General features: G+C 49.4%; 2 protein-coding genes and 1 long non-coding RNA gene across 8 annotated transcripts; 1 reads left to right on the forward strand and 2 right to left on the reverse strand.

The window, feature by feature from the left end:
* Nucleotides 1-3,859: 3,859 nt before the first annotated feature.
* On the reverse strand, nucleotides 3,860-20,674 carry LOC123779902 (cytochrome P450 4F6-like). 6 transcript variants are annotated; one of them, XM_087867198.1, is made up of 13 exons: nucleotides 19,948-20,145; nucleotides 17,242-17,320; nucleotides 15,746-15,751; nucleotides 14,232-14,336; nucleotides 14,010-14,137; nucleotides 12,254-12,375; nucleotides 11,208-11,478; nucleotides 10,800-10,866; nucleotides 10,467-10,596; nucleotides 5,340-5,473; nucleotides 5,194-5,258; nucleotides 4,967-5,049; nucleotides 3,860-4,548 (listed from the first exon to the last, which is right to left on the reverse strand). In XM_087867198.1, exons 1-13 carry the CDS (start codon nucleotides 20,143-20,145, stop codon nucleotides 4,371-4,373), a joined length of 1,566 nt encoding a protein of 521 aa, XP_087723324.1. In that variant the 3' UTR covers nucleotides 3,860-4,370. The 6 variants fall into 6 exon arrangements, with proteins under 6 accessions (XP_087723324.1, XP_045634550.1, XP_087723321.1 ...); XM_045778594.1 differs by lacking the exons at nucleotides 15,746-15,751; nucleotides 17,242-17,320; nucleotides 19,948-20,145 and adding exons at nucleotides 15,894-16,038; nucleotides 20,582-20,674 and having other exon boundaries at nucleotides 14,232-14,285; XM_087867195.1 differs by lacking the exons at nucleotides 15,746-15,751; nucleotides 17,242-17,320 and adding an exon at nucleotides 15,894-16,038 and having other exon boundaries at nucleotides 14,232-14,285.
* LOC148108957 (uncharacterized) lies at nucleotides 20,115-27,133 on the forward strand. The gene is made up of 2 exons (XR_015726700.1): nucleotides 20,115-20,200; nucleotides 23,399-27,133. It is a non-coding gene; the product is annotated as an uncharacterized LOC148108957 (long non-coding RNA).
* A 4,056-nt stretch (nucleotides 27,134-31,189) lies between these two features.
* Nucleotides 31,190-50,046, reverse strand: CYP4F22 (cytochrome P450 family 4 subfamily F member 22). Its single transcript, XM_045778588.2, has 12 exons — nucleotides 49,825-50,046; nucleotides 46,513-46,657; nucleotides 41,452-41,505; nucleotides 41,204-41,331; nucleotides 40,872-40,993; nucleotides 37,253-37,520; nucleotides 35,975-36,041; nucleotides 35,738-35,867; nucleotides 34,101-34,234; nucleotides 33,112-33,176; nucleotides 32,432-32,514; nucleotides 31,190-32,052 (listed from the first exon to the last, which is right to left on the reverse strand). Exons 1-12 carry the CDS (start codon nucleotides 50,044-50,046, stop codon nucleotides 31,875-31,877), a joined length of 1,596 nt encoding a protein of 531 aa, XP_045634544.1. The 3' UTR covers nucleotides 31,190-31,874.
* Between the last annotated feature and the right edge of the window lie 11,960 nt (nucleotides 50,047-62,006).

Consider the following 62,006-nt stretch of genomic DNA (forward strand, 5'->3'; position numbering starts at 1 on the left):
TTATTTTAGGGTAACTCAATTTATAGTTGATAGTGATAGCTCAAGCCATCAATGTGCATGAAGAGAATTCTTGCAGAGCAAGACAAAATTTTAAGATTTTATTTATTTATTTATTTATTTATTTATTTATTTATTTATTTAGAGCACGTGAGTGGAGGGAGGGGCAGAGGAAGAAAGAGAGAGAGAGAATGTCATGCAGACTCCCCGCTGAATACTGAGCCCATCAGGGGGCTTGATCCCACAACACCGAGATCATGGCCTGAGCTAAAATCAAGAGTCAGAGCCTCAACTGACTGAGCCACCCAAATGCTCCTGAGACAAAATTTTGAATTGTTTTTTTAAAGATTTTTTTTTGAGAGAGAGCAAGAGAGAGAGAGAGATTGAGAGCGTGTGCACAGGAGCAGGGGCAGAGAGAGAGGGAGAGGGAGTCAAAGAAGCAGACTCCCCTGCTGAGCAGGGAGCCCAATGCAGGACTCTATCCCAGGACCCTGAGATCACAACCCAAGCCAAAGGCAGATGCTTAACCACTGAGCCACCCAGGTGCCCCCTAAATTATTTTCTAATATAATGCCATTCAAAAAATTAAAAATGGCTTGAAACTTAACACTTAAGACCCCAAAATGATGATTTTATGTCACGGAAAGATGATTCAATGTCATGGAAAGATGCTTACAATATATTATTATATGAAAAACCCAGATTAACAAAAAATATGTATGATAGAATCCTTTGTTGTTGAGGCAAAATGCACATAACATAAAATTCACCATGTTAACCATTATAAAGTGTACAATTTCATGTATTTAGTACATCCACAGTGTTGTGCAACCACACTCTCTAACTAGTGCCAGAGCATTTCATCACCCAAAAAGGAGACCCATACCCAGTACAGTCACCCTCCAGTTTCTCCTCCCACCCTCCAGCCTTGGCAACCACCAATCTGCTTTTCATAGCTATAGATCTTCCTATCCTGGGCATTCCATATAATGGAATCATACAATATGTGACGTATGACTCCGTATCATGTTTTCAAAGTTCATCCATGCTGTAGCATGTATCAGTGCTTCATTCCTTTTTATAATCCGGTAAAATTCTTGTTATGGATATACCACATTTTGTTTATCCACTCGTCTGATCATGGACATTTGGATTGTTTCCCAAATATCCAACTTTTGACAATTGTGAATAGTGCCACTATGAACTCACGTACAAGATTTTGTTTGAACACCTGCTTTCAATTCTTTGGGGTATATACCTAGACATGGGATTGGTGCCGCATATGGTAGTTCTATGTTTGATTTATTGAGGAAATTCTAAATGTTTTGCATAGGGGCTGCACCATTTTACATTCCCACCGGCACTGGGTCGGGGATGCAACTACTCCACATCTTCACCAGACCTGTTATTTTCCCTTCTTGACTCTTGCCATCCTGGCGGGTACGAAGTGGTCTCACATGAAGCATTGCTTTCCATTTCCCTACTGACTAATGATGTTGCATTTTTTCATGTGCTTATTAGCCAGTAAAATAGCATTTTTAAACAGAAGATTACATGTAAATATAATACATCTAGATGTAAATAACATTTTCTTACTTGTATAAAGATTATATATAAATAAAAGCTGGACGTATATGTGAGAAAATATGACCAGTGATTAATTTGACATGTGTGAATTATGGATATAAAAATGATTTTTATTTCTTACTTTTTCTTCTTTGTGTTCTTCTATGAAGACATTTCATTTGGGGAATAAAAAAATATTTTAATTAAGAACTCGGCAAAGAAAAACACATGTAATTTTCAGCTTAAAATATATTAAAAACTTATTCATTTCATGTTGTGATGTTCCTTTCATATTTTGCAGTCAGTAAGCCTACAAGACCCCAATCTGTGAGCACGAGAAAGGATTTGAGGCCCTGGACTCTGTATCCCAGTGTGTGTGGGGGGGGTGCTCCTACAGCCCGAGAGGAGGGAGTTCAGGGGTGGCCACTGTCCCGGGTGCTGAAGGAGGGAGTTCCACTCCCCACCTCACTACTGGGACCTACATGACCTCCACCTCTTGAAACATTAGGCAAAAATGAAGCCCGGATCATGCCTCTCTAGGCGGAAAAAATTTTCTTTCAGTTCCTAGCTTCAAGACCAGGTTGCCATCAAAGGGACCTTGGAGTTTCTCCGGGGTAACTATGGATATTTACGACTAACTGGGTCTTCTAATGATAGTTTTCTTCAACAGAAGGTTGCCACATTTACCGATACTTAAATTTAACTTTGTGACTAAAGCTTTTTAAATTTCAGAACGTGATGCAAAAAGAAAAGAGAAGGGAACAAATTAACCCTCACTGAGTACTGATGCTTACCAGATATTGACTCAGTGATGTTGCACGTGCTTGCTTATGCAATCTCCCCATCAGTGTAATAAGGTAGCTATTACCACATGGTAATGGAACTGAGGCTCAGAGAGATCAACAATTTTCCCCAACCCACACAGCTAGAAAACAGCACACTGGGATTGTGATCTTGGTAGTACAACTCCAAGGTGTGCTGGATCAGGGTCATCTGACCCTCACTGCATTTAGTTATCTGCCACACCTTTCCTAAAAAGAGTGGTCTTATCCTCTTGATCCGATCCAAGAGGGAGCTCCAGCTACCCAAGAAGCAGAAAAGAAGAATGGGGAAACTGGACAATGTCCAGCTTTCTCTTCAGGAGGGTTTCCAGAATTAACAGGTACTCTTTGACTTTTCCTTATGGAACAGGGCATACTCATTTAGCCAATCTAGTTTCAAGAAAAGCATTCAAATACTATCTGTATTTCAGCCTGCCGTGCACCTAACTAAAAGCTGAGGATTACAGGAAGGCAAAAAGGAACGTCAGGATACACAGCAGTCTCTGACACCGTCCATCCTGTTGACTACCAAAGCATCTAATATGTACTCTTCTTCCTATACAAGGAACACCCCCAGGGAAGTCAACCTCAAAGTGCACCAGCTCCCTCCATTTAGCCCAAGTTCCAGGGTCTCTGGGTGATGTGCTGTCCTCTCCCTTAAGCCCTGATGTGAGCTTTTTGTGGTCTGGGAACCTATACACTTAAAGGCAATTATCACCCTCAATACATTCAAGAGTGGAGCAATAACTGGATCGTGAGCATTAAAATTCCAACTGAGACTTCCTGTTCCCACTAATAGCAAGCTAGGTTATTTGGATTAAACTTCCAATTTTTCAAAAACAACTCTCACAGCTGGATACTTTTCCAATGTCTCAAATGAATACATGACCAGAAAAGACAGTAAAGAATTACAAAGACACCACTCAAATGAAAACAGAAACCTAGAGCTAAACAAACGTGAATTACAATTTTGCCCTTTTTGGTGAGAGGAGTGGAGGAGCCTGCAAGTGTGATCTCAGCTAGAATTTAAAGTGCCTTCCTTGGGGCGCCTGGGTGGCTCAGCCATTAAGCGTTTGCCTTCTGCTCAGGTCATGATCCCAGGGTTCTGGGATCGAGCCCCATGTCAGGCTCCCTGTTCGGCTGGAAACTGCTTCTTCCTCTCACACTCCCCTTGCTTGTGTTCCCTCTCTCTCTGTCTCTCTCTGTCAAATAAATAAAATAAAACCTTTAAAGTGCCTTCCTGATCTTGGGCACCACAAGCCTTGAACTTCATTTAACATAATCCTAAATTAGCAAAGCTCCATGACTTCCTCCTTAGAGAAAGCTACCTTCTTCAGCTTCTACAAATGTTATTTCAAATATCATACCCAATACTCAGGCAAAATAACCAGACACACAAGAACAACAACCCCACCAATGAAAACCAGCAAAACAACAGACTGTATAACAGATACAGTGATTGCAATGATCAGACACACAGGATAAAGTATCTATATTTGTTATGCTGAAGTAAACATAGTAACTATAGAAACATAGCAAAGGATTCTGTGGTAAGAAAAGTTGGGGTATATTAGATAGGAACAGAGGTCAGGGTGATCAGATTGCTGTTCCACCATGGCTTCTCCTCTGTGACCCAGAGCCTCAAACATGCCCCTTAAGTCGGTCCTTAACCCTCGTCTCTCCCTTGCTCAAACACCTCCCATGACTCCCTATTGTCTACAGGATAAACTCCCTTATTGGGCTCTGGGAAAACCAGCACTCAACATGGGGGCCTGCGGTCAGCTGGAAAGGCTGTCAGGGTCTTGGGCTCAGATACCAGCCTCCTCTCCACTCTGCCTCGCCCACCCTGCGTTCCCTTTGGTCCCAAGCTCCCCCTGCTGGCTCTCGATGAGGCTCGGGCGGAGGAGATGGCACGGTTTCATTCCTGGGATTGTGCAAAGCGAGGCGTGTAGGATCTGGGTAGATCCCAAGCCAGGAGCTGGCTGGTTACTGGGGGCCCGCGCTCAGCGGCTCCACGCGCAGCCAAAGCCCGCCCTCCGCGCGCAGGATGAGCTCCGGCTTCCTGCGCGGCTCCTCCTCATCTGGCAGCACCCGGAAGCGCAGCAGCGTGAGCGCCAGGACAACCTTCATCTCTGTCATGGCGAACGTCTGCCCAATGCAGTTTCTGCGGGCGGGAGTGGGGGCTCTGACTAGCCAGGAACCCCAGCACATCCCGTCGCGCCCAGAACCAGGCCCCAGACCACAGACCCCCAGCCCGGCCCGCAGGGATCCAGAAGGGGACTAACCACGCCTGAGACCCCCATATGGGCTTGCCTATCCCCTGAGCTTGGCTCAGACCCCAGCCCTGAACTCATCAGGCCAGCAGACAGGGGGAAGGGGCTCTGCCCACACGGCAGACCCCTTGTTGGAGAGGGGACCCAACCCCTATTTCCCAGACCCTTACCTCTAACCTCTGGAGGAGGGGAGAGGAGAGCCATCCTCAATTTCCCCCCTTTCCCGCCCCCACAGCCATGTCTGGGATTTTAGTCCCAGACCCCTGCTCCCACCGCCCCATTCCCACCTCAGATGCCCACTGCGCTCACCTGGGGCCCACAGAGAAGGGAATAAAAGCCAGGGGAGACCTCTTCTGGGGGTTTTCTGGGTTGAAGCGGAAGGGATTGTACACCTGGGGGTGGAAAGAGGCAGGGCTACTGGTTGGGGTTTCTCAAGATACCCAGACAACCCTAGAAAAGACAGATGTGGGTGACTTCCCTGTTCAGGACCCCACCCCTCGTCGGGTCATGGGATGGAGAAAAGGGAAGGACAGCACCTCAGGGTCCGGCCAGATAGAGGGGTTGTGATGAATCCCAAAGATGCTGATGACACAGATGTTCCCTATGAGGGAGAAGAGAAACAGTCAGGATGAGGTCTCAGCTGATGGGACCACCACCCTCCTCCCCCTGATGCTGTAGACACCTTTGGGGATGACGCGGCCATCAGGGAGCCCGACGTCCTGGGTACAGCGGCGGGCAATGACTGTAACCGGGGGGTGCAGCCGCAGACTCTCCTTGATGCACATGGTCAGGAAGGGCAACTGGGCCAGGTCGTCCCTAAGCAAGCCCCCCAACAATTATCCAGGGATTGAATCAAAGACTCCCCTAGCCCTCTTACTGCCCCTGGAGATCCTCTCTCCACCTTGCTCTGACCCTCACTTCTATAACAAAATAAATTCCAGATGGGCCAAAGATTTAAGCATTAGAAAATCAAAATCACAAAAGTCAACAGAAGGAAATTTAGCCTAGTATTTTTAGAAGCACTTCTGAGCAAAGCACAACATTCACAGGGTATCCTTAAAAGTGTTAATACATTTGCATAAGAAAGTTTTTTAAGGTATACAATTAGCTGAAAAGGAAAAAAAAAAATCTCTATACTGGACTTAACAGGTTATTTGAACAAATAAGACCTGCACTCTAAGGTGGGATGACCTAATATTATAAAGGTGTGGATTCTTTGTAAGTTAATTGATATATTCAAGGCAATCCAGTAAAAATCTAGTTTTGGTTTTTTGGGGTTTTTTTTTTTTTTTGGAACTCAGTAATCTTATTCAATTTGAAAAAATAAAGTTCAAGAGCTATGTCAATTTAAAAATAAAAGATCGAAGAAAGAGAGTTCATCCACCAAATATTAAGACCTATTATAAAAGTGTGGTAATAAATAATAAAATAAAATAAAATAAAATAAAATAAAATAAAATAAAATAAAATAAAATAAAAACAGCATGTCACTGTTGCAAGAACAGGAAAACAGACCCATGGCACAGGATAGAGAGCTCAGAGACAGGCACATGAATAGGTAAAAACGTAACATCTGGTAAAGGAGGCCCCACAACCCCTGGACAATGGATGGTTGAGACAACCGATGATGCGGAAACAGAAAGAACTGGATTAGCATGCACTCCACATCAAGATGGAGTCTTCTCTTATACTTGAAAGGTAAAACCATAAAGTTAAAAGAAGATATAACATAGAAGACATCTTTGCGACCTGTGAGTAGGAAGGAATTCTTAAAATTCCCAAAACATAAACTGGAAGACAAAAAAAGAAAAATATGCACAGAATTAAGGATTTCTGTTTAACAAAAGACACTGCGGAACCATGGACCAAATTAACATTCAGATGAGAGATTTGCAGAAGATGATCTGCAATAAATACATGGATCTAGAACAATATCTTGAATATACAAGAAATTCCTGCAAATCAACAAGAGAGATGACAGGGACTCAAGAGATAAGTAGACAAAGGACACGATCTAGGAATTCATGGGAGCTCAAACTCAGAGATTTAAAACATGAAGAGAAGCCCAAAGTCACTGGTTATGAGAGAAATGGAAATTATCTAGTAATGAGATACTACTTCACATCTATTTGAGGGGAGAATTAACATGGTCGGTAATGGTAAGGATTAAGTAGCTGAGGTGTAGGGGTAGGGAGACCCCATGTGCTGAAAGTGAAGGTATGGACACTCTAGAAGGCCTCAGTGTGGTCAAGGAAAGGCAATGTGTGTTTCATGACCTAGCAAGCTGGCTCTTGGGCGTAGAACCCAGAGAAATTCTCAGACAGGTAGATACATGCACACTAACATGTTCATTGCAGTAATGAGATGGAAGCCTCCTGGGTATTCAGCTCTAAGGGACTAGAGAGGGAAGTTCTGTATGACAGTTCAAAGCAATAACCTAAATGTAACAGAGAAGCATGAATGTCTAATAAAATCATAGTGCTATGTTTCTGAGAAAGGTAAGAACCAGCAGGAGATCTGTGATATAACATGTGCCTGTGAATTTTAAAATACATACACCCAAAACAAAGAATTATGCAAATAAAAGGATTGAATGCTCTAGAATCATATTGGTGGAGGGCTGGAGATGGAGAATTGGAATGAATGGGAATAAGTAAGTATTGCACAGAAAAAATGATGATAATTAGTCATGAATTGAGGGCCACGTTTAACTTTATCCTTGGCAAGGATGACACCCAAAGCACTAGCTAATTAAAAATGTCAAGAGTAGTTTTCAAACTACCCAATCTAATCAGAGTTCAAATGAAAAAAATAGAAATGCAAGAAAAAATGTAAATGCAAAGTAATAAGATAGGACCAAACTTATCAAGTATGAAAATGTGTTTTTAATATGATAATGAAGACTGCTTAGTGCTTATGTATGAATATATAGATAGAACAGAATGGAGTCCAGAAATAAACCCTAATATATGAACAAATTCAGTTTATCGTAAAGCTGCTATTATTTAAAATTCTAAGACAAATACAAAATATGTATCAAATTATGTTAAAATAATTAGCCATTTGGAGGAAAGAAAACAGATTTCTGCTTCAGCACTTACACCAGCATGGATTTCATATGGAAAAAGGATTAAATATAAGAAATAATAAAAATATTAAGTAAAATTAAAGTTAAATAACATTTTTTAATAAATAAATCCACTAGAAGAAAACAAACAAGTTTCACAGTTTAGCATTAGAGTGTGAAGGGCTTTTCCAAGCATTAAAAAAAAAAAAAAAGCTATAAGAAAAGCTAATAAATATGACTACAAAGAAATGAATGAAAACTAAAATAAAGTTAAAAGACATCCTGGGAAAGAATTTTTGCATAACAGAAAAGAAACTAATTCTCTTTATATTTAAAGAGTCCTTATAAATCAATAAGAAAAAAAACAAAAAAACTCGAAGTCAAAAGGAAAAATTATGCAAACTGATGCTTCACAGAAAAAGAAATATGCATGGTTCATAAACATGTGAAAATAGTGCTCAGTTTTACCCATACTTAAAGTGATGTTCATTAGAATCACAAAGTATTATATTCACTTATCAGGTTGGCAGAAGTTTTAAAGTTTCATAACACACACTGCCAGTGAGGATGAGAGGAAATTGGCACTCTGAAAACCCTTTTGTAGGAGTGGATTTGCCAAGAGCTATTAAATTGTGAAAACTAAAATGGTCTTTGATTCAGGAACACCACTTCTAGAAATTTGTTCTGGAGAGACATCCAGACACGTGAGCAAAAATCAGTGTACATGGATGTTTGCTACCTCATGTTTATTACAGCAAACACTCCCAAACTACAAATGTCCATCGACAGAGGGATGTTTAGATAAATCATGGTACATCCATGTGATGGAATATTATACAGCTATCAAAAAGGAGGAACTAGGGATCACTAGTCCTAACATACACTGCAGAGTAAATCAGTACAGAGAAGCTGAAAGGCAGTTCGGCAATATCTGTCATAACTACAAACCTTCACATAAATGTGCCCAGCAGAAGGGTGAGCTGAATAAATTATGCAATGCTATATAGCTCAGAAAGGAGCTGTAAGAAACAATATTGAGTGAAAAGAACAAGGGACCAAACATGTGGGCATGTATTTCTATTAAACTATAATAATTATGTAAATATAAATATATAACTATAAGAATTTCAGAAAAGTCTGAAAGGACATATGACAAATTAATGTCCCTAGAGATCCCTCAGGAGACAGGGGATTTATTAGGCTTGGGGTGGGTGTCGGGGGGCAACAAATCTTCTCCATAGTGTTTCATTTTGTGTAAGAAAAATAAAAAGTTTTCTTCCCATTATTGATTTTGTAATTCAAATTAATTTCCCAAAATTTGTATCTTGGAAAAAAATGAAAAGATCTTGAAGTTAATACTGTCAATGTGTATGCCTGAATGCTTTGTGTATACTTTCAGTTGTAGAAAGAAAACTGAGCAAAATCCTTCAGCCCTTGGCCCCAAATCTGTCCCATGGGCCTCCAGGCTCCAGTTCATCACCTCCAGTTTGCCCCTGTAGCTACAGATATTTTTAATAAGAATATCTGACTTTTCTCTCCTCTGCACAAACATCTCCCATGGCTCCCTATCACCCTATGTTAGTCATGACTCTCCCTTCAAAAAAGAACTTGCTGTCCAGATGCAAGAAGTGCAGTTGGCTAACAGCCTCCAGTTATAGGGTCTCTGGGCTCTGTGACAGCATTCAAGCCAAGCCAATGGCTTAGGTGGCTCCCAGCCAATGACAGGGCATGGTGGGCCCCTACTTCTTGACCATTTTCTGCCCAATGGAAGACTCCCCTAATGGCAGCATCCTTACCCACTTTTATCTTTTATCCAATATTGGCTTCCCAGAAGACTTGAACAGACACTTTTGGAAAGTCTTCACATGGTTTCCAACATATTCCCAGGACGACTTCCATTACCAGCTCTAGCTTCACTAGGAGCCCCTCTGATTCTTTACACTGTAAATTTAATGAAGATCCAGCCACAATTACCTCCTCCCAAACATGCCAGACTCACTCCTGCATGCCCTCATTCTGGCCTTTGCACAAGGTATCCCCAGAGCACAGTCCACTACCCAAAACTAGAGTGGCGAATTCATATTTGCTGCTTCACTACCCACCCTCACCCACCTTCTTTCCTATCTGCCCCAGCCTTGCCCAGGTAAAACTCGAATGGGACTGGACGTGGAGTTGGGAGAGGGCGGGCAGTGTGGACATGTTTACTGAACAAAGAGATGGGTAATTTTTTTCACCCCAAAAACCTCTTGTGACTCCTGCAATAGATTGTTAGGTGGGAATTAGATATAAGAGCAAAAATTAAGGGGAGTAAGGATCTTTGGGAAAAATGTGCAACTTCAGACAGAAAAGCAAGGGAGGGAAAGTTCATCCAACACATGCTGGATGGCATCTGTTCTAAACACATTGTCACAGTTCTCCAAGCAGCCCTGTGGAGGAGAGATTCCCTGCCCCACCCCCATTTACAGAGGAGAAAAGTGGTATTCAGAAAAGGGAACTGATTTTATTAAAGTCACATAGCAAGTAAGCAGGGCAATAAATGTGGACACTCAGCTCTTTCTGTTGCATAAGCCTGCAAGCTTTCCCTGCTCTCCAGGCTGGCTACCAGCCTGTCTCTAGGTTCTGCTCCTATTCCCAGGAAACAATAATGACAGAATTTAAAAAAAAAAGTTCTTTCCCCTCCCCAGTTGGGGAACAAAGCCAATGAGAGAGGTTCAGGAAAAAACCATGATGACCTGCACTCACCATTCAATCTCTTGAGGCTCACGGTCCCTCAGGAGCTCTTGCACCTCCTGCCGGCAGCGCTCCTGGTATTCTGGGTGCTTTGCAAGGTTGTACAGGACCCAGGAGAGGCCACTGGCTGTGGTGTCATGGCCTGAGAAGCAGCCAGACAGACTTGGGGCTCTGGCCTTATTCAGCACCAGAGGGTGGACAGCGCCTTTAAATAAGGCCCTCAGGGAGGAGAGGGAGGATGGGGTGGAATGGGGTGGTCCAGGGCCCACTTACCAAGTTCTCGGGGTTGGACAGACCCCTGCCAGACCCCTGCCCCCCCCCACAGTCCCACACTGGGATGCTCACCCTCAAACATGAAGGTGTCAGCCTCAGCTCGGATGTCCTCGTCTGACAACCGTTTTCCATCTTCATCCTGGAGAAAGGGCAAGACCTCTTGAATCACACCAGCTCTGAGGGTGTCTGGGTCTAATCTGAAACAGTCCCTCAGGGTCCATTATCAAAGTAGGATCTGTTCCTCGTCATCTCTAGGGCCCACCCCACAGGTCTCCTCCCTGGTCTCCAGCCTCTTATTTATCCCTTCCAGGCAGCCTTCTTCAGAGTCATGTCTAAGACATATCCCTGACCCATCTCTCCCTTCCTCAAGCACCTTCCATGGTTCCCCAGTACCCTGCAGATCAAGTCCAGCTTCTTCCATGTGACATTTGAAGTCAAGGTCCTTTCTATCTCTTGAATTCTGATCCCAGGGAAGCCCACCTTGGCCAGCAGGAGCACATCAATGAAGTCCATAGTCTTGGCCTTCGCCTTGGCCTTGAGGAAGTCATGGGAACCCCCACTAATGAGGGCACGGCGCCGCTCCTGGATGACAGCATCTGTGAAGTTGTGCACCAGGTTGCAGGCCTTGTGGAAGCGCCGTCCATTGGGGGTGAGATTGTACAGGAAGTCCATGTGCAGGAAGATCTGCTCCTGCCGTTTCACCACAAGGGAACTGAGTTCCAAGATGGCAGCAATATATTCACTGGGACTCCTGTAGGGCCAGGCCAGAAAGAACCTTAACAAACAGCTTCTTAACCCACATGAAACCCTAGGAGCACCTTCTCACCAGAAACACAGAAGCACTGTGGCACATCCTTTGCTCATCATAGCCCCTTGGCCTTTATCCACTGTTTTGGATAAAGGCCAGGCATGCTTCTCCCTCTACATCCACCTTTATGAATGGCCTCATGTCCCAGACCCCAGGGCAGAGCTTAGGCATCATGCTCTTCTCCTCTCTTTCCTACACAATATCTGGCCCTGCCCATTCTTCCTTAGTTTCTCCCAAATCTGTCCCCATTTTCTCTACCAAATTCAAGCCGCCTCCTCTCCATGGTCTCCTTGAATTCTGTGTCTATACAGCAGCTGGTCTTCTCTAGAGTCAGATGTCCAAAAACAGCTTTGACCATGACCCTCATCTATTCAAACTCCTTCCATGCCTCCCTGGAAACCTCAGGATAAAGTTCCTATGCTTTTGCCTGGATTTTGAATGTCCTTAAGATATAGTCCCTGCCAACCCCTCCAACCTCATTCCCAAGGTGGCTCCTCACTGTCACACATGCTTTGCTCATCATAGCCCCCTGGCCTTTATCAAATATTTCTACCCACCTGAAAGGATTGCTTTCTCTTTCCCTTCCTTTCCCTTCAATGTCTTGCTCTGATCTATCTCCTCCAGGAAATCCCTTCTGATTGCCCTGGTCAGACTTCCCTCCCCCACCTACTCCCTTGGGTCCATGGCTCATGTTCCCATGCCCTGGGCAGAGACTCACTCCTGGCAATTGCTGTCAAAACTGAAGACGCATTTCTGCAGACTGTCCAGGGTCATGAGGCTGATGTGCTCAAACATGTCTAGATGGGCGCTGCCTTCCAAGGCCAGGCACTGCCACTTGGCCTGGACAGAGAAAGGGGCAAATCTGGGGCTGGGACCTGCCTCTCCTGAGCTCCTCCTCAGCCCCAACCACCAAGATGGACTCCCCCAGACCCAGCCTCCTGATCCTCCATCCCAGGTACCCATCTCCAGGAAGGACCAAGGCTTGGGTGGGAGTGGAAACTGTTACTATTAACACCCCATTAAAAAAAAAAAGACCCTGTGGCTGGGAGTCAGGAGACCTGAGTTCAAATTCTGGCTCTGCCTCCTATACTCTGTGTGCTCTTTGTCAACTCATTGCCTGCCTCCTGTCAAAGCTCACTGGGCTCTACCTGTCAAAACTTCAGTAACAGTTAAGATGACTTGCTTTGGTGTCAGACAAACCAGGTTGGAATCCCAGCTCCACTTATTAGCTCACTTGCTAGCTGTGTGAACATGGGCAAGCTCTCTAACCTCTCTGAGCCTCAATTTCATCACCTGTAATGGGGAAATAATAATCATCTCTACCTCATATGGTTGTGAAAATTAAATTAGACAACATATGCAATAGACCTGCTGCATCATCTCTGGTATACAGCAAGTACTGAATAACTGTTAGCTATCATCCTCAATTTCATCATTATCATAGTGTAGGTGACTGCTACAAAAATGTCCCCATTCCTTTGTCCCTCCCTATACCTTCACCCTTTACAATGAGGTTTTGCAGGTCTTCCAACAGGAAGTAGAACCTCTTTCTCCAGCTCTTGAGCTGGATGTGGGACTTGCTTTGGCCAACAGAAGAAGGTGGAGGTCATAGTTGCCTGTTCTGAAATTAGGCTTCAAGGGGTACTGCATGTTTCTCTTCATTCTCTTGGAGCCTCCACCATGTGATCAAGCCCAGGCTAGCCTACTGGAGGATGAGGGACAAATGCAGGAGTCAATTGTTTCACCAAGGCCATCCTCGACCAGTGCCCCAAACATGCAGCAGAGCTGAGCCTGGACGAGCAGAGCTGTCTCCCAAACCCACCCATAACCACAGGCATGTGAGTGATTCCAGCCAAGATAAGAACTACTCTACTGACTCTCATCTTGGGAGCAAAAACAAACACTCATTCTTTCAACCCAGTGAGTTTTAAGGTGGAGTGCTATGCAGAAAGAGCTACCAAACAATCTTCATCATTAGTGTCTTGAATTTTATAATTTCAGTGAGGCAGACTAGAAACTAAAACCTTTTTTTTTTAAGATTTTTTTTTAATTTATTTATTCGACAGAGATAGAGACAGCCAGCGAGAGAGGGAACACAAGCAGGGGGAGTGGGAGAGGAAGAAGCAGGCTCATAGCAGAGGAGCCTGATGTGGGGCTCGATCCCAGATCGCGGGATCACGCCCTGAGCCGAAGGCAGACGCTTAACCGCTGTACCACCCAGGTGCCCCAAGAAACTAAGACCTTTTGAGCACCTACTATGTACCAAGATCATGATTCCATTACATCATCTTGATCACCCTTTAAGAAGGGCTTATTCCCCCCCTCCATTTTACAGATGGGGAAACTGAGGCTTGGAAAGGAAAAGGAATGGCCCTAAAGCTATCCAGCAAAGCCAGGACTCCATATCATGTGTGTCTGAGGCTACTCCCCTTTTCCCAAGGTTCCAGCTGGGACCCTGGATTTAAGGAACTCACATGCATGATGCCTGCACTTTTGTTGAAAACCTTCACATAGGGTTTCAAGATTTCAAAGTGGAAGGCAGGTGTCAGCAAGCGGCGGTGGTGACTCCATTTGTCACCAGCACTCAGCAGGAGTCCATCCCCTAGTAGAGGCAGTCACAAGGAATGGACAAGGGCAGTCCTTCCCCTGAGACTCCAAGGATGTCCCCAACCCCCTTTCCACCCACAGTTACTTACCCAGCCAGGGCTTCAGGAAGTTGTAGAAAAACATATCCTTGGGTACGATGGTGGCTGACACAAGAGATAGACCATCAGGGGCCATGGAGAGGAGGTGGGGAGGAGCTTTTGGTTGGGAAGTGGAGGATCCCAACCAGGGATCTGCATACCCCCTCCAAGCCCAGCATAGCAAGAATGGGAAAAAGGGCAGAGGAAACAGAAAGGAGTGGGAAGGTAAGGGGGGACCAGACCAGGCTGCAGCACATAGCAGAACAAAGGCAGAGCCTGCAGACACACCCCCATGCACTTTGATGCACCCTAACATGCCACAATACACCCCAACATGCCTTGACATGGCTCCTACCTGCTCCAACATGTTCAAAACACCTAAACACAAATCAGCACTCCACAAAATGCCTTTACAGGAACTTAGGACACCTGATCTGTCCCAGAGCCCCCTGACATCTCTTGGGACTTCTGACATGGCCCCACCATGTGTTAACATGTCCTAACATGAAACAATGTGCATAACACACATTGACAGGACACAACATGCTCTGACATGGACCCAAAGACAACTTGACACAACCTCAGTGTGTCCCACAGACGGTCCCAGACAGGACTTGAAGGTCCCAATGTCCCAGACATGGCTCAGGCATGACCTAGCTTTCTTCAGTATCCCCTTCCACCTCATACTCATTAAGTGTTTAGGTAAGGGGTTCCTACGTCCTTAAAGAGACCAAAGGATGCTGCCACCCACCACGAAGAGCTATCACTGCTCCCTTATGCCTCTAGACCAGCCCCCTAGGGCCAACCAGACACAGTGGACCAATCTGAGGTCTGGGAGCTATTCCCCCACAATACTCTGGCCATCTTCACACCCCAAATCCCTTTCCAGCTTAGAGTCCCTCCCAGAAGAGGCAGCTACAGCAGCCAAGAACAACAAAAGAGGGAAGCTTCAGCATACTATGTGGCCTTCAGAAGTTATTATGCCTTCCTGAGCCTTGATTTCCTCACCCAGGAAATGCCCACCTAGGAGGGATGCTGGTGGATGCCCAGCATCCGTCCCCTTCTGGAACTAGCATCTCATTCCTTCTCCACTCTCAATCCAAGTAGTTAGGAGGGTGGACATGCCACCCCATCCTCTGTTCCAGAGCTGAGCATATGACCCTAAGCCTCAGCAAAAAAGTCTCAGTGACTAGATGAATTGATTCCTGTGATCCAGGCCAGGCCAATTTAAAGGAATCCTGCAACTTTTGGGGGGTGTGCAGAGAATGAACTCACATTTCCATGGGGGCTGAGCTTCTTGGACTCCTCTTTATCAGCATGAGAGTAAAGCTGTCAGAGAGGAACACAGAACTACAAGATGAAGACAGATTCCCAATGGCACTGTTTGAAGATCCAACCATGTCAACCATGCCTGAAGACAACATTCTCTCAGCTTTTCAGTCAACAGATTCACTTTCTTTACTTAGACTAACAGTGTTGAGTTTCTACCACTCAAAACTGAAAGGGACTGGCAACCAGAGAGTGACAGGGACCTGTCCAGAGTCATCCAGCAGGTTAATGGCAGGTGTCTGTCAACATTACCCATTTCCCTGCTCAACCTGGTCTGTCCAGGGGTGGGAAGGACTGGGAGCAGGGGCAGGGGAGTGGCTAGGTTGGGGCTCCTGGGAGAGATACCTGGGGCCTGGAGCAGGGGGGCAACAAAGGTAGGGTGGACCAGCCGCAGTACAGGGTAGAAGGGTCCAATCCACCAGAGGTGAACGTCACGGAAGCAGTGGCCCAGGTCCTCTATCATCCGCAAGCCTTCCTCATTGCTCTTCACCTGGGAATGGCAGGGCCGGGGGAGGGTGGGCAGTATGAGGCCAGGTCAGGCAGGAGACCCCAGAAGCTCACAACTGCCCGCTGCAACCCTCCACCCTTCACGCCCCCTCCCCCACTCCCCCCTTCTGCCTGCATTATTCGTCTGCACTTCTATGTCTCACTAAGTCAGCTTCCTTCTGTTGGTCTGCTTGTCTTTTTGTGCATCTATCCATCTGCAAGTCTCTTCCTGTCCCCTCGCTCTCTTCATCTGTTTCTTTAGATAGCTGATAGATAGCCAGATGATGATAGCTAGATGATAGCTAGCTAGCTAGCTAGACAGACAGATAATGGATGAATGGAAAATGGATGGATGGACAGATGGATGGGTAGACAGATGGAGAGAAATGAGAAATGGATGGATAGATGATAGAAAGATGATATGTATTTGCATCTGTGTACGTGTATGTTTCTTTTACATTCTCTGTATGTCCTCTGTCTCTCTCCCTCACTTTTTCTCTGTATCTCTCTCTTTCTTCACCCCTATTTCTCTCTCCATCTCTTCTACTCCCTGAGTCTGTGCCTCCTCATCTCAACCTCCATGGCTCCCCAGAGCCCTCAGAGTAAACCCCCTGCCGCTGCTTGGCTCTGCTGTCCCCTCCACCTTTTCCCTGCCTCTCACCAGCATTGCTCTCACTGCACTGAACAACTTGTTGCTCAAATCCAGGTGCCCGCTCTGTCCCCTCCAGGCCTTTGAGTGGGCTATTCCCTTCCATTTTATACACTTTATCTTTTTTTCTTAAAAAAATTAATACCCATCATTCCAGACCCACTTCCAATGACTCTTCCTCCAAGAAGTCTTCCAGTCTGCCCAAACAGCAGAGGCCTTGCTTTGGGGTGGAGCCCCCTCTCTCCCTCAGATCCACTCTGACCACACAGAATTAGAGGTATCTCTAGTTCTACGTGCCCAAGACTGGGATTCCTCCAGGACAGAGCCTGGGGCTGAGTCTCTCCAAGCATCCCGAAGCAGTGTGCAGAAAGAAATGACCAAGGGCACCCGAGAGCAGGAAGGGCCTTGTGATCTACAGGTGCTGCCCAGAAGCTTGGTAAGAAGGGGCCTGCGGCCCTCAGATGCTGCTCCAGGGCCCACCACCACATATTCCAGGTGGGTACCTGTGGCATGGTGACAGATCAGGCAATGTCAGGATTGCAAAAAAATGGTGAGAGCCCAGGCAGAACATAAGTCCCTGCGGGTAGGTGACCACCAGCTGAGTTATGACCCTCAAGCCCTCCTCCGGGGGGGGGGGCTACAAGCAAGAAAGGGTCCGTCACCTCCCCAGAAGGAACCATGGCAGGTCCCCCTGCAGTCTCTACAGTGCAGAATATCCAGATTCCTGGAAGTGGTTCCAGCCTCAGCGAGGTCCCCATGGTTGAGGTTTGTGGGCAACAGGTGGACTCAGGACTTGTACTGGGGCTCATTCCCACACCCTGTCACGTCCTGACCAGTCCACACAGCCCCCTCTCCTCACATGGTGAAGGATCTGCAGACCTTCCAGCGCTGGCAGATCCCAGGGGACAGATGTGATCTCTGCTCATCAGTCAGGAGGGCAGCTCCTACCTATGAGCCCCTACTGCCTGCCAGGCTGTGCATAGAGCATCCTGTCTATCTATCTATCTATCTATCTATCTATCTATCTATCTATCTATCTATCTCTCCCCTGAACGTATGGATTCTCCCAGCAGTCATGCCATTTACAAATGAAAAAACCAAGGCCATGTCCCCCAAAAGGAGAAGTGGGGGATTGGCTCCTGGGGACACATCCTCTCCAGTCCCTCTCCATCCTCCAGGATGCCCCATCCTGGCTGACAAATACTCTCAGGTGCTCCAGACAGGTGGACAGAAGGCTTTTTCACCTTTTTGACTGCCCCCTGCTCCCCAGGGACCCTGAGGCACTTGATGAGTTTGGCCCAGAGAGGGACAGTGACTCGCCTGAGGTCACACACATAGTAAGAGGGACTAGCAGAGAAAAGAGTGACCCAGACCAGTTTCCATGGCCAAGCCCTTATAGGGGGAGGTAGGAACTGCAGTAACTTTATAACATTCCTGCTACTGCCAGAGGTTGCTGAGAAATTCCCAAGACCCAGAATTTTAGGCAATCTTCAGGACGATCTTGGGACATCCTGTTCTGTAATGAGCTGGTCTGCAGGAAGAGAGGGGAGGAGCTGAACACCCATTCCTTTGGCATTGGATGACCTAGATAGGTGATAGTAATTTCACCCAAACCCAGGACATGGCCTCCACCATGACATCATCAAGTGTCAACTGTATGTCAGCTCCTGAGCTGGGCATTATAGATGTCATCGCTGTCCCCCAGTGCTACTGTCTAGTGAGAAAGAGAGATAATACACTAAAACTGGACAATTAACTGTTTAAGCTTGAGCAGGACCAACTCAGAGGTCCAGGTCTAGTGGGGGGAAGTCAAGGGAACCTTGGAGAAGTTACACTTGGGCTGAAAATGGGACAAAAAGGAGGGATCAACCCAGTGACTACAGGAAGGAAAGTCCTTCCTGGCAAAGGAGCAGCACAAGCAAAGGCCCTGAGGTAGGAAGGATTTGGCTCATTGAGGAGAGAAAGCAGGAGCTTGGGAGTATCTAGGGTATGCTGTGGGCCTGGCAACACTTAGTCTCTGTGTTCAGAACAATGGGCAGTCTTATAGAATGGTTTTCAGCCGAATAGTGGTGTTAACAAAAGCTAAATTTCAGAAAAATCTCTCCAGGACTCAAGAAAGAAAGGACGACAGGGGACAAGAGTGGCAATGAGGAGCCCAAGGAATTGGAGAGAGGGCTTCCTGGAGAAAGATGCCAGTGGATGTGGCGGGGAATGCAGAGAAGGGACAGATTGAGGAGAGGCTGTGGGGGCAGCACCTCTGGCTGTGCTGAAGGACCGGACTGCAGGAGAGAAAAGAGGGAGGTCAGGGGCCCCAAAGTGTGGGAAGTGGGCAAAGGAAGGGTGGACAAGACTGAGGGTGGGGCAGGACTGGGGACCGAGCCTGAGTTCAGATTCTGACTTGGTGGAATGAGGTGCTTAGGAGACCCCACCTAAGGAGGGGAGGCTGGGGCTGAAGAGACCTGAACTTGAACTTGTAATTCACTTGTGGAAAGAGACCATGGCCCACTTAGGGAGTCAGAGCCCGGGGTAAGGTGATGGCCTTGGGAGCCAGAAAAGAGGGAAAGCAGGTTAGATCCCTGAGGGCTCCCCACATGGAGAGGTAGGGTGAAGGAGGAGCCCAGTGGAGGGCAATGTGCTAGAATGCTAAAACCCAGAGAACAAGGAGGTTCAGGGCCAGTCAATGGTCAGCAAGGCCAGATTGCTTTTGGGAGGTGATGAGGTCCTGGTCATCTCACAGAAGCATGATGGGGGTGGGAACCAGGCTGGAGCAGGTGAAGACTGGCCAAATGGAGGCAATAAGTGAAATAAGTTTGGCCATTAAGTTCAAGGCCAGTGATTTCTTCTGAAAGGGGAAGTGGTCAACTTTTATCCAAGTTGAACAATGGGGCCCACTGATATAGCTTGGTGGTGGAAGGCAAGATTACAAAAGGAGGAAGGCGAGGAAAAGGACAGACAGCCCACACCTCTCCTCCAGCCCAGCTGTGCCCCCATGGGGGAGGGGAGGGCAGAAGTCATAGCTGATTCCTGTGCAGAAGCCAAACCCCAGACAGGAGCACCTGCTGGCCTGAGGCCAACAAAGATGGGCCAGCCAGGGAGTGGACCCTGGATACTGGTCCTGGGGAGACTGGGGGCACCGGGGGACCTGGCTCATGCAGCCCTTTGCTGCTGTCCCAGACCTCAGCCCAACCCCTGAGCCCCATTCCTGACCCTTCAGGAAGTCCATCCACCCTGATACCCCAGACTCCTCCTCTCACTCACACTCACCAGGCCCACGTGACCCCAAAGCCAGTTCCGCTTCGGGGGCTGCGGGAAGCACCTGAGACGGCTGCAGTTGTCATACAAGCTGTAGCTCCAGGCCAGGATGCGGGCCAGCAGCCAGGTGGCCCCAGCCAGCAGCAGGAGCGGCCATGGGGAGGCTGCCAGCTGCCCCAGTCCCAGCCAGGACAGGCTCACCTGTGACATCCTGGGCAGAGCGGATAGAGGGTGAGCTCCTGAGACCCAGGAATGGGGCAGAAAGGTGAGATCCCTGGACTGCTCACAAACAGAGGGAGAGAGGCCGCAGGATGGGAGGGACAGGGACAGGGAGGGGCAGGGACGGTGAGTGCTGGGAATTGGGCAAATGCGGGCTCCAAAAGGGGAGGTGAACGCGGGGAATTCCAGAGGAAGAGGCAGAGTGAGATGAAGAGATTGGGGTGGAGGAAGGAGAAGAAAGAGACAGAGAGAAACTTATCAAAAAACACCCAAACTCAATCACTGGGAGGTTGCCACGAGATCCAGCTACAAGGAAACCACCATCCCCCAGCCAGCCGGATTCCTGGCGTCACTTCTGCCTGGGGTAGTGCCCCCTTCCCGCCCCCAGGCAGGAGCCCTCTCAGCCCTGCAAGCCCCAGCCAGTCACCTTCTGTCCGGAGGCACTTATTCCACACAAGCTCTGCCCCCCTCCTCCGGGCAGGTCTTTGTCCTTGGCCCCTGACATCTGAGCTGGGGGAGGCTGGGCTTGGCTGCGTCAGCCAATGGCAGCATGCCTGTCTGCCACCTCCCCACCTGGCAGCTGCCCAAGACCTGAGGACAGAGCAAGCAGGATACACAGAGAAACCAGTCCTGGGTCACATGGCCTGGGTGCTGGATCCTCAGAGCTCAGTGCCTCCCTCGCGTGGTGGGAGCAGAGTTGAGAGATGGGCAAAGGTTACTCTGGGCCCCCATGTTAACAGCCACCCCTGCCCTTTTAAAGCAGGGGTGTGGCAGCTAAACACTTGAACTTGAGAGTTCAGGTGCCATGGGAGCAGGATCAGGCCAACCTCCTCCCAAAATATATCTGGGGCTCCCTCCACATGTGATTCAAGAGGGTCGCCTGCACCATTTCTCAGCAGACAATCAGGAAGCCTCTAGCCTCTGGACTGCACACCCTGGCAGGAGTTCAAGGCCTGCCTCCAAGCAGCCCAGGGTCTGGGTTGAGACATGACTGCTGGGGGCAGGAACAAAGCAATGGGCCTGGCTGGGGATTACCTGCATCAGATTTAGGGGGTAAGGGGTCCAGCCCTCACCTGGGGCTGAAGAGGTAAGGCTGCAGGGGTACAGGAGAGGGTGGGGCCCAGACAGGGAGCAGAGCTGGGAGACCCTGCGTGGAGTTCTGCCCCATCCTGGCTGTGACTGTGGGCTGTGCCAGCCCCCTGTGGGCTCAGTCTTGCCATCTGGGAAATGGGATGCCAGATGAGGGCCTGAGAGGGGGCACATCTTATCCAGATCCCGTCCTGAATTTCCCTGTGAGGTGGTCTCAACCCCTAATGAGGTCTTCCCATGTCAGCCTCCAAGATGAGGATGAGTTTGAAGAATGGACCCGCTGAGCAAGAGAACTGGAAGAGACAGTTTTCCTGCAATGACAGTGTGCTAGGGAAATGCATTTCCTCTCCCTGACCCATACATTCCTTCCAGCCCTGCCTGATCCAGTCGCAGGTGGCTGCTTGCAGCCCTCAGCAAGTTGAGGTACACCGCCCTAGATATCCCCTCCTGCTCTGCGGCCAGATAGGTCTGAGGAGGAGCAGGAAGAAAGAGGAAGGAAGAAAGGTCCGGGGAGGTACACTAACTCCCTTAAGCCATACAGCGAAGTCATTCCACAGGACAGCACAGGTGAAGGTGAATCCTGGCACATAGTGGGTGGTCACTAACTATTCAGGGAAGAAAGGGACTTTTGTAGCTGTGAGCTGTAAGAACTGACCCCTCAAATTGGGGTCCTCAGCCCATGAGCACTGGCATTACCAGCAGCATCCTAGAAACCCAAAATCTCAGGCTCTAACACAGACACACAAAGGTGGTGGCTGTAATTTTTTTTGCCATTGTCACCAGTAAGGGGAGGAATTTATCTCCGTTCTCCTGGAATCTGGACTGGTCTGGGACTGTGTACCCAATAGGGTGTGGTAGAGGTTGTGCCATGCCAGTTATGGGTGATAGAGGGCGGCCCAATGCTGACATTTGCTCTTGGAACGCAACCCCAACTGCCATGCTGCGAGGAAGCCCATGGAAGGGCCTCCCTCTCGTGCAGCTCAGATCAACAGCCCCAGCTGCTTTCCCAGCAAATCACGCGTATCAACCGCCAGCCACGTGAAGGAGCCATTTGGACATCCCATCCCAGTTGAGCCTCCAGATGATACCACAGCCCCAGATGATATCATGAGGTGCAGACCCTTCTGCCTGAGCCCAGGCAACGTGCAGAGTCACAGGAGAAAATAAAATGGTCATTGCTTTAAGCCAGTAAGTTTTGGGGGCTGTTATCCAGTGAGAGATCACTGGTATACCAGAATTCATGTTTTTGCCAGATCTCCAGAGATTTGTATGCACATCAAAGTTTGAGACGTACTGCTTTAAGAGACCTAGGTCAGGCACCTGGGTGGCATAGTCTTTTAAGCATCTGCCTTCGGCTCAGGTCATGATCTCAGGGTCCCGGGATCAAGCCCTGTGTCAGGCTCCCTGCTCAGCGGAGAATCTGCTTCTCCCTCTCCCTCTGCCCCTCCCCCCACAGTCATGCACACACCATCTCTCTCTCTCTAAAGTAAATAAATAAAATATTTTTTAAAGATTTTATTTATTTATTTGACAGACAGAGAGACAGCCAGTGAGAGAGGGAACACAAGGATGGGGAGTGGGAGAGGAAGAAGCAGTCTCTCAACCGAGGAGCCTGATGCAGGGCTTGATCCCAGAATGCTGGGATCACGCCCTGAGCAGAAGGCAGACGCTTAACAACTGAGCCACCCAGGCGCCCCTAAATAATTTTAAAAGAAAGAAAAAAGAGACCTGAGTCAGGCTCTGCAAGGTACCTTAGGAAACTTACCCTGTCTGTCCCTCAGTTTTTTTATTTGTCAAATGAGGAGGAAAATCTATCCTTGTCCAGGCTGTTTACTGAACACCTACCATGTGCTGGGCAGTATTCTAGATGCTTGGGATGCAGCAATGAGCATGGTGGACACCGTCCCTGCTGTCAAGGGGTTCACATCTAGTGGGGAGACAGTCAGTGATCGATTGAATAAATGATCAAGAATGTATCTGACAGTGATTACGATGTGAGGGCTTCCAGGAGGAGGTGGCCTTTGAGTGGGTCCTGAATGAAGAGAGAGAGTGGGAAGTGTTGTTGAAAGAGCCCCACAGTCATGGGGTAATATGCCCAACAGTGGGCATAAGTGAGTGTGTCCTTATTCCATTGACACCTGCACCCTGATTACAGCTAACGTGTCCTTCAAGGAACCAGCCCAGGTGGCAAAATTTGGTCCAATATTCAATCCAGAAGCAGGTTATTGAAGATTGCTTCACCACATCCAAGAACTCGAACCCCCACTGGCCTCTGGCCATGGAAGGAAGGACAGAACCCATCCATCAGGGACTCCTCACTTCCTGGATCAGGTGACGGGAGGCAGAAAGGGAGTAAGAGACCCAGCGTGGGAGGCAGGAAGCCTCCAAGGGGGACTTTCTGCTCTGAGTCAGAGGAGGCTGGAGCGTCCCTTTCTCATCCAACAAGGAATGTCTCAGCTGCCAAATCGCAGGCGCCTGGCTTATGGAATGTTGCCCAGCCAGTGTTGGAGGGAGGGCCGACACACACTGAGAGGCAGAGGCTGATGCTTCTCCAGGGACCCTTCCAGTCCCATCCGGAGTGTGGGTCAGACCAGAGGTGGCAGTCACTCTATGAGTCACCAGCCCCAGGTGTGGCCCGTCACCCCTCTGAGCCTCGGTCTTCACATCTGTAAAATGGGCTTGATAGAACCTCACAGAGGACTGCAAGCCTTCTATCAGACACAGGCAGAGAGGACAGGAGAAAGTACAACTCTAAGTGATATGTAAATGATGGATTCATCTATATATACAACTTACGAATGTGCATAGGGGTCTGTGTGTGCACATGTTTGCATATGTATTGAAAAAGTTCCAGAAGAATCCACACATGGAAGTGGAATTGGAGAAAGTACAATTGGAGTCTTCAACCTTGTAACTTGCTACTTGTCTCACATTCTTTCTCTCTCCCTCACTGAGCTGCTGTAACTTTTACCACTAAAATACTAAAAGGATTGGCACAGGGTGGGGGCAGCGCTTAGTTGTGCACAAAACAGATAAGCAGTTTTTCTTTTGTGTCACCACGGAGACACACCTCCCAGGAGTCAGCCTGGGGTCTCTCTAGAGCAAGCATGCGGGCTGCATGGTGGCTGGAGTCCCACTTTTCCTTTCCTTGGCCGTTGGGAAGGAACATTTCTGGATTCAGCACAATAGAGTTCAGAGCCCGGCCCTGAGCCTCGCTTGGTCAAGTCACTTGTCCTCTCTGAGCTTCATGCGCTTCTTGGTAAAATGGAGAGGGGGACTTACACCTCCCAGATAGCACATTCTTCAACAACAAACTATACTTGAGCGCCCACTCTGTACCAGGCACAGTGATAGGACCTGGAACCGGGATAAACAAGACAAATGGGTCTCTGGATGGTGGTGCTCATGTCTGATGGGGGAAGCCAACGGGAAATAAGACCAAGTCATATGGTGGTAGTAATGAAGGAAATTAACAGAGCGAGACATGCTAGCAAGTGACCAAGGGGGAATATTCAGACAGGGCAATCAGGAAGGGCTACCCTGTGGAGGTGACCTTTGAGCACAAACCTGAATGATGGGGAGGAGTGGGCCATGAATAAGGACAACCCCATGAAGCCGTGCCAGGACTGTAAAGACCTAGTACGGGGTGGGGCATGCATGTTTGTCTTACACATGTTCATTCTTGCTTCTGTCCTCAAACGCGCTGACACAACCAGGGCTGGTAGAGCCCCTGCAAACAGGACAGTGGGAGCAGTGGTGTTGGGGTTTCACTCCACATAATCAAGAAGTTGAAACTGACAGGCTCCTGAAGCCGTGTTGAGCGCAAGACCAGCTGGCAGATCTGCCAGATTCCCGGCCCAGGCAGCGGAAGTCCGAATGAACTGGTGGAGGAGGCAGAAAGCCAGGAGGAAAACTCAAGAAAAGTTCAGAGGGCGCACAACAGCTAGGAACAACCACAAGGGTATTTTATTAGGTACTGTACTCATTGATACCCTCCCTCCTCCCCCACCTGCCCCTCCACATGCCCCCCTTCTCCTCTCCTTTCCTCCCCCTCCTGCCCCTCCTCCGCCTCCTCCCCCTTCCTTTGCCTCCTCCCTCCTCCTTCCACTTCCCCTCCCCTTCCTCCTGCCCCAGTCCTTCTCCTGCTCCTCTTCCTTCTCTCTCTCCCTCTCTGATTATTGGGTGATGATTGCTCTCAGAAACTAGCCTGACCACCACCAACACCCAATCCACAGAAGGGAGACTTGGAGAAGGGAGCCTCAGGAAGTGCAGTGTCCTAAAAAGAGACCATTTGCCCCCAAGCGGTAGATTACAGATAGCAGTGAACTCTTTGCTAGCCCTCCCCTTGAGAGGGTGTTTTTTGTGTCAGCTAGCCTAAGCTTCGGTACCCACTGTTTACCTAAACAGTTATTAGGTGTTGCTGTGAAGGTGTTTTGTACATGGAGTTAACACCTACAATCAGTTGACTTTAAGTAAAGGAGTAAATCACACCCCGTCCATGTGAATGGGCCTCATGCAGCCCGTTGAAAGGTCTTAAGAGCAAAATTGAGGTTTCCCAGAGAAGAAATTCTGCCCTGAGACCACAACATCCACTCCTGCGTGAGTTTTCAGCCTGGTGGCCTGCTGGCCTACAGATTTCAACCCTGCCAGCCCCCCAGTTGCATGAGCCAATGCCTTAAGATAAATCTTTATATATACATATATGTATGTATATTTTTATTTTAAGATATATATATATATGTTAAGAGAAATAAATCTTAAGATAGAAATGTATATATAATATTTATATCACATATAAATCCTAAGATAAATACACAATATATAGATAGATGATAGTTGTAGATAGATGGATGGATAGATAGATGGTAGATAATGAAAAGGTGATAGAGAGAGCTCGATACTATTAGCTCTGTTTTCCTGGAGAACCCTGACTGCTACAGAGGTAAACTATTATTCCTTTCTCCTTGAATCCTTGCTGTCCTCTGTGACTCTGGGGACTTGCGAATCTAGGTTGTAGGAAAACTTGCGACTTCCGTCTGGTCCCCTTGGAATACACCTGCTTGGATTCAGCTGCCATATTAAGAGGAAGCCCAGGCAACCCCATGGGGAGGCCCCACGTTGAGAGAAAGTAAGGACCCCAGCCAACAGCCAGCACCAAATTGCCAGGCAGGAGAGTGAGCCATCTCGGATGTGGGTTGTCCAGCCTCAGAAGAGCTGCCCCAGCTGACCCCGCATTGAGTAGAGAACACTGCCCCAGCTGAGCCCTGCCCAAATCATAGCAAACAAACTAACATTTGCCACTTAAGCTATTAAACTTCCTGGCAGTCCGTTATACAATAACAACTAACTAGAACAAATACATTTCTGTTGGGGCGCCTGGGTGGCTCAGTCGGTTAAGCGTCTGCCTTCAACTCAGGTCGTGACCTCAGGGTCCTGGGATTGAGCCCCGCATTGGGCTCCCTGCTCAGCGGGGAGTCTGCTTCTCCCTCTGCCTCTGCTGCTCCCCCTGCTTGTGCTCTCTCTCTCCCTCTCTCTGTCAAATGAATAAAGTAAAATCTTAAAACAAAACAAAAAAAAACAAATACTTTTCCCAACATTGGAAGTCCTTAAAAAAATGGTTATGTGTGCAAAAATGTTTGTATGTACATTGAAAAATGTTCACATATGCAATTTTTTTCAAACTGAAAATAAAAAAATCACACCAAACTGCTGGGCTTGGGAGTAGGGAGCAGAAGCTACCGTGGGAGAATTTCCTTTTTAAGTGTCTACACTTCCATAAACAAAAGCATGATTCAATTTCTACACTTGCTTTTTTTTTTTTTTTTACCTCAAGCCGATGTAATACTTGGAGAGAGAGGATTTAAATGAATAAAGTACTTATAACAACCTTCCTGGCTCAAGTCAGTATCAAGCATGTGTTTGACATTACTTCCCTTATTTTATAACAGAATAAGGACATGAGCACCAGCCAGGAGCCTTGGGTGTCTCTGGTGCACATATCAGGGACCTTACTGGTTGTGAATCCCCCCTCCCCGCCCCCGGCGCACACTTCATTCCCTTGGTCCTCATCAAGGAGGAAGCTCTCAGGGGGAGCAAGTGCCAGGGTCAGATGGCCCACGGTCAAAGCCCACCCTTTCCACTCTCCAGCTGTGTGACCTTGGGCAAGTGACTTGCCCTCTCTGAGCCTCAGTTTCCTTCTTGGTAAAAATGTCATAGTAATAGGCTTGTGGGGATTGGAGGAGTGACTTGTATGTCTTGGTTTGGTTTTCCCAGAAGTAGACTGTAATGCAAGGATTCAAGTACAAGTACAAAAACTGTATTCTGAGATAGAAACTCAACTGCAAGTTCTTTCTTTGGAAAGTGACCCCAGGAGATGCCAGTCGGGCAGTGAGATGGAGTGAGACAGAGAAGGGAAGGCAGTAGGGAAACGGGGCTTTGTCAAGGAAGTTCCTACTTGGGGCACCTAGGGCTCAGTCCCTCTGGGGACCTCTGGGACACAGCAGAGAACAGAGGCACCCACCAATCCTTACTCAGGGCCATTGCCAAGGGCCTTATTTCTCCAGAATGTCCTGCTTGCTGCAACAGGGTGGAGTTTGGACAGTGGCCTGATGTGGACATTTACAGTTGTCCAGTGAGTGGGGTTCTCCCTCCTCTCTTCCCAATACACCCCCACACAGTCTCACACACACACTCACACTCATAGATGCACGTATACTCACAAATGCACACTTGGGTACACACAATCTCATGCACACATGTACTCACACAATGCACCCACACTCCACACTTGCACACATACACACACTCACATGCACATTTGGTCACTCAAGTGCACACATCCACACACTTACTCACACACATGTGCACATATCCAAACATACAGTCACACGCACACACCCTCACACACTCATTGGACTAATGGACACCAGATGCCTTAGAGCTTGTTGTCCCCAAACCGTCCAGCAGAGGGAGCCTCCAACACACTCAGGAGAGGAAGGAGACCCACAGCAACCAGTGACTGGCCCAGGCCTGCGTGTGTTTGGAGAATCGGACACGCAGATGCAGCAGGTCCCAGGGACCACGGGCCCCATGCCTCCCCTCCTCCCTCCCTCGATGCACTCACCATCATCGACCTTAGCGGAAAGTTAATATGCATGAGAAGCATGACGAAAAATCCACCTGGCAAAGAACCGAGGTCCAGAAAGGGCCGGTCACGTGCCCAAGACCAATGCTAGAAAAGGGCAGAGCTGGGGTTTGACCCCACATATGTCGCCTCCCAAGACCAAGTATTTTTGCTGGAGGGTGAGTGGCCTCAGACGGGGGATTCCGCCCGACGATCCCAGCACACGCCACCCGGGGGCGCCGCACTGCCGTGGCCTCCAGCATCACACCTCCCAGGTTTGACTTCTCTCCACGCATCCCCCCACCCCGCTCCACCCCACCTGGCTCCACCCGCGCCTGCCAACACCCCCTTATAGGCAAAGCGAGGCTAGGGACCCAGACCAGCACTAGAAGCCTGACGGGTAAGCCACCCCGCTGAGGCCACGCTATGAGGACACCGTGGTTGGACCTTGGGTGAATCATCTCACTCTAGGGAACTTCGTTTCCACCTCCATTAAACGAGATAATGACAGTGCCAATCTCATAACAGTACCCGTGAGAATTACGTGCGAATATTCGGAGGGCACAAAGGAAGCGCTCAACCAACTTAAATCTCATTATGGTTATATCAGCTTTGGAGATCCCCAGGGCTTGGTCCTGAAACCCCACCGTCTTGTGCGCACACGGGTGCAGTATGGGAGCATGCGCGCGCGCGCGCACACACACACACACACACACACACACACACACACACACACACACACACACCACGGATCGCACCAGTCTTGGCGCTTTTTAAACAACCATCTAAGTGCTGAGGAATCCCAAATGAATATCACCAGTCGGAACTCCCTCCCGAATTCGAGACCTGCCTATGTCAACTGCCCACTTGACATCTCCAACTGCTCCTGCCCCAAACTGACATGCTGATCTCCGCCCCTCCCCACCCCCCAAAAAACCCTTAGTCTCTTAAGCATTCTCCATCTCATGATGTCACTTCTATCTTTCCAGGTGCTCAGACCCAAACCTGGGTTCCCCCTTCTCCCAAATCCCTCATTCAAAGTATCAGGAAACCTGCCAGCTCAACCTTCATGAAGCAACCAGTCATCAGAATCCAAGCAACTGTCTTCACTCTACAGCCCTCAGCTTGCTTAGAGCCATTGTCATCTCTCACCTGGACAAATCTGGTCACCCCATCTGATCTCCCTAGTCCCATCTTCCCCTTACAGTCTCTATTCAACATAGCAACCAAAGACTATGACAAATTTTGTTCCTCCTCTGCCCAGAACCCTCCATGGCTCCCTATTTCTGTCATAATAAGTCAGTGGACTCCAAGGCTCTGTGTGACCTGCTCCCATCCCCTCCCTGCCCTCATCTCTTTCCAGGCTCCTCCTCAAGCCACACTGGTCTCCTCAATGCCCCCTAAACACCCCAAGCTTGTTCCTACCTCAGGGCCTTTGCACTGTTTCTCTCTTCCTCAAACACTCTTCCCCTAAATATCCACATGGCTCCTGCCCTCTCCTACCTAAAGTCTTTGTTGAAATGACCCCTTCTCAGTGAGGGTTTCACTGATGATCTAGCAACATCTCCCCCACCAGCATTACTGAACACCCCCCAACACTTACCCAGCTCAATTTTTTCATAACACTTATCACTTCTCTCACATGGGCCAATGCAGTCACCCCATCCGGTCTCCCTAGTCCGACCCTTGCTTTTCCACTTAGCAGCCAAAAGAATACTATAAAGACCAAATGACAACCCTGTTGCTCTGCTCAGAATCCTCCCATGGCTCCCCATTTCTGTCACAATAAAAGTCAAAATCCTCCAAGGCCCTGTGTGAATTTACTTATTTATTTGCTTATTTATTATCCGTCATCTGTTAACACCCCCCCACCCCCACAGCAAATGTCTATTATGTAAGGGCTCAAATACGGCCTGGCTCACAGCAGATGCTCAATAAATATTTGATGAATTAATACAATTATTGTAGACACCATCACCACCCCATCTTCTGTGTCATCATGTCAAGGACTATGCCATCATCAGTTCCCCCAGCTAAGACTTGGAAATCACCCTTACCTCCTCCCTCACCTCAGCCTCTGTGGCTAGATAGTCACCCTTCCTGTACTGCCTGGACCTCAGTCTCCCTCTTCCCCAGATTTCCAGTTCCCAGTGCCCCCCTCCTTCCAAGCCACCTCCCTGCCAGCCCTCTTCTGACCATGCCCTGTCCTGCCCCCTGCTCACAGACCCCCTATAGCTCCCTATGGCTCTCAGCATAAGGCCTGAAGTGAGATATAGCCCGCAGTTCCCGACAGTTGGCCCCTGACCAACCTTCCTCCATTCTGCCCCCCTCCTCCAGATCCAGCCATGCTCTCCCTCACCTGGGGACATTTGTAGATGCTGTTCCTCCCGCCTCACATGCTCTTCTGTCCCTTGTCACCACTCACCTTGTACCCTCACTTCAGCATCGGAGAAAATCTCCCTGAGCCACCTGCCTGGTGTGTTCGCAGAGCACCAAGCGCCTCTCTTTTGGGGCACTTGTCATGGATTACAAATAAACTTACGTGTGGAATTATGTGTTCAACATCTGTCCCTTGTTCTCCCGAGGACAGGAATCGGGCCCGGCTGTGCTCCTGGCCCAGTGCCAACAAGCACTTAATTAATATGTGGTCCTTTGATGAGATAAATGAATGCACAAACTCTCCCAAAAAGCCTGAGTTTATGTCTGAGGGCAAATGGCTTCCCAGCCTCCTAGCCCACAGCTTCCCTCATGTGCCTCCCAACCGCCCAGGGACCTTCGTTCCCTTCCTGGGCTCCAAGGGAAGTGTCTGGCTGAGCTAGGGGGTGAATGGTGGGGACGTCTGCATCCCTGGCTTTTATTCCACAAAAATCAGAACACTCAGCGAAGGGCCTTTCAGCAAGGGAGGAAGGAAGGGGCTTGTGAGGGAGGGTCTAGATTTACAACACAACAGCAGAAGCACACATCCTGGACCCTGGGATGCAGCCTGATGCCAGAGGAGTTCGCCCAAATGAGCTGGGAGCCTCAAGATGATGTCCGGGTTCAAGGCTCTAACTTCGGGCTCCAGCTCCCAAGTCCTCAACTTAGAAGCCAGCAGGGATCCACGGTGGGAGGGACTGGTCCTGAATCCCACAGGCCTTAGGTGTTGAGTCTTAAGTCCTCGGATGGCTGGGTGGGTGGGGCCTGAGGCCCCGAATGCTCTGGATCCTGGCAGGGGTCTGGGCCCAAGGGGACCTGGCCAAGCCTGTTCCCTCAAGCAGGAGAGCCGGACCAGGCCCTCAGGGGATGGGACCTGGACCTCAAGGGGCGGGACCAGACCGCCAGGAGGCGGAGCCTTGTGGTGAGGGGCGTGGCTTGCACCGTCCGGCTGCTCCGCGGAGGAGCCTGGTCCTCTGGAAGCCGAACCTGAACTTCGAGGGGCATGGTTTCTGCCCTCAAGATCTTGGGGGCGGGGCCTGGGCCTCTCCGGGCGGGGCTTGGGCCCCCGGGAACCGCAGGGCGGCGCCGGTGCTCAGGCCCGCGGAGGCAGCGGCTCCACATTGAGCCAGATGCCGTTCTCCGTGCGCAGGATGAGTTCGGGCTTCCGCCGCACCTTGCGCGTTCGGTCCACGCTCAGGCGGAAGCGCAGCAGCGTCAACGCCACGGCCACGCGCATCTCGGCCATGGCAAAGCTCTGTCCGATGCAGTTCCTAGAGGAAGGGGCACGGGGGTGGGGCTCAGGCTCAGCCGCTGCGTGAGCCAGGAAGGGGGCAGTCCCTGGGTAAATGACCTCTCCCTATAAGCCTCAGTTCCCTCATCTGTAAAATGGGGGCAGTGGCATCATAGAGTCGTTGGGAGCATATGAGCTCAGAACTTAGGGCCTGGCACACAGCAGGTGCTCAATACCCAGGGATACTATCACAGAGTCTGATTTGGGGACATCCTGGTACATTGAAAGCGTGCCGGGTTGGCAGAAAGCACATCTGGGTGAGAGGTGGTCTCTGCTCCTGATCGGCACATTCCTGACCTTCCACTGGCCTCCGTGACCCTCCTATGCTTGGCTTGGACTGGGGGAAATAGAAGAGTTACCTGGGTCCTGCGGAGAAAGGCACGTAGGCCAGTGGGGAGCGCTGCTGTGGGTTGTCTGGGTCAAAGCGATAGGGGTTGTACACCTAAGAAGGATTAGCGGGGGGGGGGGTGAGTCTGGGGGCTTAGCCCAGCCACACCCTCTTCTTTCTGTTGTTCAAGCATGCCAGGCTCATTACAACCACAGGGCCTTTGCACTTCCTATCTCCTCGGCCTGGAACAGGCTTCTCCCTGCTCTTCACACTTTTCAGGTCTCAGCTCAAATCTCTCTTCCTCCCCAAGGCCTTTCTTCATCACTTGAGCTAAAGTGTGCCCCACCCCACTCCAGTTTTTATTTCCTTTGTGCATGTATCAATATCCACAATGATACTTTTTGCTTATTTTCTTCCCCCGAACTTCACCATGAGCTCCATGAGGGCTAAGGCAGTAACTTTCTCTGTCCTCAGTGCCCAGCATAGAGTCTAGCACACAGCAGGTGTTCGATAAATATTTGTGGGCCTAATGAATCAACAGTGAGTGAATAGATGGGGGAGGGGCACTCAAGCTCTGTACCCAGCCAGGTCATCTGGGTCCCTGGGGAGTAGGGTAGAGAGGCCTCACCACCCCAGGACCACCCCTTCTGAGGAGGAAGAAGCTGAGGCAAGGAAGAATTGAGGCAAGGAAGAATTGAGGCAGGGGCTCACCTTGGAATCAGGCCACACAGTGGGGTTGTGGTGGGTCCCATAGATGCTGACCAAGCAGATAATTCCTGTGGGGAGGGTGGAGTCAGTGAGGCCACTGGGGCTGAGGGGAACCAGGGCCTTCTCTGAAGACCTCCTCCTTCCCTGGTCTTCCTAGAGCCATGCTGCTCCCATGAGCTATATGCTACCCTTTCCTGCCCATCCTTCTCTGAAAAATTCTGCTGCTCTGTCCACTCCACCTGCTGCTCCCTAAAAGATCCCCATCTCCCTAGAGGTCCCCACTCCCCCTTTCTAGCTGCCAGGCTGGCCGCACAGGGATCTTTCTCACTCACATATCTGACATTGTTCCTCCTCAACTCAAATACCTCCCATGGCTCCCTACTATCCTGAAGATTAAGTTCAAGTGCCTCAACCCAGCATTCAAGGTCTTTTACTACCTGAGACTCTGCTCCATAAATATGCTCTCTCTTTCACATTCAACCTCCAAGGCTCACCTCTCATGTTGCCTCTTCCAGGCAGCCCTCCCTGCATTTCACCGCAGATAAAGTCATCGCTCCTTATTTTAGGCTGTTCTAGCCCCTGTCCCTCCCTTTAGCCCATCCTTGACCCCATGTGACGGGGATGTCTGTGCCCTGCTGTGTCTCCCTCAGACTGGGTGGTACTCAACGTTTGGGTCTGGGAACGAGGCCTCTCTAGATCTCCAGCATCACTTGGGCTTAGTCTCCAAGGGGTATCTGGCAACTGAACGAAATCATCCCTCCCCTACCTGCACCCTCACAGGGCCCACCCTGCCACACCCACTCTTGCCTTTCCACCTGGACTCACCCATGTCTGCCTCCCCCCCACACACAGCTGGGTCTCCTCCCTCATCCCAGAAGCAAAAGCCACACAGAGAAATGCCCCATCTACAGGGAGGGTGCACCTGGGACAGGTATGACCAGGCCCCCCTAGGCAGCAGAGCAGCCCAGCAGCCGGGAGGACATCATGGGCACCTTTGGGGATGATGCGCCCATCCGGGAGTTTGATGTCCTCTGTGCAGCGGCGGGAGACCAAGGTCACTGGCGGGAACTGGCGTAGGCTCTCCTTGATGCACATGGTGGTGAAGGGCAGCTGAGTCAGGTCATCCCTGGGGAGCATGGAACATGGAATCGTGGGTGACCTGGGGCCAGGCCACAGCCACAAACATCCCCTTCCCTAAACACACACGCACACGCACACACACATGCATTCGGGAGCAACCACACAGGAAACCAGTCCAGGATCTCAGACTTGCCCCAGCTTCCGGCATTTGCACATATCACTAATCCTCAGCATGCAAAATATCTGACCCACAACCAATCAGAGCAGCACCAGCAGGCTTCTGCATGCCCAGCATTAACCCTTTAACTGATTAATTATGGGGCAGTCAGAGGACAGCTGGGAGTGCTGCCAGGATAGGCAGGGGGGCCCAGGGCCACAGCAGTTTGCCAGCCTGTATGGATTGATTATTTAGAAACCCATACATTCTCTCCTTATGCTGTCATTAACCTTTTTCCATTGGACTCCAGGGCCCCAAATTGGATTAATTATAACCCTTGGTCCATGATCTGGATCATTTTCTTTCTCTTTCAAAGAAACTTTATGTCGCTACCATAAAGGCCAAACAGCATGCCTGGCATAAAAGTACCCATAACATAAACACCATTGGGAAAACAGAAGAGTTATTAAATTCTAGCTAGACCATCTCCAGCCCCGTCCTCAAAAACTGAGCCATCTTCTCCCTTTGTTAAAAAGGCAGATTCCTGGGATGCCTGGGTGGCTCAGTGGGTTAAGCGTCTGCCTTCAGCTCGGGTCATGATCCCAGGGCCCTGGGACTGAGTCCCTCATCTGACTCCTTGCTCAGCGGGGAGCCTGCTTCTCCCTCTGCCTGCTGTTCCCCCTGCTTGTGCTCTCTCTCTCTCTCTCTGACAAATAAATAAATCTTAAAAAAATAAAATAAATAAAAGGGCAGATTCTCAAGGAGTTCGAGATACAACGGCACCCAACTGAGAGTGTCTCCCTGACGTCAAAATCTAAAAGTGGACACTGAACAGAAAAGAGCTTTCCTTCTCACTGTTCGATGCTATTTATTGGTGTGTTTTCTTCGAGGCACCCAGAATCAGCTCTATATGGCACACATCTGAAGTAGTTTGGATTATGGTTCCCGATTCTTCACTGCCCCCACCCCACACCTGATGTTTGAATCGTACACCCTGTGCCCTTTGTGTGTGATTCTGCCGTATCTTCTGCTCAGGTGCGTGGAAAGTGCGTCCTGCCCCACTCCTGTTGGACATGGCCATGTGACTTGCTTTAGCCAAATGGAATGTTACAATGCCAGCAGAGGTTTTAAACTGTGGCTCTTTGTACTTCTGGAATCTGCCTTGAGAAGAATGTGCCCAGGGTAGCAGCTAGTTCAAGGAGAATGAGGAGACACATGGAACAGACCTGAACCCACACATCTGTGTGGACGGCACCCACTCAGCAACACCCACCCAGCAGGAGCAAGAGTAATATACAGGCAAGAGCAAGAAATGTGTGCCGACCAGAGCAAGAAATAAATGCAAACTCTAGACTCAACCTGCCACCACCAGCCCCCTAACCCCAGACCGACCACTCCAGCTCCTCCAGCTCCCGGCCTTTCATGACTTCCTGGATCTCTTCCCGGCACTTCTCCTGGTACTCTGGATACTTGGCCAAGTTGAAGAGCACCCACGACAGCCCACTGGACGTTGTGTCGTGACCTGTAGGCAGAGGAGGGGCTCAAATGGAGGCTGCCTGAAGACAGCGAAGATGTGATTTTCAGACAACAGCCCCCCCGGCCTCCCCCAGCCTCACCCCACATTCTCACCTTCAAACATAAAGGTGTCTGCCTCAGCTCGGATGTCCTCATCGGACAGTTCCTTCCCGTCTTCATCCTGGAATGAGCCAGAAAGGACACTCAGCTCACTTCATCCCACTGTCCACATCCTAGGGCTCCCCTGAAGTCAAGATATCTGCCCCTTTCTCAAGCCAAGCTGCAGGGGGAAGGAGTCCAGGCAGACAGAGGTAGGCGGCTTGTCTAACAAAGATAGACAGCAGGGGGGGCACCTGGGTGGCACAGCGGTTAAGCGTCTGCCTTCAGCTCAGGGTGTGATCCTGGCGTTATGGGATCGAGCCCCACATCAGGCTCCTCTGCTATGAGCCTGCTTCTTCCTCTCCCACTCCTCCTGCTTGTGTTCCCTTTCTCGCTGGCTGTCTCTATCTCTGTCGAATAAATAAATAAAATCTTAAAAAAAAAAAAAGATAGACAGCAGGAGGGAGAGTGAAAGGTGAAGGGAAGAAAGGAGTCTGTGTTTCTAGAGTAGCTGCTAGCACCAAACAGCCAACAAGGATCTGTGATCACGCCTCGTGACCATCATGTCATAAATGCGGAAACTGAGGCTCGGGGGGAGAGTCAGATGACTAAGGTCAAGCATTCACTAAGCAGCAGGGCCAGAACTGGAACCCAGGGCTGTCTGACTCCAGAACCCAAGCACTGCTCAGAAATTCTATAGAAGCAATCTCTGCAATGTCACATTTCCTCAAAGTCTTGTGATTTCATCATCATAAGTCTGGTGGGCAACATTGCACCCACCCCACCCCACCCCCGCCTCTAGAACTCATACGGTGAAGTCCTAACCCCCCAGGACCTCAGCATGTGACCATATTTGGAGACAGGGCCTTGAGAGAAGTAATTCAATTATAATGAGGTCCTTAGGGTGGGCCCTAGCCCCATACGACTGGTGTCCTTAGAAGAAGAGGAAATTTCCACAGAGACCCAAGCCGAGGGAAGACAAAGGGTACATGAGAAGGTGCCATCTACAAGCCAGGGAGAGAGGCCTCAGAAGAAGCCAACCCAGTCAACGCCTTGACCTCAGACTTCTAGCCTCCAGAACCTTGAGAAAATTCATTTCTGTGGTTTCACTCCCCCCGGTCTGTAGCACTTTGTTATGGCAACCCTACAAACTAATACAGTCAGTCTCACGCGTGCTGCACCTGCCTGCATCCCAGATCTATGTTTCTTTGGACGTTTATCGGTTTACACAGCCGGTGTGATTCAAGAGGAGGCCGCCCTGGGCAGGGCTCCCCCTCCAGGGCCCAGCCTCACCCGCGCCAGGAGCAGCACATCGATGAAGTCCAAGGTCTTGCCCTGCTTGCCCTTCAGCCAGGCCTCAGCCCCCTGCTGGCGGAGTGCCTGCCGCCGCTCCTGGATGACCTCTGTGGTGAAGCGGTGCACAGTGTCACAGGCCTGCCTGAAGCGCCGCCCGTCCGCCGTAAGGCAGTAGATGAAGTCTATGTGGTGATGCAGGCGATACTGACGCCGGACCACCAGGGCACTCAGCTCAATGATGGCCGAGATGTAATCGCTCATCTTCCTGTCGAGGAGGTGGGGGTAGGGGGAGAAGAGACGTTAGCTCAGGCCTAGCCTCTAAGACAAGCTTCTCCTCCCCATGCTTGGGGACAGAGAGAGGCCCTATATAGACTAGATTTTCTTATTTTCTTGTATTCTTTATGCTCTGCCAGCCGGGCCCTTGCTAACTGGAGAGACACTGCCCCTCCCAGAACCAGCCAGTTCTTAGAGATGGCCAATGATTCACCCAAGAGCATGCCTTTCATATGAAAACCAAACAATCCAGAGCCCAGACACTGACATTTAGCAGGCAGAGCCTCTATTTCCAGGCCTTAATCACCCCACGGCCAAGTACTGGACCACTAGAGACAGCCCCTAGCCTCCAGAGCCCTCTGAAGTTATTCAAGCTAGCCAGTCCCAAGCCTGCACCCTGCCATACTGTTCCTTCCCACGGAAACCACAAAAAAGTCTCCTGCCACGCTTTCTCCTGACTGACACTGGTGCTTCCCCGTGTGGCCCTGAGTGGTGTGGCATGTCCCTTCCTCTTGGAAACTGTAAGTAACTATTTTTTTTAATGCCAATCATCTGATCTGTTGGCCTCATCATACCGGAATAAAAATCCAGGTACATTTTAAAACAGGCCCAAAGGATTAGGACTTCCAAAGAGATGTAGCATCACTAAGACTAAATGCCTACATGCCACAGAGTGGGAGAACTCCTATTCCTGATGGCAAGCTTGTATCTAAAATAGAGAAAGCGCTCTTAAAATGCAATAATAGACAAATAACCCAATTTAAAAATGGACAAAGCATATGAATGGACATTTCTCCGAAGAAGATATACAAATGGCCAAACAACACATGAAAAGATACTTAACAGGACTAGCCACTAGGGAAATGAAAATCAAAACCACAATGAGATGCAGCTTCACCCCAACTAGGAATGGCTAGAACCAAAAAGACAGATAATAACAAGTCTTAAAAAAATATATAACAAGTGTTGGCAAAGTTGTGGAGAAATTGGAGCCCTCACACACTGCTGCTAGGAAGATAAAATGGCACATCTACTTTGGGGAAAATGTCTAGCAGTTCCTCAAAATCTAAACAAAGATTATCACATAACCCAGCAATTCCACTCCTAAGTACAAACCTTAAAAAGTTAAAAATATATGGTCACACAAACACTCATACACCAGTGTTTATATAATAGCCATAAAGTGGAAACAACCTAAATGTCCATCAGTAGATGTATGGTAAAACGTGGTATTATGTGGTAAACGGAATATTATTCAGCAACCTAAAAAATGAAATATTAACACAGGCCACAGCATGGATGAATCTAGAAAACATTATGCTGAGTGAACAAAACCAGATACAGAAGTCTGTCTCATTCCATCAACATGAAATTTCCATAATAGACAAATCTATGGCGGCAGAAGGAAGATTCGTGATTGCTTACACTGGGAGAAGTGGGAAGTGGGGGTGAGTGCCAAAATGTACAGGGCTTATCTTTGGTGAAAATATTTTAAAATTGATTATGGTGATGGTTGCACAACTATGTGAATATACCAGAAATCATTGGATTGTATATTTTAAATGGGTGAATCATATGGCATGTGAATTACATCTCAGTAAACTGTTATTAAAAAAATAACAAAATGAAGGGGTGCCTGGGTGGTGCAGTTGGTTAAGCATCTGACTCTTGTTTTTGGCTCAGGTCCTGATCTCAGGGTCATGAGATCAAGCCCCACATCAGGTTCCACACTCAGCATGGAGTCTGCTTAAGATTCTCCCTCCCTCTTCCTCTGTCCCTCCATCCCCCCTAACCCCGTGCTCGCTCTCACTCTCTCTCTAATAAATAAGTAAATCTTTTTAAAAATGAAAAGATGGGCACCTGGGTGGCACAGCAGTTGAGCGTCTGCCTTTGGCTCAGGGCGTGATCCCAGTGTTATGGGATCAAGCCCCACATCAGGCTCCTCTGCTATGAGCCTGCTTCTTCCTCTCCCCCTCCCCCTGCTTGTGTTCCCTCTCTCGCTGGCTGTCTCTATCTCTGTCAAATAAATAAATAAAATCTTTAAAAAACAAACAAACAAATACATACATACATACATACATACATAAATACATAAATAAATAAATAAAAATGAAAAGAAAAACCAAAATGAAATCACTGGGACAGGTGTGCAAAGGGCTGTCCTTGGTCCTGAAGTATGCTTGTTTTCATACACTTGTCACAGTCTGTCATTTTCTTGTTTATTTGTGTATGGTTACTGCCTTTCTTCCCATCAACACGTAAATTCCAGAGGAGCAAGACCTTGTCTATTTTGTTGACCACTGTATTCATAGTGTCTAGTCCACAAGTGGCGCATAGTAGGCACTCAGTAAATATTTCCAGATTAATTAATTAACTAATCAATCACTAAGGCCATCTCTACCTTACCCAACTGAAGCATAAGCCTACAAAGCCCAGAGTGACAAAGTCAGCAGCTTATTATTAAGGACCTACTATGTGCTACAAATTTGCCATTTACAATGTCTCTTATTCTTTCTATACCCACTTAGACTATAAATTCCAAGGAACTGAAACTTCGTCTGTTGCTCACCACCATATTCCCAGTAGCTAGCATAGTATCAGGCACATAGTAGGGACACCAAATATCTGATGAATGAATGAATGAACCAGGACAGTGGTTATCTTATTCATTCATTCAACAAATATTCGCTGAGCATCTACTGTGTGCCAGGGCAGTGTGGCATGATTTTATTTTTTTTCTTTTTTAAAGCAAAAAGTGCTATTTATTTAGAGCACAAGCAAAGGGGAGGGGCAGAAGGAGAGGGACAGACAGAATATTAAGCAGGCTCCACAAGCACAGAGCCCAACATGGGGCTTGATTGCACGACCCTGAGATTATGACCCAAAACAAAATCAAGAGTTGGAAACTTAACCAATTGAGCCACCCAAGCACCCGGCATCATTTTATTCTTAAAATACCTCTCAGAGGATCAAGGATTGTCATCCTTGTTTTACAAAAAAGGACACTGAGGCTCAGAAAGTGGGGAGACACTTTCCAAAGGCCAAACTACTCTTCATGGAGCAATGAGGGAAACTAGCACTTATTGAACACCTACTGTATGCAAAACCATCAACTGACATTATCTCAATACTCACAAAAGGGCTATGGGAAAGGAATTGGGATTCCACTTTCAGATAAGGGGATAGGGTCAGAGAGGTGATGTTTGTTTTCAGAAACACACAGCACGTCAATGGCAGAGCACCAACAGCCCAGGCATGCCTAACACCTGAGAGTTTCCTTTCTTCTCCCACCACCTTGCCCTAGAGCAACGGGCTCTATCTTCCCCAGGGAGGCCACACTTACTCCTGGCAGTTGCTGTTGTAGCTGAAGACACATTTCTGAAGACTGTCCAAGGTCATGAGGCTGACATGTTCAAACATGTCAAGGGAGACCACTGAGCCCTGTGCCAGGCGCCACCATTTACTCTGGAAGAGAAAGAGACATACAACAAAATGACATGGAGACTGCAGACTTTAAGCCAGGCTGACAACAACCTCACTGCCTGCTCACTACAAGCCCACTTTCTAGGGTAAAGGAAGTGAAGCTTCCTGACATCACCCAGCTTACCCATGAGTCGGAGCCTGGACCAGTCTCACTCCCAGGACACCCTCTTCCCAAGAAACCTTGCAACTCACGTGCATGATGTCAGTGCACTGGTTGAAGATCTTCATGTAAGGCTTCAGGATGTCGAAGTGGAAGGCAGGTGTCAGCAGGCGGCGATGCCGGCTCCATTTATCACCTTTGCTCAGCAGCAGTCCATCACCTGGGCCCAGAAGACTGAGATTAGAGGCCTTTCCTGTTACTCTGAAACACTATAAGAAACCCCATCCCCCACCCCCTCTTCCCTGAAGCCCCAGCCCAACTCACCCAGTCCCACACTCACCCAACCAAGGTTTCAGGAAACCATAGAAAAGGTCATCCTTGGGGGCGATGGCAGCTGTGGAGAGGGAAGAGGTGATGATGACTCAAAACAAAGTTCTGACGCTTGACCTTTCCTTATGACCTCCTGGGCCTCCTCTCTGAGCTCTGACTTCCACGTCACCCCTGCAGTCCATCCTCTGTACCTGCCCCAGAAAGATCCTTAAAACATGCTGATCTGAACATGAGCCTCCCCTGCTCAGATACCTCCCATGGCTCCCTATCACCCTGGTAAGAAAGTTCAAGCTCAGTCTAGCACTGAAGGCCCTGCCCCATCATGCCCACCTATGCCTCTCCTATCTCACTCATCAACATACACCAAATTATCCCACATGCTGGCCCTACTTCCAAACCTTTGTCCGGGCTGTGCTCTCCATCTAGGACAGCCCTCTTCACCCTAATCACCCCTCTTTTCTGCCAACTCAGGCCATCTGAATTATACCTCCTGTGCTCTCAGTCTCCAGTCTGCTCTGCACTCTGGTCTAGGTCTTATCAGATGCTAGATCTCACCGTGTCCCTTCCTACTCACACCTATTAGCCACAACCACCAGCTGCTCAGACTATTTTCAAAGCCTTGAATGATCTACCCCAGTCCAGACCTCTCTTAAAATACCTCTGGCCTCCATGGAGGATATTTTACATGCTCTATCTGCTAACATCACAAAACTTTCTCATCTCCTTGAAAAAGTCACATTCTCTCTCTGTTCCAGGTCTTTCTACTACATGCCTTCTCTGCCTCAAACATTCTTCCCTCACCCTTCGAGTCTCTGCTTGGATGTTATCCCTCCTCCACCAGTCCCTCTAGATTTTATCCACCCAGTTACAGGCCCCTTGAGAGGAGAGACCATGTTGATCACTGATATACTGTGCTAAATAATGTGGTTTTTTTAGAGAGGGAGAGAGGAAGGAGGACAAGAGGGAGAGGGAGAGACAATCTTTTTTTCTTAAAGATTTTATTTATGTATTTGAGAGACAGAGCAGGGGGAGGAGCAGAGGAAGAGGGACAAGTGGACTCCGCACTGAGCACAGAGCCTGACACGGGGCTCGATCTCACAACTCTGAGATCATAACCTGAGCTAAAGTCAAGAGTCAGACAATCAACCAGATAAGCCACCCAGGCGCCCCAGAAGAGAAAGAATCTTAAGCAGCCTCCACACCCAGCACGGAGCCCAACATGGGTTTCAATCTCACAACTCTGACATCATGACCTGAGCCAAAATCAAGAGTCCAACACTTAACCAACAGAGCCACCCAGGCACCCCTAGTGCTAAATAAATTTTTTATTGAATGAACCAACCAAAGGATGAATGAATGCAAAAATGGATGGATGAATAGATGAACGGGTGAGTGAATGAATTCCCTTTCTATGTGTTGAGCAGACTTGGGACAGAATGGGCTGGGGCCCAGGAAGGAAGTACTTGAAACTCAAGTGATGTCACTTTTATCTGATATGTGACTCAGCCACCTACACACACGCTACCTAGGAATTGGCCAATTGTGCACACAGTCATCTGTCTACTCATCCTCCTATTCAGAACATCTCTTCTATCACCTTCCTGTACCCAACCCATGATGGGCAATGCTGGGGACCAGAGATGGCTCAACTCCACACCCTGCCTGGAGGAACTCCGGGTGGGGTAAGAAAGGGAAGCGGAGGCATGCTGTGCAATTATCAAGAAGATAGAAAGTGTGCCAGAAGCGAAGGGAGGCACAGAGAAAGGGCTGCTGGAAGTCAAGGCAGGCTTCCAGGAAGAGGCAGCATTGGAGAAGAAGGTGGAAGTCTAGTCACTCCTTTACTTTCTGGGATCTGGACTCCAGGCTAGGCCCCTTGAGGGTCTTTTTGATATACAGACCTCAATGGCTGTCCTGCTCAGACACATCCCCTCATTCCTTAATGCCCCCAGGGTAAAACGCAAGCTCACTTGCTTTGCACACAGGTGCTCTGAGTTCAGTTCCAGTCGCATTGCCTACTCCTTCCCACACATCATCTTCCCTCCAGACACCCCAAGTCACCTGAATTCCCCTGGCACTTTCACACAACTGCACCTTTGCCCTGGTAGAGCCCTCCACCTGAGACTTCTCATCTGGCAAACTCCAAACATCCTTCAAGGCCCAGCCTCACCAACACCGCCTCCAAGAAGTCTTCTCCAAACCCCTCCCCAGCTAAACCCTTGCTCTTCCATTCTTGGGTCTCTGCTCCACTCCAACTCTGACCACTTGATTCCAGGAGAGTCTGTGTCCTGGCTGCCTTTCCCACCAGTCTCCCCTTCAGTAAAAAGGGGATGGTAACATCAACCCTGAAGGAGGTCATATAAGAAAAGGCCCCACCCAGTGCCCAGCAGGAAGGTCCATATCACTGTGGTTGAGAGCTTGGCCTCTGGGTGGGCCAAGTCTGGGTTCAAATCCCAGTCCTACCACTAACTCCGTGTGTAAACTTGGGCATGTTAGCCCTCTGTCTCTCTGTTTCCTCCTCTGCCAGAGGAGAAGTAGAGCAATCCTGCCTGCCTCGTGACATCTCTACAAAAACTCAATGAGCTAATACATTCTTGGCACATGGCAGGTGTTCATTAAATATTTGTACACATAAATGAATAATTAACCAACTGCTGGCTACTTTTATAACTATGATTATAATTATTGTCCACTGGTGTCAAGAACTTGTGAGATGAATATCTGTGTCTCCAGCCCTCAGCAAGCCCTTACTAGTGAAAAATAAATGCCTAGCCATCATGGAAAGCAGTTTGGTGGTTCCTTAAAAAGTTAAAGGTAGAATTCCCATATGGCCCTGCATTCCTACTCCTCGGTATCTACCCAGGAGAAATGAAAACATGCATCCACACTGAAACTTGAGCATTCATGTTCATAGCATCATTCATAACAACACAAAGGTAGAAACAACCCAAATGTCTGTCAATGGAGGAGTGGATAAACCAATGTGGTATATCCATATATCCAGACAATGGAATATTACTCAGGCTTAAAAAGGAATAAGGTCCTGGTCATCTCTACACTGTGTATGAACCTTGGGAACATTTTGCTGAGTGAAAGAAGTCGCAAAAGGCCACATTGTGTAGAATTCCTTTCCTATGATATATTCAGAACAGGCAAAGCCATAGAGATAGAAAGGAGATTGGGGGGATGTACCAGGAGATGAGGGGAGAGGAGAAGGGGAAATAATTACTTAATGGGTTCAGGCTGTTTTATGAAGCTATGAAAATTTTTGAAACTAGAGAAAGCTGAGTGAACAATCAAAATACCTTACAGTTTAAAACTGTGCGCTTTAAAATGGTTAATTATATGTTGTGTAAATTTCAACTCCGTACAAAATGAACATAGAAAGACAAGCTATAATTAGATGCCTATATATCATGTTTCGTCCTCTATAAATCATTTTCAACTCCTTTCGCCCATTAATGCTCTCTATCCCAATTGCCCAACATAAGATGAAGAAACAGAGGTCCACGAGGAGACGTGCCTTTCTCAGGCTCCATGGGCTATGTGGGCTTGGGTCCCGAGCAGCGAGTTCCCCAGGTGTGGCCCTGTGGAGGCCCCAGTGGGGAATGGGATCCACAGCTTGGGGCCAAGCCTGTCTTTCCTGACTCACAGCCTCACCCTTCTCAACCAGAGCCCCCCATCCTGCCCCTCCAGTGGGGGACTCAGTGGATGTCCTGCCCGTCCTGTGGGAGTGGAGGGGAGAGGAGAGGAGAGGCAGAGACCTGAGCATCTACTGTGCCCTGAGGCCACACTGAGGGCTCCACTCCCTATTCTACTTGGGGTCTCACAACCATGGAGGACAGTACTCAGGAAACTGGGGCTCTTAGGAGTAGGGGGATGGAGGAGGGGTGAGGGGAGAAGGGGAAAGAAAGAAAAACAGGATATGAGAAAGGCAGGAGAGAACAAACCCTCATGAGTGCCTACCCACATCATCTGGAGCCTTCACAACCACCCCATTTTACAGAGCAGAAACTGAGGCCCTGTGAGGCTGCATGAATTTCTCGGTCACACAGCAAGTATGGCTTCAGCCATGATCCACACCCAGCCTGCCTAAGTCCTAGCCCAGGGCTCTTCCCACAAGTTGGTGCCCATCCCTCAGAAGAGTCACCTTTCCCAGGGTCTAGGTTCCCCACTTGTGCACTGGGGTGGGCATCCCCTCACAAACGTAGTAATGGTGGGAGGGCATAGCAGGGGAAGGGAAGGATGGTAGCCCCTTCCTCTTCCATGGCTCCAGGGTGGCAGCCTTGATGATGGTCTCTAGACACAGCTTTGTAGAGGCCCAAACTGGGGCCAGACACCTAAAAATCCTAGAGCTTTTTCATTCCTCCCTCCTCTCTCAAATGCCCCTGATGCCTCTGGTGGTGCCCAGTTACATGCAAGGCCACACTGCAGATCCAGACTCCTATGAGGGAGACAGGGCTGGATGCAGACACACTCAGCCTAAGAGGGTTAGGACCGAGAATGGAAAAGCCCAGAGGAGAAAGCTATGATCTCTCTGGAGGGTCAGCCCCAGGTCTTCCTGGAGAAAGGGTCATTGGATCTGGGTGTTGAAAGTTGAACAAGAGCTTGCCAAGCACACCTTGGAGTCCTACACCTTGGAAGAGGTGTGGACTGCAGAAGGGAGAAGCAATCCTTCTACATCTCCTCTTCCACCAATCAGGGGCAACCCAGGTGAAGCAGGGAGAGCTGCAGTGGGAACGTCAGAACCCAAATGGTGGTCTGCCATGGCTTAGAATTAAGCAGCAACCACTTAACAAAATCCTGGGCACCAATTGCCTATCCGAACATGTTTGGCTCTGACTTCCAGGTGGGTAGACATCGTCTCAAAGTTCTTGGGACTCTTAGATATTGTCCACCTTTCCCCATGCTATTCCCCCTACCTGTATTACCATGGCTGCTTTGGTGAACTCCTATTCATCCTTCAAATCCTTACTCAAATGGCCCTTCCCCCTGATAGCCGATGTGCCTAGGAGCCCAGGTGAGCTCTGGGAGTTAAGGGGTTACCCATCACTCAAAGGCCCAGCCCACCTACCCGATGCACCCACTAGGGGCTTAATGTAGTCAGGGTGAACCAGAACCAACAGCGGCAGGACAGGTCCGATCCACACCAGAATCACATGGTGCATGTTGTCCAGCACCTTCTTCTCATCTTGCAGGCCCCTCTCATTTGGAAGATACTGCAGGGGGCGGGAAGGAAAGATAGTGAGGAGGATCCCAGCTCCAGATTCCCCCAGCCTTTCCCTCCCCGCACCTCCCCTGCCCTCCAAACGAGTCCAGGAGAGCTGAAGGATTGGCTGTATGAAGGCTGCACCCTGCTGAGCCTCCCTTCCCTCATCTGAGAAGTGGGGAAGACTCAACTCTCTGAGGGCAGTTGAAAAAATTCATGAATGAACAAAATGAGAGAGCCTGGCACAAGAGCCTGACACATAGCCGGTGTTCAAGAAATAAAAAACAGTAAGCACAATCCTAATGATTGACATTTATTGAGTACTTGCTCTGTTAGGAATAAAATATTACTAGTATTGTTATCTTTAACATGTACACGGGCTTGCAGTGGTAGGCACTGCGGTGGGCATTTTTCATATACTCATACCTTCAACCCACACAAGTATTCTGTGACATTGTTGCTACTATTTTCCCCATTTTACTTGGTTCAGAAAGGTCAAATGACTTGTCTGAAGCTACAGGTGAGTAAGTGATTGTCTTGGTTTGGGCTTCCCCAGAAGCAGGTCTTGCGGCAAGGGCTCTAGGGCAAGTGGTTCATTTGGAAGGGGATCCCCAAAAAATGGGCAGGGGGCTAAGAAAAGTGAGACAGGGAGGGAAGGCAGTCAGTAAAGGGGGGTTGCCAAGGGAGTTATGGCCAGGGGCAGCTCAGTGCTCAGTCTTCCTGGGGACCTCTGGGGGGCACATATATCAAAGCCAACCCAGCAGAGGATGAGTGAGCTAGGGTGTTATACATCAACTCCTACAGTCCCATAGTTACTGGCTGAGGGTCACTCCTGGGGCATTAACTCTCAAGCTCACAGTGCATGGTGCCAGAGAAAGCCCTAGAATGCAGGTGCTCGCAGCTGGAGGTCAGGCCATCACATCCAGGAAAGGGCCAAAAGGATCCGGGCAGGCACTGGCATCATCTGCACAATGGCAAAGCTAGGATTTGAACACAGGACACCCAGCTCCAAAACACCTGCTCTTAACAAAAAAAAGGCAGAAGTATTTCAGGCCCAGTGTCAGAAGGATCTGAGCTCAAATCTGCTCTCGGCAGCCATGTGACCTTGGGCAAGTCATTTAACTTCTCTGAGTTCCAAAGATCAAATCCACAATATTGGGAAGATCCATCCCTATTCCACAGGCTGTGAGAATTAGGGGAGACCTCAGATATTAAGGGACCTAACCCCTTGCCTGGCCAAATGCAAGGCCCAGCAATTGCCAATCGAATGAATAAATGAAAGAGTGAACAAGCCAACAAATGACTTCTCTCTGGCTCCTGTGTCTCCTTCTCAGTCGGGTTCAGCCCTGCACCTGTCCACACCCAAGGGAAACCATGGCCTCACCCAGAACTCATGGCCCCAGGAGGCAGGCTGGGCCCACGGGGTCAAGTTTGGACTTCAGAACCGGCCCTGGCCAACTGTCTGGGGCATGAGAGCCTGGCTACTACCTCTAGAACCACCCGTAAAGCCAGATGGCTTCTCAGAGTAAGAGTACTGGATATGGGGAATGACAAGTGAGTAGAAGTTCATCTAACTGCGAAGGGTATTTGGGGCAGGGGTACAGTTCCAGCAAAGCACAAGGAGGTGGGAAGTCAGAACCTGGTTATAGGAACGAGAAGTCATTCTGCAGGACTAGACATGAGCAGGGTGAGAGTTAGAGTCTAAAGGGGCTTAAACACTACCTGAGAAGCTGAGACTTTTTCCAGACAGCAGTGGGGAGCCATGGAGGGTGTGTGAGTAGAGGAGGGATGTGGTTGGTCTCAAGAATCCTCCTGGAGCCAGGATGGGGGATGGACTGAATGCAGGAGCCCAGGGAGGAGGCTGGACCATGGTCCAGGAGGAGAAGATGAGGCCCGAGCAGGGGTGGGAGGTGAAAGGGAGGGAGGGCTGGCCCCAGGGGAGTCATTCCTAAAGACACATAAAATATTCTTTGAGCTATTGAGCGGAAATGTGTCTCCTGCTTCCTCCTTCTGGGACACTCACTCCAAGTAGTATCCCAAATATCTCTAGAATCCCCTGATACTTCCAGTCTCTGCAGGACCTGGGAGCTGAGCACACCCGCCACTGCGTGGCAGGCTCAGTGCCAAGCATGCCACAGACATGACTTTAAGAACTGTCAAAACAATCTCATGAGGTTATTAGGAAGAATCATCATCCTCACACTGCAGATGGGGAAACTGAGGCACAGTAGGTGAAGTCGTTTGCTCAAGGTCACATGGCAGGAGAGGGTAGAGATGGGCATCAAGCACACACTGATGACCACTGCCCTTGAACTTCTCCAAAGTCCACCTCTGCACTGGCATGAGGCCTGAACCAGGAAGCTTTCCACAACTGTCCCTCAGAGTCCTTTAGGCCTGGAAGGGGGGACCAGATGAGTGCCATGGGCAGTGAGGAGCTGGACTGGAGGACCCTAAAGGCCTCAGGGTCCTCAGGAGTCTGGCTTTCTTCTGACATCTAAAGCTCTTTTAGAAAAGTTCAGGTTTCATCATCCAGAAACAAGAGGCTGCAGAGGGCAGAGGGCACAGAGCTAAGAGCAGGGACTCTGGAGCCAGATGGCCTGGGTTTGAACTCCAGCTCTGCCACCAAAGAGCTGTGTGACCGAGGATCAGCTACGCAACCTCTCTGTGCCATAATAGTCTGAGGAGTAAAATGGGGGTAGTCATGGGAACTACCTCCTAGGACTGTCAAGAGGACTGAGTTGGTATTTTTAAAGCACCTGATCTAGTGCTTAGCACCTGTATGCGAGGTGAGAGATGAAAGACAAGGGAAGAGAATGAGAGAGAGGGTGCAAACACACTGGGGGTGGGGCATACCAACAACACTGACAGGAGCCCCCCCACACACACACCGCCCTGGGATCATAGAACCTGACAACTTTCACAGGCGCTGGTACCTGTTGCTATGGCAATAGCCTGAAATTATAGAGAAAACCTTACAGTCATCTCTGCCTCATCCCAGCTGTGTGACCTCAGGTAAACTGCTTGCCCTCTCTGAGCCTCAATCACATTCTTATCCTGTAAAATGCATCTGTTCATGCCTCCAACCAGATTCTTGGGGGATGTCAGAAGCCATCAGGTCCATCATCCTTACTGACTACCTGGGACATGCCCAGCCCACCTGCCCAGCCACACACACACCATGCCTAGGTGGCCCAGCAGCCAGTTGCGCCGGGGTGGCTGGGGGAAGCAGCTCAGGCGGCGGCAGGTGATGTAGAAGCTCCAGCAGAGCCTCAGGAACTGCATCAGCAGGCGGAAGAGGAAGAAGAGCAGGGAGAGGAGAAGCACAGACATGGCATACAGGCGGAAGGTGGTCTTCTCCACGCCCAGGAGGTGCAGCAGGTGTTCTGTGACGGGCAGCATCCTGGGGGGACACACAGGACGGGGGGTCAGTGCAAGTAGGAACCCCCTCCGGCCATGCATGCACCATACACAGGATGACCTGTGGAGTCAGGCAGAGTGTACCTGGCACACAGTAGGTGCTCAATACACAGAGGTCCCAGACACCAAGGATACCCCTCAAACTTCCCCCAGCAGTGACCTTCAGCTAGCTGGCCAGATGGATGCACCAGTGCCCTGTCCACATGCCCTAAGCCTTGACTTTGCAGGGCATCCCTCCAGACTTCTCTGCCCATGTGTAGATGGCCAGAGTGTTGGAAAATTTAAACACACACACACATACACACACACACACACACACACACACACACACACACACACCCATGTTGAAAGCAGCTCTTAACAGAGGACTGATAAATACTGCTGGCTAGATACCTTCTCCCCTGGGGAGCAATGACCCTGAGATGCGGGCTCCACACATGCCACCAGGCTTCCCCAGTGGGATTAAACACCAGCTGCCCGCCATTGAAACTTTCTCTATTAGCTGCCTCCCTTCTCCTGTCTCCACTCTTTTTCTTCTTTATTTAATTGAGATGAGATTCACCCAACATAAAATGAACCATTTGAAAGAACAGTTGACCTTTGAACAATGCAGGAGTTAGGGGTGCCAACCTCCCCACACAATCAGAATTCCGTATAACTTTTGATTCCCCAAAATCTTAACTACTAATAGCCTACTATTGACTGAAAGCCTTACTGATAACATAAAGTTAATTAACACATATTGTGTATATGTATTATATACTGTATTCTTATAGTAAAGTCAGCTGGAGAAAAGGAAATATTGAAAAAAATCATAAGAAAGAAAATCCACGCACGGGGCTGCACTGTAAAAATTCTGCATATAAGTGGACCCATGCAGGTCGAACCCGTGTTGTTCAAAGGTCAACATGTGTACAATTAGCTAGTATCTATCACATCCACAGTATCATGCAACCACCACCTCCATCTAGCTCCCAATTTTTTTCATTGCCCCGAAAGGAAATCCCATCCCAATTAGCAGTCATTCCCCATTCCCCTATACCTTCAACCCCTGGCAACCACTAATCTGCTTGCTTGCTTGCTCTCTCTCTCTTCCTTTCAAGTAGGCTCCATGCCTACTGGAGCTGAGACCAAGAGTCGGATGCTTACCTGACTGAGCCACCCAAGCGCCCCTAATCTGCTTTCTGCCTCTATGGATATTTTACTTCATATCAATGGGATCATATACTAGGTGACCTTTTGTGTCTGGCTTCTTTCACCCAGCATGATGTGTTCAAGGTTCATCCCCGTCATAGTGTGTATACGAACTTCATTTCTTGTACTCCTGGGTAATATTCCATTGTAAGGGTGTATCACAATTGGTTTATCCGTTTATCTGTCGATGAACATCTGAGATGCTCCCACCTCTGCCTGTTGTGAAATGTGCAGCTATGAACATGCATGCACAGGTACTTGTCGGAGTCCCTGCTTTCAATTCTTTGGGGTTCCCTTCCTTTTTCCTTACTGGTATGTTCTGTGATCACTTCCCAAATAAGCTTCTTGCACTCCAGTCCTTGCCTGGAGATCAGCTCTTGAAGGAACCCAAAGCAGGTAGGTAACAATAATATTAATAACACAGTGACCAGGGATGGAGCATTGCCGCGTGCCGTGCTCCACACTCAGGGATGTGCATGCCTCATTTTATGGAGTCTTAAAGTGGTCCTTGGACTTAAGTGTTACATTCTCTCCATTTTCTGGACAACTGAATCTCAGTTCCTCTAACTCAAGGGAGATGGGAGCTGGCAGAGGCCCCCTGAAACCCCACCAAAGGCCAAACTCCATCACTTTGGGGGCTCACAGATCTCAGACGATACCAAGGAGACTCCTGGAAATGGATGGGTCCTTCCCTCATCTCTCCTCTCCACTCAGTCCAACCAGTCAAGGATTCCCTCTGTGCCCCACCTCCTGGGGCAACATAGCTAAAGGAACCCTACACTCCAGGTCCTCGCCTGAGTCCCCAGTCCCCACCCACGGTTCCCTCCATTAAGGGCTCAGACTCACTGGCTCTTTCATCAGCCAATGTCCAACTACATCCTCCATACAGAAGATGTGAAGTTTCTATGGGTTACTGAACCCTGGGAAAACAGCTGGGTGGGTTATCCCCAAATCTGGAGAGCCCCTTTGGGATGGTGTGACTTACGTTATAAGTCATGCAGTTGACATGATCACTCATTAGGATGGCTACTTATCATGAGAGGAAATAACAAGAGTTGGCAAGCATGCAGAGAAACCTTGAACCCTTCTGCATTGCTAGTGGGAATGTAAAATGTTGCCACTTTGCTGTGGAAAACAGTATGGTAGTTCCTCAAAATATTAAACACAGAATCACCATATGATCCAGCAATCCCACTTCTGGGTAGATCCCCGAAAGAAGTGAAAGCAGGGACTCAAACAGATATTTGCACCCCCATGTTCATGGCAGCATTAGTCACAATCACCAAAAGGTGGAAACAAGCCAAGTGCCCATCAGCAGATGAACAGAGAGACAAAATGTGGTCCATCCATACAGGGGAATATTATTCAGCCCTAAAAAGGAAATTCTGACACCTGGTACAACATGGATGAACCTCGAGGACATTATGTTAAGTGAGATAAGAGACACATAAAACAAATGCTATGTGATCCCACTTGTAAGAGGTCCCTAGAGGAGTCAGATTCAGAAACAGGAAGTAGATGGTGGGCACAAGGGGCTGGGGGAGGGGAACAGGGTGGGGGAGTTAGTGTTTAACAGGGCAGAGTTTTAACTGAAGAAGATGAAAACTTCCTGGAGATGGACCGTGGTGATGGCTGCACAACAGGGTAAATGCACTTAATACCACTGAATTGTACACTTAAAATGGTTAAGATGATAAATGTTATGCATATTTTACCACAATTTAAAATCTTTTTTCTAAATTGTTAAAAATATTTATTTATTTATTTATTTATTTATTTATTTATTTATTTATTTATTGGCAGGGGAAGGGCACTGGGAGAGGGGAGAAAGAATCCCAAGAAGACTCTGCCTTGAGCATAGAGCCCGATGCGGGGCCCGATCCCACAACCCTGAGATCATGACCTGAACTGAAACCAAGAGTTGGACACTTAACTGACTGAGCCACCTAGGCACCCCAAAAAATATCTTTTTAAAAAAGACGGACTACCTGGTGTAGGCAATATGCCCTCTGGAAGGCCAGGTAGGGGTGGGGATGGGGAGAAAATAACATCCCAAAATGAAGCACAGAGAACTCCAAGTCACAAGTCCCAGGCAGAAGGCTGTGGGCAGCTCCAGGTGACACACTCACCAGGGGGTAGCTGTGGATATTTGTTTCTTTACCAATTTAACGATGGGTAGTGATTCTCCCCCAGCAACGCAAGGGAAGGCAGCCAGTGATTAGGATTCAGAATTGTGACCTTCCTCTAAATGCTCTCCCATGCCAGGCCTCTCACCACGTGCACCTGCATTTCTTCATCCAGTTGGCAAATCATGTTTGAACCCCTCCTATGTGTGTGACTCTGTTCTGGCCATGGGAATGTAACGGCGAGCAGGACACACATGGTCCCAGCCCTTAAGACAGGTGGTCACCAAGAGGCATGATAGAACACCACGTAAACACTATGTGTCCTGAAGGAGGTACAACGGGGATGGGGGTAGCTGAATATGGGCCCCCCAAAGATATCAGGTCTCTGGAACCTGGGAGGGAGACCTTCTATGGCAAAGTCTTTGCAGATGGGACTAAGTTAAGGGTCTAGAGATGAGAAGAATAGTCTGGATTGTCTTGGTTGGTCCCAGCTGGAATCACAGATGTCCTTACAAGAGAGGGGCAGAGGAATGGGGGTGCCTGGTGCCTGGGTGGCTCAGTTGGTTAAGCATCCAACTCTTGATTTTGGCTCAGGTCCTGATCTCAGGGTCATGAGATCAAGCCTCACATTGGGCTCCACGCTCAGCAGGGAGTCTGCTTGAGATTCTCTCCCTCTCCCTCTGCCCCTCCCCCTACTCGTGCTGGCTAGGTCTCTCTCTAAAACAAAAAGAGAGAGAGGGAGAGGCAGAGGCAGAGGGAGATTTGATACTCTGAAGAGGAGAAGCCTATGTAAAGATGGAGGCAGACACTGGAGAGATGTGGCCACAAGCCAAGGAACACTGGAGCCCCCAGAAGCTGGAAGAGGCAGGAAACAGATTCCTCCCTAGAACCTTCAGAGGGAGCACGGCGCCGCAGGCACCTGGATTTCAGACTTCTGAGCTCTAGAACTATGAGATAATAAATGTGTATTGTTTTAAGCCACCCAGTTCATGGTAAATTGTTACAGCAGCCACAGGAAATTCATACACAGAGTAAGAGGATACAGACCAGTCCTTTTAGATAAGGTGGTCCAGGAGGGTTTGTGGGGAGGGCTAGCTGGGCAGACACCTGAGTGAAGAACCTAAATGAAAGGGGCTTCCTTATTAAATGCACACGTGTGCGGGCGCACACATATAACTGTGTTCTATCTAATCCTGACTCCACTGACTGGATGTGAGGCCTGGGCCACAGTTTCCCTATCTGAAACTGGAGGTGACTGTAAAAGATGATTCTGGGATCCACCCCAGTGTGACCTTTTCCTGTGTGTGGCCCAGGGTCAGGGGGTGTCAGCATTTTGGCAGGCCCAAGACATCTGGGTCATCTCTAACCCCTGGGCAACCTGGCTTCAGTCTGGCTGCCATCGCAACCACCACAGTCACCTTCATGAAGGTCTGTCACTCCCCTGCTCTAATGTCCTCCATGGCTCCCCACTGCCCTCAGTCTGGCATACAAACCCCTTCAGGAGCTGACCCCTGCCCATCCCACTTCTCAGGATGTTTTGGACCCCACCCCTTCACCCAATTTGTAAATGTTGGAGACCCTTAGGGCTGGTCCTGAGTCATCCCTTCCTCTCCCTCTGTGTATACACCCTGGGGATCTCACCCCCTCCCATGGTTTTTGTGACCTTGTCTCTGAGGTGCCTCTCATGTCTCAACGACGCTCCTGATAGGTCCAGCCACCTCCTGGATGTCCCCCCGGGGCATATGCCAGACCCTCATATTCACCTCACCTCCTTCCTCCCTCTCTCCCCACATTCAATCTGTTGTCAGGTCCTGCCAGTAGTCTATCCTAAATATCTTTCATACCCATTCACTTTTCTCCATCCCATCATCCCAACCCATGTCAGGCCACCAGGGCAGTAGCCTCCTCCCACTGGTCTCCCTAGTTCCCTCCTGTCCCCCCAAACAGTCCACTTTCCACCCAGCAGCCAAAGGGCTCTTCCTAAAATTAAATCAGATCACAACCTTCCCCTGTTCAAAATCCTCCCATGGCTCCCCATTACAGTCTGAACGCAATTCAGATTCCTTTTCATGCACTACAACGCCCAGTGCGCCTGGCCCCTGTGGGACCCCTCCAACCCTCTCCCACCGCTCTCCCCCTTGCTCACACAACTCCAGCCACGCTGGTCACAGGCCAAGTTCATTCGCCCTTCAGAGCCTTTGCACATGCTGTTCCCTCTACCTGACATACTTTCCCCAGCTCTGCCCATGAGGGCTCTTCCTCACCCCCCAGGCCCACCTCTGTCGGACAGTCTGTTTTTGCCACAATCAGCCACCCACTTATTGAGCACTGTCTGTGTGCAGTGGCTCTCTGGGTCATTTCCTTCATCCTCCCAGTAGCCCCTAGAGGCAGCAGGAGGGGGGGTCCTCTGAGTGGAGTCACAGCAAGAACCTCTACCCCCACCCAGAAAAATCCCAGCTGATATCCTGACAAAGGAAATGTCCTCCCAAAAAAATTGAAATGGGGGAGGGGGGTCTGCAACAAGAGAAAGCACCAGCTCTGAAAGAAGGGAGCCTGCTCCAGTGGGTGGGTCCCTCCAGGGAGGGGAGTTCTGAAGTACCTTGCCCAACCCCCTGTGCCAGACGTGGGCTGAGGCTTTTCCCAGGACAGACTCTGCTCCGAGCAGAAAAAGCACACGGTATAGATCCCCAACTGGCTGTCGCCCTGACAGCCTCCATCTTCTCATCTATAAGATGGTAATAATAGAAAGAAGTCCATCTGATGCTCACGGGAGGAGCTTAATGAACTGGAGAAGTTAAGTCCTCTACTTTCTGTAGCTGGGTTCCTCTTGCCCCTCTCCAAACAAGAGTACTCCTGCCAAGCCTCCCCACCAAAAAAAAAAAAAAGTGCTACAAAAAGTTTTGAGGTGGTGCAGCCGCTTTGAGAAACAGATTGGCAGTTCCTCAGAAAGTTAAACATAGAATTGGCAGTTCCAAGGGGCGCCTGGGGGGCTCAGTCGGTTAAGCGTCTGCCTTCGGCTCAGGTCATGATGTCGGGGTCCTGGGACCGAGTCCCGCAGTGGGCTCCCTGCTCAGTGGGGAGTCTGCTTCTCCCTCTCCCTCTGCCCCTCCCCCCTGCTCGTGCTCTCTCTCTCTCTCAAATAAATAAAACCTTAAAAATATATATTGGCAGTTCCTCTCCTAGGTATATAGTCAAGAGAATGGAAAATGTACTCTGATACTTGCATATGAATATGCATAGCCACAGTATCCAGAATAGCCAAAGGTGGAAACAACCCAGAGGTCCATCAATGAATGAATGGATGAGTATCAGGCAGTATATTTGTTCAATGGAGTATTACTCAGCCATGAAAAGGAGTGAAGTCCTGATATACGATACAATGTAAATGAACCTCAAAAACATTATGCTGAGCGAAAGTAGCCAGATACAAAAGGCTTATAGTGTCTGATCCCATTTATATGAACTGTCCAGAACAAGCAAATCCAGGGGGACAGCAAGCAGACTGGTGGCTGGCAGGGGCTGGGGGAGGAAGGGAGTGACTGCTGACAGGCTTGGGAACTCCTTTTGGGGAGATGAGGCGATGGTTGCACAGTTCTGTGAATGTGCTAAATGCCACTGAATTCTTCATTTTTAAATAGTTATTTTATATTAGATAAACTTTGCTTCAATATTTAAAAATGAAAAACAAAACAAAACAAAAAACCACTTTGAGGACCCACGAGAAATTTATCCTGATGGTTCCCTCTGGAAGGGGCCTGGAAAAACTGGGAGCAGAAGTGGAAGGGAATCTTTACTTTCTCTGTCCATCTTTGGGGATTTTTTAAAAATTTCTCTAACATGAGCACATACTGCCCATTCAAAAATGTTTTAATTAAATACAAAGATGAATCAGTTGACTGTACAACCCAAAGAATGAACTCTAATGTAAACTATGAACTTCAGTTAATCATAATGTGTTTACATTGGTTCATCAATTGTAAGAAACATGTCACCCTAGGGGTGCCTGGGTGGCTCAGTTGGTTAAGCATCCAACTCTTGATTTCGGCTCAGGTCACAATCTTGGGGTTGTGGGACTGAGCCCTGCATCGGGCTCTGTGCTCAGCACAGAGTCTGCTTGAGATTCTCTCTCTCCCTCTACTCCTACCCCTCCATTTTCTCTCTCTCTCTCTCTAAAATAAATTAATGAACAAACAAATAAATTTTTTTAAAAAGAGGGGCTCCTGGGTGGCACAGCGGTTAAGCGTCTGCCTTCAGCTCAGGGTGTGATCCCGGCGTTGTGGGATCGAGCCCCACATCAGGCTCTTCCGCTATGAGCCTGCTTCTTCCTCTCCCACTCCCCCTGCTTGTGTTCCCTCTCTCGCTGGCTGTTTCTATCTCTGTCGAATAAATAAATAAAATCTTTAAAAAAAAATTTTTTTTTTAAAGAAACATATCCCCCTAATGGAAGATGTTAACGGTAAGGGAAGTTGTGGGGAGTTGAGGGGTGTTCTGGAACTCTATACTTTCTGCACAATTTTTCTGTAAACCTAAAACTGCTCTAAAATATAACATCTATTTAAAAGTTAATTCGTTGAGGGGCACCCAGCCGGCTCAGTCGGTAGAGCGTGTGACCCTTGATCTCAGGGTCGTGATTTTGAGCCCCACATTGAGTGTAGAGATTACTTAAAAAGATTTTTTAAAACTTTTAAAAAAAAGGTAATTAGTTGAAATTAATGAAAAATGAATGAAGATGCTTCAGTTGGGAGAGGATGTTCTGGGGGCTCGGACAGCTGTTTTCTTTCTTGACATGGGTGCTGTGACCTGGGTGGGTTCAATTTGCAAAAACTCCTGAACTGCTCAGTTACGGAAGGTACACTTTCCTGTACCTATATTGTGCTTCAACTTAAAAAATTGAAAATGAGGGGCACCTGGGTGGCTCAGTCGTTAAGCGTCTGCCTTCAGCTCAGGGCGTGATCCTGGAGCCCTGGGATCGAGCCCCACATCAGGCTCCTCCACTGGGAGCCTGCCTCTTCCTCTCCCACTCCCCCTGCTTGTGTTCCCTCTCTTGCTGGCTGTCTCTCTCTCTGTCGAATAAATAAATAAAATCTTTTAAAAAAATGAAAAATGAAAGGTTGCTTTGGGACTGCATCATCTTTTAAAATGTGCATTTTTGACTCAAGCAAGCCTGGATTCATTCACAGCCCTGCCCCTCCCCAAGCAAACAGCCTTGAGTAGAGTCTAGTCCTCGCCCCCAGCCTCTGTTTGCCAATCTGTGAAATGGGTTAATAACAGCAGGTGCCACCTCTTCAGGTTGTTTGGACACTTCAGTGAGATGAGGTTTGGCAGGCAGCATGCAAATTTTAGCCATTATTCTTATTTCCATTATTACTCTTATATTGGAGGGAGAGAAATTCAGAGCTGACACTCTCAGGATGCTCCGAGAGGCTGGCAAACCCGCTCCTCTGGTGCATCAGACACCAGGCAAGGACACCCAGTGGCCCCACCCTGGCAGAAGCAGCCCCACCTGTCCTGCTACGGCTGGTATTATCTGAAAACCGAGGTGCCAGCAACTGGCTAAGTGGCCCACGCCCATGGAGCGCTGGTTTGTCAGGTTAGTCCGGCCACCTGTCAGGGACTTGTCCTACAAGGTGTGTGGGCTCCTGAGAAGGAATGCGGGACACAACAGTGCCGCCCCCCCACACCCCGCCAGAAACCACACATAGCTGCTTCTCCTTGAACCGCAGGTCTTGGAGCCCACCAGCAGCCTGGCAGCCAAGCACCCAACACTGGCTCCACTGCCCCACATCCTAGCCCTGCCCTGCACTCACTCTGGAAGCCTGTAGTCGAGACAGCCTATCCCCATCCCTGCTTGTGGCACCCCCTTTCTATGCCAAAGGGCTGTCTGACCCCAGTAACTCCCAAACTGCCAGGCCCTAGAAGTCTGAGCTGACAGGGGGCTTACTCCAAATTTCTGGGGTTCTGAGAAAGGACTTCAAGGGGCATTTCTAAGGGCAGAGCCAAGTTGGCAAATGGAGATGGGAAGGAGAGTCTCACCACAGCTTTGGGCATGTTGTAGGCTTTTGCCTGCAGCTTCCTTGGCCCAAAGGAGATCCTGACAGGAAAAGAAGTTAAAAACAAACAAACAAACAAACCACCAGTAATCTAGATCATTCCAGAACTGCAATTGTCTCTGCCCACCGTCTCAACCAATTGTGGCCACACTTGGACATAAGCCTCAGAAAGGATTCCATAAAGCTCTGCCTCTTAGCTGTGTGACCTCAGGTGAGTGTCTGCACCTCTCTGAGCCTCAATTTCCTCATACGTAAGACAGGAACTATATTACCCACTTCACAGGGCTCTGATGACAATGCCACGTTTTTAGTGTGCTCAGCTTGGGGCTTGGCACACAGCAAGCCGTTGATCAAAGGTGCCTCTCATTGCTGTTGAGGCTGCCACCATATTCGTTACTGTTGTCCAGCCGTCTGGGATTTGGAGAATGGAGCCCAAGGTTTGCCAGGGAGGAGGGATGGGGTCCCCTTCTCTGTCCACAGAGTCATCCAAGCCCCTCTGTGGTTACCAACCCAGGTCACCGCTGGACACCAGCCCAGAGCTAATGTTACCTATCAGAAACCCAAGCTGGGCTCTACAGACAGACTGGGGCCATCGGAAAATGCACAGGATTTTGGGGTCAGACAGGACTGGTTTGTTCAAATCCCAGCTCCCCCACTGTCTCCCTCTCTCCTTCCCACCACCAGCCTGAGACTCCCCAGCTGCCAGGCCTCAGCCACCAGGCATGGTCTGGGCTGGCCAGCCACCCCCCCCCCCCCCCCGCCCCAGCAACCGTCCAAGCAGAGAGGGCGAGGCCCTGGGACTCCAAGGAGCATGTATCTCTCCAGTATCCAACAAAAACATCAGCTAGTACCAACTACAGCACTTCACACAACCCTCACTGCCAACTCTGGGGGCCCAGGATGGCATCTCCTCTTCTCATAAAGGGGCATTTGGAGGCTCGGGCGTTTGGAGGCTCTGTGCCTACCATGGGTGGGTAGAGGGGCCGTGAAGGCAACCGATCACAAGCGTAAAGTCCATGAGTGAGACGATGTGGAATGACCCCAATCAGCCCTAGGAGGCGGCACAGGGCAGGGCTCGGATCCGCCTGAGCTGTCCTGATGGGGAGGGGGGTCTTCTTGAGGTCCCTTACCACAATGGATACCCAGAGAGAAGGATACACCCAGGACTCCAAGGCGCGCACTGAAAAAACTGCGCTCACACGCCACGACCGTCGGGGACACGCCCACACCCCACACCCCCAGACGGGCGTCCGGGACCCGCAGCCGCCGCCAGGGTCCCGGGGATCCTAGGCCGCGTTGGCAGGCAGACCCTCGCTGGCACACTGCGGGCACCCGCGCCGGGCGCCTCGGGTTACCGCGCTGCGCCGCAGCCGCGCTCGGGTTACTGCCCCCGGCGCGCACTCACCTCGCGGGTCTTGGCCTCCGGCCCTCGGTCCAGACCCGCCCGCAAGGCAACCTCGGCTCTGACCGCGCCGTCCCGCGGTCTGGCCCTTTAACGCCGCCCGGCCAAGCCGCGAGGCCCGCCCCCGGCCCGCCCCCGGGCTGGCCAGCCCCTGGGCGGGGACCAAGGCTGGGCCCCCAGAGATGGAGAGAACCAGAGACCGAGACGTGGAGGCGTGGAGAGCGACAGAGAGGGAAAGGCACAGAGCCGGAGATGGAGAGACTGACAGGTGGAGAGATGGAGAGAAAGACAGAGAGAGACAGCGAAAGAGACATGTGGAGATAAGAAGACTTGGACACCCAGCATCCCGACACCATCACATATCCTGCCCCTCTGCCCCGTGCCTGACTCCAATTAGTGCCCAGATCCCCCTGTGGCCCACTCCTTAACACCTCCCTCCTACACCGGTACCCCGCAAATCCCCCACCTCAGGACCTGCTCCCAAGCTGGAAAGAGGTCCCTAAGCCAGCAACCTTGAGACCCCACGGGGCTCCTAGGAATCCTCAGACTCCATCCGCCCTTGGGAGCCAGCCCTTCTTTTCCCTCTGGGTCCAACCCACCCTCCTGGGGCTCTACCACCACCTGGGGCTTCTTCCTCCAGGATGACCTCCAGCCTCAACAAGGAGCCCTGGTCGTGCTCCTCCCACCCCACCCACCATCAGCCAACTTACCATCCCGCTAGGATGTTGTCCTTGGCCAGTTTGTCTGCTCCAGATGGGTCCAGACAGGGTCAGCCCCACCCCTGGATGTGAAACAGAGATACCATTCCTGGTTCGGTGAGTGGATGGGTGGCTGATCTGGGGAAACGGGCAGACAGATGGAAGGATTCACAGCTGGCCTTTGGCTCTCCACAGCCTCCCCAGGGCCAAAAGATCTTGCACATACTAGATACCCAGGAAATATCTGTCAAAGGAAAAAAATTTAAAAAATACCAACCCACGGGAGACTAAAGAGATCAAAGCCTCCAGCCACAACTGCAGGCTCATCTGGGGAAACTAAGGCACATGCTGTGGGCTGGAGGAGAGGCGTGGCTGGCTGGGTTCAGGCAGGGACCGGGTCAGACATGGAGAAGCCTGAAGTCCTAAGAAACATCGCCCCCCTCCCAGTGAGTTCCAAAGCCAAAATCACAGC

The sequence above is a fragment of the Ursus americanus genome, chromosome 14, assembly GCF_024610735.1.
Source record: "Ursus americanus isolate L20-20 chromosome 14, mUrsAme1.1.p, whole genome shotgun sequence".
Lineage (NCBI taxonomy): Eukaryota > Metazoa > Chordata > Mammalia > Carnivora > Ursidae > Ursus > Ursus americanus.

What these genes read in the sequence shown, in the direction of transcription:
- LOC123779902 (XM_087867197.1), bottom strand. Translation starts at nt 20,145, where the DNA reads ATGTCACAGGTGAGCCTGTCCTGGCTGGGACTGGGGCAGCTGGCAGCC. An exon ending in TTTGACAGCAATTGCCAGGA is followed by an intron (nt 11,479 to 12,253) that starts GTGAGTCTCTGC and finishes CTGGCCCTACAG; the next exon opens with GAGTCCCAGTGAATATATTG. An exon ending in GAGCCTCAAGAGATTGAATG is followed by an intron (nt 5,474 to 10,466) that starts GTGAGTGCAGGT and finishes GGGCTTGCTTAG; the next exon opens with GGACGACCTGGCCCAGTTGC.
- CYP4F22 (XM_045778588.2), bottom strand. Translation starts at nt 50,046, where the DNA reads ATGCTGCCCGTCACAGAACACCTGCTGCACCTCCTGGGCGTGGAGAAG. An exon ending in AGTGCACTGACATCATGCAC is followed by an intron (nt 40,994 to 41,203) that starts GTGAGTTGCAAG and finishes TTTCTCTTCCAG; the next exon opens with AGTAAATGGTGGCGCCTGGC. An exon ending in TGGGCGCATCATCCCCAAAG is followed by an intron (nt 33,177 to 34,100) that starts GTGCCCATGATG and finishes CCCTCCCCACAG; the next exon opens with GAATTATCTGCTTGGTCAGC.